The sequence below is a fragment of the Chenopodium album genome, chromosome 18 (genome assembly GCF_948465745.1).
Source record: "Chenopodium album chromosome 18, dcCheAlbu1.1, whole genome shotgun sequence".
NCBI classification, from domain to species: domain Eukaryota; kingdom Viridiplantae; phylum Streptophyta; class Magnoliopsida; order Caryophyllales; family Amaranthaceae; genus Chenopodium; species Chenopodium album.
In genome coordinates this window covers 5101877-5171877 of record NC_137851.1, presented here as the reverse complement: position 1 = coordinate 5171877, position 70001 = coordinate 5101877, and the positions used below count along the sequence as shown (strand labels likewise).

At 32.8% G+C, this 70001-nt stretch overlaps 9 protein-coding genes, 1 non-coding gene and 2 pseudogenes across 12 annotated transcripts in view; 7 read left to right on the top strand and 5 right to left on the bottom strand.

Moving 5' to 3' along the window:
- Positions 1–475: 475 nt before the first annotated feature.
- On the top strand, positions 476–5884 carry LOC145591282 (uncharacterized). The gene is made up of 5 exons (XM_081647693.1): positions 476–1402; positions 2708–2744; positions 3559–3795; positions 3872–3919; positions 5162–5884. The coding sequence occupies exons 1-5, from the start codon at positions 1095–1097 to the stop codon at positions 5645–5647; spliced, it is 1116 nt and encodes a 371-aa protein (XP_081503819.1). The 5' UTR covers positions 476–1094; the 3' UTR covers positions 5648–5884.
- Positions 5885–6213: 329 nt separating this feature from the next.
- On the bottom strand, positions 6214–10965 carry LOC145591281 (chloroplastic group IIA intron splicing facilitator CRS1, chloroplastic-like). The gene is made up of 8 exons (XM_081647692.1): positions 9934–10965; positions 9151–9586; positions 8385–8515; positions 7567–7917; positions 7330–7486; positions 6901–7190; positions 6739–6798; positions 6214–6658 (listed from the first exon to the last, which is right to left on the bottom strand). The coding sequence occupies exons 1-8, from the start codon at positions 10876–10878 to the stop codon at positions 6626–6628; spliced, it is 2403 nt and encodes an 800-aa protein (XP_081503818.1). The 5' UTR covers positions 10879–10965; the 3' UTR covers positions 6214–6625.
- Positions 10966–12753: 1788 nt separating this feature from the next.
- LOC145592817 (delta(7)-sterol-C5(6)-desaturase-like) lies at positions 12754–16661 on the bottom strand. The gene is made up of 3 exons (XM_081649322.1): positions 16251–16661; positions 13468–13773; positions 12754–13379 (listed from the first exon to the last, which is right to left on the bottom strand). Exons 1-3 carry the CDS (start codon positions 16477–16479, stop codon positions 13072–13074), a joined length of 843 nt encoding a protein of 280 aa, XP_081505448.1. The 5' UTR covers positions 16480–16661; the 3' UTR covers positions 12754–13071.
- A 10849-nt stretch (positions 16662–27510) lies between these two features.
- Positions 27511–30796, bottom strand: LOC145592816 (glycosyltransferase BC10-like). Its single transcript, XM_081649321.1, has 2 exons — positions 30257–30796; positions 27511–28158 (listed from the first exon to the last, which is right to left on the bottom strand). Exons 1-2 carry the CDS (start codon positions 30794–30796, stop codon positions 27511–27513), a joined length of 1188 nt encoding a protein of 395 aa, XP_081505447.1.
- Positions 30797–33405: 2609 nt separating this feature from the next.
- LOC145592815 (uncharacterized) lies at positions 33406–35269 on the top strand. The gene is made up of 4 exons (XM_081649320.1): positions 33406–33664; positions 34355–34415; positions 34530–34719; positions 34842–35269. Exons 1-4 carry the CDS (start codon positions 33572–33574, stop codon positions 34882–34884), a joined length of 387 nt encoding a protein of 128 aa, XP_081505446.1. The 5' UTR covers positions 33406–33571; the 3' UTR covers positions 34885–35269.
- A 509-nt stretch (positions 35270–35778) lies between these two features.
- LOC145593261 (U2 spliceosomal RNA) lies at positions 35779–35967 on the top strand. Its single transcript, XR_014102627.1, has one exon. It is a non-coding gene; the product is annotated as a U2 spliceosomal RNA (small nuclear RNA).
- Positions 35968–36355: 388 nt separating this feature from the next.
- Positions 36356–41942, bottom strand: LOC145591280 (plastidic glucose transporter 4-like). The gene is made up of 14 exons (XM_081647691.1): positions 41693–41942; positions 41095–41386; positions 39659–39770; positions 39462–39529; positions 39151–39283; positions 38971–39070; positions 38781–38893; positions 38467–38560; positions 38203–38356; positions 37679–37825; positions 37522–37595; positions 37040–37128; positions 36838–36952; positions 36356–36728 (listed from the first exon to the last, which is right to left on the bottom strand). The coding sequence occupies exons 2-14, from the start codon at positions 41363–41365 to the stop codon at positions 36546–36548; spliced, it is 1653 nt and encodes a 550-aa protein (XP_081503817.1). The 5' UTR covers positions 41366–41386; positions 41693–41942; the 3' UTR covers positions 36356–36545.
- Positions 41943–42862: 920 nt separating this feature from the next.
- LOC145592814 (chloroplastic group IIB intron splicing facilitator CRS2-B, chloroplastic-like) lies at positions 42863–46739 on the top strand. The gene is made up of 8 exons (XM_081649319.1): positions 42863–43203; positions 43874–43958; positions 44083–44150; positions 44772–44822; positions 44907–44980; positions 45542–45600; positions 45702–45778; positions 46090–46739. The coding sequence occupies exons 1-8, from the start codon at positions 42997–42999 to the stop codon at positions 46204–46206; spliced, it is 738 nt and encodes a 245-aa protein (XP_081505445.1). The 5' UTR covers positions 42863–42996; the 3' UTR covers positions 46207–46739.
- Positions 46740–48866: 2127 nt separating this feature from the next.
- LOC145592813 (uncharacterized) lies at positions 48867–50234 on the top strand. Its single transcript, XM_081649318.1, has one exon. The coding sequence runs from the start codon at positions 48995–48997 to the stop codon at positions 49961–49963; it is 969 nt and encodes a 322-aa protein (XP_081505444.1). The 5' UTR covers positions 48867–48994; the 3' UTR covers positions 49964–50234.
- A 1215-nt stretch (positions 50235–51449) lies between these two features.
- Positions 51450–53759, top strand: LOC145592812 (putative folate-biopterin transporter 6; annotated as a pseudogene). Its single transcript, XR_014102493.1, has 4 exons — positions 51450–52087; positions 52269–52373; positions 52539–52709; positions 53161–53759. The product of XR_014102493.1 is annotated as a putative folate-biopterin transporter 6 (transcript).
- Positions 53760–60012: 6253 nt separating this feature from the next.
- LOC145592811 (protein ELF4-LIKE 4 pseudogene) lies at positions 60013–62314 on the top strand (annotated as a pseudogene). Its single transcript, XR_014102492.1, has 2 exons — positions 60013–60253; positions 61612–62314. The product of XR_014102492.1 is annotated as a protein ELF4-LIKE 4 pseudogene (transcript).
- Positions 62315–66837: 4523 nt separating this feature from the next.
- LOC145592810 (uncharacterized) overlaps positions 66838–70001 on the bottom strand; it is a 5054-nt gene continuing 1890 nt past the window's right edge. Inside the window, exons 3-5 of the mRNA XM_081649316.1 lie at positions 68920–70001; positions 67979–68117; positions 66838–67807 (exon numbers count right to left, since the gene is read on the bottom strand). The exon at positions 68920–70001 is cut by the window's right edge and continues 742 nt beyond it. Coding sequence (XP_081505442.1) covers positions 67122–67807; positions 67979–68117; positions 68920–70001 — 1907 coding nt within the window. The 3' untranslated portion in view covers positions 66838–67121. The remainder of the gene's footprint in view (positions 67808–67978; positions 68118–68919) is intronic.

The window sequence follows — 70001 nt, the reverse complement described above, 5'->3', positions numbered from 1 at the left end:
TTTGATGTATTATTAAAGTTTAATGCTTTGCTACAAATATGGTGAATTTGTTTTCACTAGCAAAGAGCCAAAGACTAGGAATTGAATTGACCAAAATGAGAAAATATCCTTAAACTGTTAGATTATATATTAAAGTGATACAAACATCCACAAAATTTCAGACAAATCAATAAATCATCCAGTAATATTTTCACTAATCATCTCTTCTTATATTAAAATAAAATAAAAACCTTAATATTCCTCTCCACCCAATAATCAAATAAAATAAAATCAATCATATCATATCAATCAAAAACACTGAATTTATTTTTGACTCTCTGATTGAGTAAAAAAGGATTGAGTAAAAAAGGAACCCAAACTTTTTTTACCATATCTGTTGTAAAAGAAAAATTTACCATAAATTTAACAATTTACAGAAACCCCTCTTTTTGCAATTCTGTAATCCATCAATAATACAAGTATACTAATACTCTGTTTCTTTCTAAATTATAATCAATCTTCTTTCTTTCTGATTATTTTCAATCAAAATCATACCTCCTCACCTCACCTTACCTTACAACCCCCATTGTCGCCGTCATCACAATTCACAAATACCCTCTCTTTCTCTCTCCTCTCAAAAGCTGACTTCCCTCCTTCAACGTTCAAAAAACCCCACATCGTTAAAGATTCCCCACCCCCACTTTTCCAGGGTTTTGATTGAACTCTAAAGGGTCATCTTTATACAAACTTTAATTTTTCTGGGTTATCGATTTTGTGTTTAAATTTTTATTTTTTGGGTCTTCAATTTTCAGCTCAATTTTTGTTGGGTCATCGATTTTGAGCTGAAATTTTGTCTGGGTAGTCGGTGAATTTATCTGGGTCATCGTATTTCAGCTCTAATTTTTCTGGGGTATCGATTTTGAGCTGGAGGGTAGTCGATAGTTTTTTCTGGGTCTTCATCTATTAGCTCAATTTTATCTGGGTTGTCGATTTTGAGCTGGAATTTTTTTGGGTTGTCAAATTTTGAGCTGGAATTTTTTTGGGGTTTTGGATAAGAAGAGATGTCTTGAGGAAGAGGTTTATGAAACAGGAATATCTGATGAGAGAGAAGAAAAATGGGGGGAGTGACGTCATCAATTGCTGCAAAATTTGCGTTTTTTCCGCCAGCTCCTCCGTCATACACGGTGATCTCCGACGAGAATTCCGGCAATGAGAAATTGTCAATACCGGAGGTTCCGAGAAGAGATGGTGTTGATGTTTTGAAGCTCCGCAATAGGAGAGGAAACGACGTCGTTGCTGTTTATGTAAAGCACCCTAAAGCCTCATCTACTTTGCTTTATTCTCATGGCAATGCTGCTGATTTAGGTCAAATGTTTGAGCTTTTTGTGGAGCTTAGCAGTCGCCTTCGTGTTAATCTTATGGGGTAATTTTCTAATCTTTGATCTATTTTAGTTTTCAAGTGTTATTTAGCTGAAATTTGTTTGCACCAGAAAGTATGAAAGTTAATAATCTTGTATTGTATTATTTTAGATAATAATTGACGGTTTCCAATTTTCTATGAATAGATGATTAAACAGTGCTTAGGGTTTTGATTAGTTTGGTATATATTACGGAGTACTATATTAGACTATTAGAGGCTTGGCCACTTGGATAACAGGTTTTTGGAAAGTCATGAAATTTACAAATATGGGTTTTTATAATACTATGTACTATGTAGTGTATCTTGAATTTGGTCCTTGAAAAGAAAGTTTTTGATTGTATTGTATAAACACAAGCTGACAAGCTACAAAACAGAAGTTGGAATTGTCATTTAAATTGGGATGGATGAGTAGAATTGAGATGGAGCAAAATGAGGAGTAATTGAAGCTTGTTCATCTTATTAAGTCTTTATAAGGAAATAGGTTGACTGCAATTATTAGGCCTATTGTGCTTGATTTGGAGCCTTATATGTTATGTGTCAGAACAAAGATGTTTATGTGTGAGGAGCTGAGGACACAACAACGAAGTTTAGGATTTGGAGGGTGCTTAATATATTGTAAGGGGTCAAGATTTTGTTCTGATGGGTGCTGTTTTTGTTAAAAATACATTCTAACTCTTTCTATTTGCAAGTTGATAGTAGGATTCGAGTTATTGGCTGTGGTAATCACTTTCTTGTTATTATGAGTGGTGTCTATAATATCATACCTTATACAAGATTTTCTTTGATTAAATGGCTAAATAATAAGAATTATAATCATGTATATTCCAGTCATATTAGTGGCACTAACCATAATAAAGGAATATAGATCCCTTATTCTGATGTGTCTCACTGTCTCATATAGTGCCCTCTTTTCATATTTGTAAAATTATCTGGCTGAAGTTCGTCTTTTAAATTATCTTGTCAATAGAAGCTACAGATGCAAGATGAAACATGTAGTCAAATTGTGGATCTCAACAACGTGTTTGTTATGTAGTTTTTTAAGATTAGTCTACTTAATCTTATGTATATTATAGCTGACCAATTGACCATATGTGTGCTGGTACATGGAGCTACAAATCTGGCATCATTGCTTTTGAAACCTAGGCTACTTAATTTTATGTATGCTGACCAATTGACCATATGTGTGTTGGTACATGGAGCTACAAATCTGGCATCATTGCGGTGCTAAGTTTGTCAACATTTTAATACCATGATAAATATCCAAGAAGCTTGCGTTTCTGATCACAATATCTTTATGGGTTTTTATAGGTATGACTACTCCGGATATGGACAGTCAACGGGAAAGGTAATGACTCATCTTTGCTGCTTGCTTTTGTACTAGTCAGCAAGATCATGTGTCTTTGTATTCTAGAATTTTCTTTAATGCATATTTTCATGTCCAATGTTTCTAACTTCCAAATTCTAAGCGGCAATTACGGAGGACTTTAGTAATCTGCATGAACCTACACCCCCTCATCCAGGGTCCAAAAAATACCCTTCTACATGCTTGGTATTTGCTCAAATGGGCTCTGTACCTCTATGTTTAATCTTCATTTTTTACAGGGTATAGCCCAACCTGCTCCCACACATATAATTAAAATCAAATAGCATCTGAAGACCTAGGCTGCTTGGAAGTTGATTTTCTCTGATAATATTGCCATTCGTGTGTACATGTAATATATATATTAGGTACATGTATTTCATTATTTTGTAAAATACTGTGTATTATGATGCTTGCTGTTTGTCTTTATTCAAATCTTGAAGAAGATGCAGATTCTTGAATATGCATCATAATTAGCATCAGTGTGCTAGCTCTAATGAACTGTATATGGAGGCTACGGGATGCCTTTTAGCTGCTATTAGCTCTATGAAAAATCTAAACAAAACAGATGTACTTTGTTTATGTTTTGTCTTCTGTATTTATTATCTATCACATTTGTCTATTATTTAAAAACTCGAGTGTTCATGTGGTTTTGTTCATCATGTTTTACAGATGTTTGTTGTCAACTTCATGTAGTGGGTAATGGCCTAGTTGCTTTGGTTCTTATCTTGCAAAGAAAGGGTTTATTCATTATATGATGTTTCTCATGACATACATTCATTGTTTTTTCTTGGAACAGCCTACTGAATCTAATACATACGCCGACATTGATGCAGCATATAAATGCCTGAAGGAGAAGTATGGGGTGAAAGATGAGCAATTAATATTGTATGGTCAGTCTGTTGGCAGTGGTCCTACAGTTGATCTAGCTGCACGTACTCCTAACCTGAGAGGGGTGGTTCTGCATAGCCCAATCCTTTCTGGAGTGAGGGTTCTCTATCCTGTCAAAAGGACTTATTGGTTTGATATTTACAAGGTAACAACTTTTTTTTAGATAAACGCATGAAATGTTTCACTTACTGGGCTTACATTTCTTCTTCAATTTGTCTCAGAACGTTGACAAAATGGCCCAGGTGAATTGTCCTGTCTTAGTGATCCATGTAAGTTCAACTCTTTTCTCATTTATGTTGACTTCTGTAGATCTAGATTTGTTAAGTTTTGTTTATTGAGTTATGATGGCCTTTGCAAACTCATTCAACACACCTTAATTCTTATATGAAATTTAGGGTGAAACTTTGTGACATCTTTTCGGAAAAATATAAAATAAATAAATAAATCCTTGAGAACATTTGTGTCTTTGCAGTTTCTTGAGAACATTTGTGTCTTTGCAGTTTCTACTTTGTGGGTCTGTCATTAGTCAACTTTGAACTGCGTGTATACAGAAACCTTCTTTGGAAATTTACTTTGTGATCCAACTTTGAACCTCTTGATATCATTAAAGCTAAATAAATATTGGTGAAATCGTTTCAATTCAATTTGATTGAAGAAAATTTCTTTGCTACATGCTCCTTCTGAATGCTCTGCTATAAGTTTGTTTCTTTTAATTTATGTGGTAGCTCCTTCTGTAGTGCTAGTCTACCATTATTGCTTCTGTTGCTGACAACATTTGTATCCACTGTCAATGTTGTTCTATTAAATCCATAGATTAGTTGCTGAACATTACACCCCCCCCCCCCCCCCAACCGGGTCCTGAGATTTATTATGATGATGACTCTGATCTCCCCATTTTCAAAATGTTTACACATCATCTCATACATATACCCAAATACTTCTTATGATCCTCCCATGAGCACAGTTGTATGTGAAAGAAGGGTGTCTCTTGTCTGGGGGCTCTAATTTTTGCGAAACAGTGATTGGAAAGGCATAGATTGACCAGCCACAGAAAATGAAGTAAAGGGTTATGTTTGTGAGCATTTAGTCTGTATGATCCAAAGCTCTAAGTTTAAACAATGGCCATTAGGGAGTTGGGACTCTTAAAGTCACTAGTCATGTGTCCTGGTTTTGTGATTCCCTCATGCATGTAGACCGATAAGTAGTCTTACCTACTAAGACTAGTGTGTAGTGTCCCCCCAAAATAAATAAATAAATAATGATAATAACGTATATATGTTGTGCCTGGGTGTGTCCGCCAGGGGGGTGGGGGGGAATGACAGACGACTGTTTTCCGTATTACATCTACTTGATTTTTTTGGGGTGACTTTACCTCCCTTTATATCAGTTTTTTTATGATGAATTGAGATTACAATGTGGCCTTTTGCTTCCTTTGTTTAGTTGAATAGTGTGCACCTATAAAAATTGAAAATGGTACTGGCTGAACATTGTGATACATGGACTTCTACCAGGGAACAGCCGATGAAGTTGTTGATTGTTCCCATGGAAAACAACTTTATGAGCTCTGCAAGGAAAAGTATGAACCCTTGTGGCTCAGTGGGGGTGGACATTGCAACCTTGAACTCTACCCTGAATACATCAGACACTTGAAGAAGTTTGTATCATATCTTAACAAATTTAAAGCGGGGTCAAACGGGACTAAAGATCCTGCCGTAGAGTCTGCATCTAATGGGTCTTCCAAAGAGTCAACAACAGTAGAATCAGACACTCAAAGCAAGGCTTCAGACAATCAAAGCAAGGCTTCAGACAATCAGGTCAAGGTTCCCACAACAACGAATCAAGACACATTTGAGTTGAATCCTGACCTCCCAGAAGTCTCTAGAAACAGCTTAGATAGCCGGCTTGAAAAATCGAAGAAGACTAGCAAGCCTGAAAAATCACGAATGAGCACTGACCAAGTTGACAGATTTAGAAGAAAAAAGGGCTTATTATGGTGATGAAGAATATGAGAATCTATACTAAGTGATACTCTTAGCTTTGCTAGAAGGCGATTTTAATTCTTACACGTGCTTTTGTAACAATATGTTTTAACTCCAAAAAAAAGTATAGATTATGGAGTGTGTTAATTCTTGAGTTGTTTTTTAGTCAATACCTCCTGTACTTCATGCGTGTATAATTCAGAGTTTTTACCAAGTGATTTCTTGTACTTTCAGTTGAATACGAAAGTACTTCTCGTATGCGTGTATTATTTCTTGGTGGCAGGTTGCACCAAAGTTACAACTATCACTTGTATTATTTTCCAGAAAGTAAACAAGTATTAAAGCTTATTTTAAAGAACACTTTCTTCAATGTGCATAATCAAACACGTAAACGCCAATTGGTGATTCAGGCTCTGGTAATATTGGAAACATTATTTTGACATTCCAGATGTAGCAGTATATGGATGTTGGTGATTTCGAAAACTAAAAGCAATTTGGTTAATTAGATTATAACATGTGTATTTAGAGAGCATGTACAAGTATAACACAAACTTTTATTTTCTGATCATTACCTTGATCAAGGAAGAAAAGTATTCCCCAGCTGTACAATAGTGTTAACTTTGTTCAGACTCTAACAACATTGCATCACAGAAGAATAATCTATCTTAAGATATTCATGTGTAACTTCGTGTGTTTTGAACAGAACTCCACAATGTAGATTAGGAATGCTTCATCAGCTAAATTTATGTAGCAGGCACTTCATTTTTGTCGACTGGGTTTCATTGAGAGCTTATTATCTATGGAGTAATCCATGTTTGAGGCATTTTCCGAGAGCACAAGCGCTGGAGCTATAACTCTTCAAAATCCTACACTTGATACCTCTACCTTTAATGCCTCAACTTGACCCAAATTTCTTGATGGCTGGCGGTATGAAATTCTTCCTTTCAACCTTCAATGAAATATAATTTCGGTGCACATACAGGTTTCAGAGTCCGATCATTTTTTGTTGTGCCTCTTCTCTAAATCAGCCTGCAATGGTTTAATTAAGTTTGTGGGCATGATAGAGAAGTAGAATAAGATTTGAAATTAAAGAATCAAGGCAAACTTACCAGTTTGAGCTTCAAATCTGCAATTTCGTATTCCCTTTGATGAGCAAAAAATTTAAGGGACTGATGGATAAGAAAACATAACATATAAATCATTTATTCTATATACTTCACACAATCACACCAAAATCAAACGAAAGTGCAAGTTTTAAGAGATATACTCACTCCTAGTCTTTGAAGTTCTAGGGATCTTTTCAATGCTTTCTTTTTATCCAGGAGATTTCTACCAAAATCAATGGGACGCTTGTAGTTTTTCCCACGGTAAATAATAATGGCATGGCCTTTCTTTAGCTTTTTGATGCATACTAGTATCCCGCCACTCTCTCTTTCCAGCGTTCTAGCAGTAGAAAGGACCTGCGAGAATGTTTTCTGCATTGATATAACTTTCACAAGTTCACGGTGCTTCCAATGCTGGTGCAGTCCTTCTATCACTCCATCAAAGACCCCTCGCCTCCCTGATATCACAAGAAGATTATTAAACAAATCCTAACTAGACATTCTGCACGCCATGAGCTAAATAAATGACAAAAACAATTTCAAACATATAAAATTATAAGACAGAGAATTGGACGCCAATGAAATGTCATTCCTTACCCAATACTAGAAATCTGTCCATCTTCAAACCTATGTTCCTGAAACACTCTCTCTCTTCTTCAGTCATCATTTCTTGATCAAGCTCTTCTTCAGAAGGCATCCAGGCAGAATTTATTTTCCTTAGATCCTTTTCTGCTTTCTCGATTTTGATTTTGAGCTGCAGGATCAGTACAAAATATATTCAGCTAAATGAAACCTAAGGAGAAGATAAGGGACCAAATTAAAATGGGCACTCACAATGGCATATTTGTGCTCTTGCTTTCTCAATTCATTCTCTAATCTTTTTTTCTCAGCTTCAAACTCGATTTCAGCCTCTCTGTTGATGTGGTGTACATTCCTGGAAATCGTTTGTATATGTTGAAATTCTGAAAAGGTACCAATGATACTTTTATCTGTTGTAGTTTCATCACTATAATTAACAACGCTAGCTGCTTTAAGGCGTGCATCTTCTTCATGGAGTTGCCACTGCTGGAGCTCAATCTCTCTCTCAATTACCGCATTTGCAACATTGCTTGGTAAGAAATCCTTGCCTCTGTAGAGAACGATGAAGAACTTGTTACGTAGTAGGAGAACTCCCCCGGTAAGACGCTGCAGATAATATATATTATAATCTTTCTCACTTATATCAGAAGTATGACTTAGAATTTAATCCTTAAGGGATCGTTCTACTCTAAAGTCTGATTGGCATTATGTTCATCATATATGAAGCCTTATAATATCATTCTTAGATATTAGTTGGTCAAAGAAGCTAATTGGACTGGTTAATGAGTAAATACATACAAGGTATAATATAACTGTATCATTATGCACACTTGCACGAGTATCCGGAAAGCCATTCGATTTCACAAGGAAATGATATCTTCTCAGTTCTCACGAATCGTGTCGCAAAAGACAGCCTTTGATTTTTGTATGCTATCTTAATTTTCATTATCTAACTATCAATGTAATGAGCATTAACAAACAATAGACCCAATCAACAGCTTATGCATCTGAAATCACAACTGACAGTCTGACATACAAACTACAGTATCATACTTTTATGGGACATGACTTGCCTTGAGTTCAGAGGCCATGAGTTCGTTGTTGGTATTTGGAATACCCCACTTCACAGCAATTTTGGCAAATAAACTTTTCTCCCACAATTTTAAGATGGCAGCAGCTAGACCTTGAAGTTTAGAATTTCTTCCTAAAGAATTACAAAGACAATGAAAAAGTTACTTATACAATGGTTAGCACACCGAACACAAATACAATAATATGCAGGGCTGGTTACAACTGCAGCACCCATACCGGGACTTCAGCGAAAGCAGTTGCAGAGGTATAGTAAGCGGCGAAATTTTAGCAGTGAGCAAATATAAGTTCGCCATATTCTCAAGTATCTCAGCACTTATGAACTTCAGATTTTGTTCTTCAGACATTAAGTGGAAAGAATTTCAGAAAATCAAATAGTACAAGAAAACATAAATTTAAAGAGCAAAATGGAGTGGCTACTTGTTGTATCTAGCATACTTCAACAGAATTCATCAACTTATTACTAATTCTTTGGAAGAAAAGAGCATTGAAATCTAAGCTTAAGATTGCATGATTCTTTCATTGGTAAAATCTTTCAGAATTTTAATAGGCCATAAAAAAGCTTAGCTAATACTCCCTATAAAATCACTAACACATTACTAAAATAAAACTCCCCTATAAATTTGCTAGTAATATAAATTAACAGTCAAAAAGTTGAGATAAGAGTAATCTAATCACATAAAGTCCATTCAAGTGACATAACTAAGATACTAAAATGAAACAGTAGCCACAGAGTCACCAAGAAAATACCGAGGACAAAGTGTATTGGCAAAGGGCGAGCAAGTTTCCTCAGGTATGTCAGTTCAGCATCAGTCACTTGGGGCCAAACACGAGGTGGACAAAGCCTAAATGGAGGCTTATATCCAGGAACTACTTCTGGTAGAAGATCCCCATCAACTGGCAAAGGCTTCGGGTACCACCAGTCAACAAATCGAGGTCCCAATCCATCCAATAATCTATCACCTTCCCTCTCATACAGTGACTTATCACCTGGCTTAATCCCCAAATTCCTGTCCATCAATAACCCAGCTGATAGAGAATCCTTTTCTCCGTCCATAGTCATGTTTATATCCAACTTCGGTCGAACATAAGCCTTTGGAGACAATTTCCTTGAAAAGTAATCGCATCCTCTATAAGCAACAAGACTATCTTTCTTACTCCACACAACTAATCCTCCCGTTTTAATCTGAATACATAAAAGTAATTACTACATCAAATTCAGCCTACACTACATGAATTACTAAGTTTATTGTCACCGGAACTAGCACTATTGATTATGATTATTCAATAGGAGTAACCAAATATAATCAAGTTCAAATAGGTAAGATATGATTGCAACTACAAGTCACTCATGATCAAGTTTAATATGAACATAACTAAATATACATTATCACTCTTTTACTTAACCAATCACATATTCATACAAAATAATATTCCATGGCATAAAAGTTGGCAACAAAATTCATTATATGCACCTTAATATAGTATAATCCAAAAACAAATGAAAACTATTATACTAAATTAGCAACAAACCTCGACAATTTCCCGCGCTCTATCCATATTTCTACACAAAGGCAAATCAAACTGAAGCATAACAAGCTCATTGTTAGCCCAAATTGAATGAATTTCATCAACAATAGCTTGAGTAACACCAATTTTCTTCACCTTAATCCACTTTCGCATCTTTGAAGCTTCTCCCCTCAATCTCTTCAACAATGTCTCATCCAAACTCAATTCAGCCGCCGTCACCACTTTCTCTCTCTTCATCCTCCTAAAAACCAGCTTCTCTTCCTTATCCCATGGCATTTTACGCCTCAATTTTGACTCCCCACTATCACCCAACAAAAACCCACCTCCAAAATCACCCCAATTTTTCTGGGTATCATCCCAATTTTTCTGGGTATCATTTTGCTGGGCATCATCCCAAATTCTCAGAGAATTATCCAAATTTTTCTGAGAATCAACCAAATCATTGCCAGGTTGAAGCCTCTCAATCTTGTAAACAATTTTCTTAACCACCTTCTTACCTTTCCTTCCACTAATTTTCTCAGTAAGTGACTTATCAGCTTTCTGGGTTTCATCAATGGAGGTTTTCTTCTTCTGCTTGGGTTTTGAGAGGTCAAGAACTTCATCAGATGGAAGAAAAAGAGGTGTTTTCATCCATGGAGCAGTGGGCATTTTAACCTTATTACCACCTGAACTTGTAGCTTCATAATCATTATTAATATCATCATCATAATTTTCTTCACTAAATTCATCATTTTCAGTGGTATAATCACTGTTGTTTTTGGTGCTAAAGGACCGAATTTGAAGGAAGGAAGACGAAGCATTAAAAGAGGGAGAAATTAGGGGTTTAGGGATTTTCAGGAAAAGGGGTTTAGTGGAGAAGGAAAAGGGTGAAGAAGAGAAAGAATCAAGAAATGGGGTTGAAATTGATTGGATGTTTGAAGAAGGAGATAGAATGAATGTTGCAGTCATTGAGGTTGATGCTCCACGGAAATTTGCTATCCTTCACCTTTGAATTAAAAATCATATTCATATAGGGCTCGATCCATTAGTAGTTAAGAATTTAAGATCCTGTCAAAAAGAAAAAGAAAAAAAAAAAGATAGAATCCGATTGAATTGATCATTGATCCAAATATCCGATCCCGTTTTTCTAGTATGGATTATTTTAGATTCGATTGCGCTTTTGTCAATTTCGTAAATTCGTACGTGTATACAAAATATAGATTTGAGTACTTGAATTGTGATGGTTAAAATGTCTTTAATAGCGAAGCTTGAAAACTTAGTAAAAAAAAATAATAATAATAATTTAATTGGTATAGATAGAGCCACAATGTATCAATGATGCAGTCTGAGATGTGTTTTTACACATACCATTATCAAGATATTGTTGAATTTTATTGTTTACAATTGTTCATATTGAAACTTTTGTTTGTTTCAAAATATATATATATATACTCCTTCCGTCCCCAAAAAATAGTTCCTTATGGGCAAATTTTAGTCCCAAAATGTTCACCCCATTTGTTTTTTCCAACAACCATTAATATTAATTTTTTACCAAAATTCCCTCCAATTTGCAACAATATTTGTGCAAATTTAAATTTTTAATGTACATTTTGTTTTCCCATGTACTTTTATTACTTTCTCTCTACTTTTTTGCATACCCAATGTCAATTTACTTTTTCAATGTACTTTTACTATTCCTATTTGTGTTTATTAATTCCCGTAAAAAATGCCCACAAGGGACTATCAATAGAGGACGGAGGAAGTATTTTAATAGTGAAACCTTTGTTTGTGAAAAAAGTATCATTATCTCAAGGCTAACAAGAATAATCACAATTAATGCATAATCATCACTTAGGGTCTGTTCTGTTCAGCTTAATTTCAGTTTAGTTTAGCTCCAATCAGTTCAGTTCCTTCTCTCATAAACAATTCATTTCAGCTCTATTCAGTTAAGTTAAATTGTTTTCAGTAAATCGGAACGGGCCCTTAGTTCTCCCAACATCATCCATTTTTCCTATGATAAACTTATTCTGTCATTGGCATTAACAAATTGTAGATTTATTTTTAGCTCAAACAAGACTCAAAGAACAATCTGCATCAAAATCATTCAATAAAGCATGCAAAAACTTCATGATGATCGCAACTCATTATGCTGGTATTTTGGCTAAATAAATAGTGGTATGAACCTAGTAAATGATTATTACATGAGTATACAAGTATTATAACACGGCCACTAATAAATAGTGGCAATGATCATTCATAGTCTATTAAAAATACTCATAGATAAATGGTAGTATGACACTCATTATGACTTAAACTGAAAGTGATTTATGGTAGAATGTGGGAGTGACAGTGTCATCATTCTTAAACAACTCGAGAGTTCGCACTTAAGTACTCAACCAGCTTGCATGCTTGGTTTGTGGCAGTGCAGTGGGTGATAATAATGGATGCTATTCATGCTACCATTACCAATCTTTTCCTTAGATACGTTTTACAATGATGAATAGATGTCCACGATACAATAGGGTAGTATCATACACGATACACGGTCAAGATGATCTCGACCAATAAGTCCTTAACAACACTCAGTAAGGGTCCTAAAGGAGACACAATTATTTGAAGAGTGCAAGATGAAAAGGATTCGAAGATCTGTTTGTAACAAGTAGCCCAACAAAATTGTGATTGTATCGGGTATTAGAGGTCCAAAGAGAGCCCAACAAGAAACATGTAATCTAATTAATCATGTGAGGGAGAAAGTTAGGATAAGAATCCACATGTGCTAATCGAAGAAATATAGTATACGAAGTATAAGATTTTTTTTTGACATCCAAACTAGTACGAGTACTATATTGTCTATACAAACTTTCAAATATACACAATCAAATTCCTTGCATAAAACAAATTATAATTTGTAAAGTTTCACACAAGGTTATGAATAGAATTTCAAAATAAAAAATTAAAAAAAAAAAACTATAATCTAAACCTAACATTTCAATTTCCTAATAATTAACCCTTCCTATAGTAAATTTATAATCCTCAAATGAAAACATTTATCACCAACCAAAAATAATTTACACTGGTTCAATGAGGGGATGAACAAAAGCCAACCGAGAGTTCCACTAAAACAAATTAAATGTATGAATACAATTTTAATATGACTACATATTAGCAAACCTTCTTTGGCTCATAATCAAGCTCACCGATTTTAGGTTCCCGAAGGGTTCCGAAAATCCAATCCATCAACAATGTATAATGTCCATAGTTATGTCGATAAGTAGTGTGGTGAATAGTATGATAACCAGCACCCATAACCGGCCATACTTTTCCATGGATACAATCATGAATGTTTGCTGTCCATAAACCTTCAATAAAAATAAGTGCTATGTGAGTCGTAAGATGAACCGGAACAACAAATAGCGCACAGAAATGAGGCACGGCTTGTAAAATGCCATCAAGGGGATGAAATGCAAGACCTGCAAATTAAAAATGAATACGAAGCATAAGAATAGCTCAAAAATAATATTTAAAATTTTACATTTGCAACTGTTGAAATTAACTTACCGGCAAAAGGAGAAAGAGTATTTTGCTTGTTGTATATGTGATGGGTTGCATGGAGATACTTGTAAAGCAGTTTTATGTCATGCAATTCTCTATGCACCCAATAAATCCCAAATTCCACGATTAAAAGATAAATCAGTGAATATCCCGCATAGGCTGGCAAGCCGATGTCACTGATTCGAGGAAAACATCTTGTCCAGCCTTGTTCAATAACATATTCAGAAATCGTTGGAAGAAGGGTATACCAAGGCATGGCCTTCATTGCAACTCCAATTTGTAATAACATAGCTCTTTTTGATGGTATGCAATCTAAAATATTAACATATAATAAAATGTCAATAAACAAGGTGATTAGTGACTTGTAATTTGATAAGATAAAAAATTTGACTAAACTAATAAGATTCCAAATTGATTTTGATTAATCAATATTTATTATATAAATAAATTATCTATGACATTCCACATAATTACTTAAAAATTTATACATTAATCCCAAAAGTAATTCATCACCACACCAACCTGTTAAGCATACAAAAAAGGCTAAAAAAGTTGTATAAGATAAACACAATTGAATTCCCATCGTATTAATGAAACTCTTAGTAAAATTGGTGATCATGATGTAAGCTAAGTGGCCAACTTTACTACAAGGCATATGGCATTCTAAAGATCTCACATACAAGTTGTATATAAAAGTAAAATTAAACATCTAAAAAAATACTTTATATAAAAGGGCATCTAGTAGCTTTATAAAGGTAGCATTTAGACACATTATGAAGATGCCAAAGTATACCCAAAAAATATGATAGTTTATAGAAATCCTATTAGAAAGGCCGCACTAGAAGACCAAAACTATTGTAGTTTGTTGTTCTCAAGAAGCTTCCAACAAAAGCCTCTTTTACTCAGATAGTCAACTATATATCTCCTGGTTTGACCACCTCTTAGGGACTTGTACCTCACATGACACATCTAACATCCCACATTCCATTGTCCTTAATATCTCCGTAGTACGGACTACGGAGCATGTCACATTTCTATTTCTATTTCTATTTTAGATCGTCCTAAGATTAACAATGACTGTCATATTATGTCCGATCTAGTAGTAATTTAACCAAAATGCAAGCAATCTATGCTTGTGAGTTGCGACTATATTAGAAACTTACCTTCAAGATACACATTTCACATCTATTACGAGTATAATAAGTCCCCATTCCGTGGATTTATTAAATTAAACCGCCAAAATAAAAGAACAATGGCCTTCCCTTATTGACTTCTTCAAGACCTTAAAGATTCCGACAGTAAACAAACAACAAACCTCTTATATTTATATAGTTATATGAAGGAATCTTCGATAATCCACATAAATTAATGATGCAATTAGCAAAACATATATACCCTCGAAACGGCCAACTCTATAACACATTCTGGAACATTGAAGCATACTGTATTATACTCCGTAGATATTAGTGTCACTTTCAAGGATTTGTCCAAAAATTGACACCATTCCTTTTAAATTTAAAAATACATGATTCACGTTTTCATCTACTAGGATAAAAAATTGACACCATTCACTTGCAAGGATTTGTCCAAAAAATTTCTTGGTTGTAAAAAAAAAAAATAATAAAATAAAAAAATTACAAGTATGACATAGTGTACTGTATGTCATAAGATTGACCATACTCTAACTTCACTCTACTATGTCTTAAGGTCTACTTTTAGATGAAAAATTCCTATGGGTAGATTAACAGATTTAACCCATTGATTGTCGGCTAAAGATAGGGTCGATTACATGAACCAAAATATTAATCTTTTACTCTCTTCTGTTTCATAATGTTAATCCTATATACTATTTTGGGCGTTTTAAAAAGATATACTCATATTGAATATATTTCATTTATAACTTAATTTTTTTTGGAATTAATAAGTTGTGGATTGATGACATTACTCTAAGTAAGGAAATCTTTATCTTAAATTATGCAATTATAACTTGTGTTTTCCTAATAAAAAATTTAAAAAGTTAAATAAGGTAAACTAATTATGAATTATGTATTTCTTTTCTTATTTTATGTAATTAATTCCATATAGGAGTATCATTATTATCAATTTTCAATTAACCAGAATACCGAAATACCCTTAAATTGACCATAATATTCGCTTAGCCTCAGCCAAAAAAACCAAAATGATAAAGTCCACACGATAAACGCTCGTATCAAATGAGATTAACACCTTCCATTCCATAACTAACCACCTCTGCACCCCACCCAGGGCCCACACACGCCCACCAGACCACCCACTTAATGAATTAAGCGAATAGCAACAAGTGTTTAGATCAGCTAGTAAAGGAGTTGTACTCCTTCACTAAAAGGTCTTGAGTTTCGAGAATATAGCAGCGCCACCCAATTGGAGCCTAGCTCGGCTTAAAACCGAATTAGTCCAAGTTTAGTATATTGTAAATTAGCCAAATTATAAAAACAAACACATAATGTCAATAACAGCAAAACCATTGATAATGTTGGACATCACTCTTCAACTCCGTACAAATTCGAATGTCAAAAATGTCAATTCTTACTTAATAGTATTGACTAATATTATTGATAGTGACCACATACATACATACAACCCACGCCGTGAAAATTTATCTAACTAATTAGAATTATTCAAACACAAAAATAACAACCAAATTTCCAACTAATCACATTAATTTCACGAAGTAATTAACAAAAAAAAAAAAAAAAAAAAAAAAACGTAATTTAGAAGGGCGAAAAAAATAAATAAATAAAAGAAGTTACCTTTAGGAATAAAGAGGTTGCGCTTCCAATAATAAATAACAAAGCACCAGAGAAAACCAGAACCCAAATACAAAAAAACACCACCAATGTAGTTTCTGAGCCAAGTTTGTAAAAAATGTGGAAGAAAATCCCACATCATCGACGGCAAAGCAAATCCCAAAACAATGCGGTTATAAAAGCTTGTTTCTTCCATAAACAAAGCTTTATATTCTTCTGAAATTCCCCACATCTTTTTCAATTTAGATAGATCTTGTTGAGATCGGAAAATAAAATCAAAACAAGGAACAAGAACTTTTTTTTGGGTTTGAATTGGGTGAGGCAGAGAGAGCAAGTGAAGGAAGTTAGGAGTTGAGAGGAGAGAGAAAAAGTTTTTTGGGTTTTTTGTTGTTGTTGGGAGTGTTGAGAAAGAGGGGGTTGAGTATTTATACTCCGTATAAAAGAGTAATTAATTTAATTAATTCTAAACATAAAATAAATACTCCATACTGGGTTTATTTTTATCTTTTTCTCTGTATTTTTTAATTATTGTTTTTCTTTTTTGGATTTTTATAAGATTTTGATTTTGTTGAAAGTTCTAATTCGGGCGAAGTTCTATTTAGATGGCGGCTTCCAGAAAGGAAAATTATAATTTTTTTTATTATTTTTTGGAAGGAAAATTCTCAAAATTATTGTGAATTATAGAGATATGATTCTTGTAGTATCACTAGTATGTGATTAGGTTGCATATGATAAATACAGTACTCAATAATTAAAAATCATGCGACATTTACAATATCTACAAAATGTCTATCTTAAGATTAGGATCTAAATTTTCACTTCAAAATATAATAATTTCAGTTTAGTAAAATTTAATTTTTGTTCTGTAAAATTAATTTCAATTCAACAAAAATAAGGTAAAGTGAATGGGGCCTTACGGCCTGTTCACTTTAGCTTAATTTCAGTTCAGTTCACTTCAGCTACAATCAGTTCAGTTCAGCTCTAATCAATTCAGTTCAGTTCAACTCCTAATTTCCTTCTCAAATAAAATATTCAGTTTAGTTCAATTCAGTTCAGCTCTAATCAGTTCAATTCAGCTCAGTTCAGTAAATATGAACAGGACCTTATTCTTTCAAATGACTTATGTAATATTGTAATCTACTTAAACAATATACTTCGTAAGTGTTAGTGTGTTACCTAAGTGTTAGGGTCTATCTGATTTACTGAGCTGAGCTGAACTGAACTGATTGGAGCTGAATTGAACTGAATTGTTTATGAGAGAAGAAAATTAGGTACTGAACTGACTTGTTTATGAGAGAAGAAAATTAGAGACTGAATTGAACTGAATTAATTGAAGCAGAGTTGAACTGAAATTAAGTTGAAGAGAACATGCCCATAGTGTGTTGCCTAAAACCAGTTAGAATATCGGTAAACAATATATTTTCTTTTTTCCTTTTTTTTTTTTGGAAGAATACTTAAACAATATACTTCATAAGTGTTTGTTTCCTTTTTCTTGGTGTAATCCTCATTAACATAAATAAAAAAAAATAAAAAAAAAAGTTATAAAATACTTTTTTCAATTTCTGTTCCTATCCTTTCGAACTCTAGTTATAGAAATATATCCTTTGGGCTTGTTTAGTTTCGCCTTAATTTTGTTTATACAAACTTGTCTGATCTGATCGGATTTGATTTGATTGTCTGATTTGACCAAACTTTAACTTTAAATATACAATGATCTATAAGGAAAAAATATATCAAGTGAGATCTTGTTAAATTCGGAATAATTTGAATTTAATATGTAATTTTTTTTTTAATTTTTTCATTACGAATTTAAAGATATTTAGCGACAAGAAACTGCACATAAAATGATAATCTGGTCCAAACTTATTTTTTCTTATCGAATCTGAACTTAAAAATAAGTTAAACTAAACCAGGCCTTAATGTACTTCCTCTGTATTTAAATAGTTGCAACACATACTTTTTTACGGTATTTAAGAAATGTGGGGTTCATATAATATAATACACTTTAAAATGGAATGAGTGGTTGTTAGTAGTGTAATTTAGTGGGTCATGTGCTTTAATAAAGGAAATAATATAATTATTCCCTAAAATAACTTTCCATTTATAGTGTGTTGCAAGTATTATGACATTTCCATTTTAAGGAAGTGTTGCAAGTATTAAAAAAGGAGGAAGTATAAAACGATAACAGTTTAAATAAATTAATTAAAATATTTTTATAGATGTTAATATCAAAATAGGGATTCTCATTGTATATTGGGTGGTCTAACCGTCTAATCACAGGGTTATGGTCTAACCGTCATATCACAGGGTTATATAAAGGGAGTTCAAAATACCATATTCTCGACACCAAAAGGATTAAAGGAATACTCCATAGTCCATACCATATTTTTCTTCGAGTTTTTTTAGATTTCCCAGTCGTACGTAGTTAAGATATGCATCCACCTCTTTTCTTTTCTTTTTTTTTTTTTTTAATTTTTATTTATTATTTATTTAAATAAATGTAATAATCAAATTGTAATTGTACATGTGTACAATTGTACTAGTCCAAAAGCAACCCAAATATACGTTTTATTTTATATTTAAAGCTATGATACATGTGTCAAAAAAATACTTCATATCCAAACTTTAATATTTGAAGAGGAAAGTAGTTCTACTGTATTATAGATTCTACTCATACAACATAACAAGTTTACAACTTTTATGAGCTACGATTAATTAATAAAGAAAACCGGGACCATACAGAGTGTATAAGAAATTGATAACCTCTTTCACTCACAAAGTCACAATTAGTTAAGATCATTTGCATTTCAACTTCACTAATTCAAAATATTAAAGTTCAAGCATGTAAAGAGTCATGGTTGTACACTTGTACTCGTACTTGTACGTGTAAGACACACTATCAATTAGAATGAAACACAACGATATATACATTGCGCCGTAAACAACATCACGCACTTGCACATATAAATAGGAATATGGGATGGTTCAACTCATACACGTGCAGTGTTTGATGAGAATCAAGGTTAGCTTAATGGTTAGAGGCTCTCCTTTTATTAGAAGGGTTTAATTCTCATCTCAATCAAGTAAGATCCCTAATTTTCTCTTACTTGCAAAGTATATATTACCTCCATTCTTGAAAATTCGACTCACTTACTATTCATTTAGTTAAAATAAAATAATTTGACCGCATTTTATGATTTATACAATCAAAAATAATTAACAAGTTTGATCTTATTAGATTCCTCTTTTGATAAATTTTCCAAATATCAACTTTTTAAAATTTTTACTTACACATAGTCAAAATTATTAATGGTCAACGATATTCATTAGAGACCGTGTAAATGCAAAGTGAGTCGAATTTTTAGAAACGGAGGGAGTATATAATTTTGGTGTAGTAGATAATGTTGTTTATTGGGTCATTTTATACATGTTCACCATGATATTGATTCGTTTATAGATAATCTAATTATTATTATTATTTTATTTTTTATTTTAAAATAAATACTTAATACAAGTATGATGTAAAGTAAATAAAAATAATATAAATTGCGAGTAATTTAGAAGCTTAACACGATTTACACAACCCTTCAAAAAAGTAGAGTAAAAAAAAAATCTAATAAATATTTTAAAACAAAAGGAAAGTATAATTTTGTATAAAAAAATAAATGATTTAAAATAGAACTAAGTTTTGAAGATAAGATTAAGATAATATGCATGTCAATATTTTTTTATCAAATACAATGTTAAGCGCAAATTTTACAATGCACCATGGTGCACCTAGAAATAGGTGTACCACAGTTATACTTTTGAACATTTAGTAAAAAAAAATCTGAACAGTTGCAAATTTTGAACATGTAGTAAAAACATCTAAACATCGCAAATTTTGAACATTAATTAAAAAATCTTACAATCGCAATGCATCACGCCTATACTTTTGAACATTAAACAATCGCGAATTTTGAACATTTAGTAAAAAAAAAAAAAAAAAAAATCTGAACATTGCAAATTTTGAACATTTAGTAAAAAATATTTGAACAATCGCAATGCACCACGCCTATGCTTTTGAACATTTAGTAAAAAAAATATGAACAATAACATTTTTGAACATGTAGTAAAAAAATCTGAACAATCGCAAATTTTGAGTTATTACAAGTTAAACAAATTTTAAAAAAAGTTTGTCTGACTCGTAATAATTCAGTAATTTTGTAATATAAACTGAACATTTACCGTATAGAAAATGAATATTTTTATATAAAATATGAACATAAAAATTTGCATATTTATGTTCAGTTTTTGTGATGTGTTTATATTTTTTTACTAAATGTTCATTTTTTATAAAATATTCAATTTTTTTTACTAAATGTTCAAAAGTATAGACGTGGTGCACCTATTTCTAACTACACCGTGGTGTACATAATACTAATTGATCCATAAGGCCACCCTGTAAGTAGATAGGTTTGGTCAAGGGAAGAGAGGGTAAGACAATATTACACAAATGTTTTAATGAAAAATTTAATGAGCTTATTATGACATAGAGAATTAGAGATTGTGTTTTGTGTGTATACATACTATTCTCAAAAAATAAAAAGAAAAAAAAACATATTGATTCAAAAATCACATGTTTTTTACAACTACTAGTTTTAATCGTTAAATCGATCAATATTCCAAATGAATGTTTTCTAAATTCATTGATAAAAATACGGAGTATATATACAATTATACATATATATATTGTCAACCTTTTCTTATTGATCCGTACATCTAGATATTAATTTAAATGAATTTTATTAACCATACACAATTACGCAAGCAATGCATGGCTAGCTAGTACGGAAAAATATATTAATAGTCTAATACCATCACTAATCGTCAACTCTTTATGTAGTGGACTTTTAAATTAAGAAAAATGTATATTCAGCGCTTAACAATACCCAAAAAAAATGCAATAATTCTCCTTTTTTCTTTTTTTTTTTTTTTTTTTTTTTAGAACAAATCAATTCATTAATAAAAAGTCATCCACCATCTACAAATGAATTCTAAATTAACAAATATATAAAATTGAATCAAATTAGGATTTCCTTTATTAAAGCTACGATCGTTGAAAAGATCTTGCACTGCGATACATCTCTCGCACACATCGCTGGAATATACAGCCTTTTCGGAGATACGGTCTAACGATTTGTTATAACCGTAAGAATGATTCTCATCTGATTCGCTTGAACGCATCTGAAAACTTGACAACCGTTGTGATCCCGAACAAATTTTTACCAAAGAACTGACAATATGGTAAAAGATGATTATCTTTTTGATAAACCCTAACACGCAAACAAACCTTAAACATAAACAAGCAACTAAACTAACAAAAACTAACGACTCTACCATAGGGAGACACTCCACCATAGGGAGACGAATGAATATCTACACTACTTGTGTAGATTTATTGAAATCTAAATTGCAAAACTAAATAAATTTAATGGAAAAAGGTCGGAAATAGTTTAATTTTCGGAGAAATTAAACTAAACTATTTCCGGCCTAAACGGCCAAGATTTAGAGAAACCCTAGAAGAGAGGATGAGAGAAGAGGAGAGGAGAGGCGAGAGAACTTTTAGTTGCAATAATTCTCCTATTCATACCATAAATCAATTTCATATCATTAAGGGTTTGTTCACGAATACTGAATTGGGCTGAATTGAACTGAATTGAACTGATTGGAGCTGAACTAAACTGAGCTAAAATGAATATTTTATGAGAGAAGAAAATTAAGAGTTGAACTGAATTGATTGAAGCTGAACTGAACTGATTGTAGCTGAACTGAACTAAATTGAAATTAAGCTGAAATGAACAGACCCTAAGTGCATTATTTTGGAGTTTTTTTTGGTGCACACGATTTTAATATTATGTCTACATGTTATTATTATTATTAGGCAAAAGTTAACGAACGCCCGAGGCGTTGGATAAGCTAGCTAAAAGTGAAAAGATTAAATTAAAATGAACATTAATTACACCGATCGACGCGTGATTTTGTCATGCTTTCCCAAATTAATACCATTTTAAACAATATTTTAAATGATTATCCAATACCTCCGGACGTTCGTTAGCAAAATCCTTATTATTATTATTATTATTAAACAAATTTTTGTGAGGAGATGAGTAGATTTTACGATGGAAGGATGATCCATAATGTTCTCTAAAAATCAAGTGTGAACCATCATATCTTGCTTCTTTAGACTTTTTTTTTTTTTTTTGAAAACTTGCTTCTTTAGACTTTAATTAGGAGGTCAAACACTCAAAATCGGCTGGCTAAAAAGATGGATGATCTGGCTTAAAAAAAAAAAAAAAAAAAAAAGATGGATGATCTTTAAAATCTCAATAGAAGTAATTTAAAAAGCTAAGGCATGAAATAAATGTAATAAATAAATATAAGTTTTACTTTATTTTATGAGTTTGATAGATGAAATAGCAGCTTAATTGGGTTTGAGTGTACACCTATACAAATCTCAATTAAGAATATTATACTTCTCTCCTGTTAAATGAGCGCAAGAGGCCTGCCAAGTGTGTAACATTCCACATATTTTTATTTATTTATTTATTTTTGTTCATGCAATACACGACTATATATTTGTATGGTAAGGAAACCGCCTACTCTCAAACATACATGTATATGATAGTGGGGTTTGAAAATTCAAGTTCCCGCACAATCTTCGATCACTAAGCAATTAAGCATGGTGTAACATTGAAGTTTCCTGTAACAAACTTTAAGTGCTCAGTTTGCAAAATTAGTACTCTGTTTTTGGTAAGTCATTTTAAATAAGTGTGTTATAAAATGACTAGAATTGATTAGTGCGTGCTATCATGCATATATGGTATGTACCATAATCATTTAAAGAAACATTACTAATCAAGCAAAGCTTGACGGAGCTGGTAGAAAACTCATCTTGTGACTTGAGGTCACAAGTTCAAGCCCCACCAATTACAAAATACTTGGGAGTGTGCCAACTTAGTAGGGTCCTTCATCTTACCTTAAATAAAAAAAAAAAAAAATAAAAAAAAAAAAAAAAAAAAAGCTGCAAGGTAAAAAGGGTAAGGGTATATGTATACGTATCCATATATAATAAATGACTGCAATTCGCAAATTTTCCTTTCCTTCTCTATCTTTTTTTATTCTAATGACTACCTAACCTTTTAGTCTTTTATAGGACTATAGGAGTATGTACAAGTTTGAGCAAACACTGCACGTGCAACGAGCTGTTTAACTGGTGGGAGACCCGAGAGTGTGAGATAGCTTTAGAGATTTTTAACCTTAGCTTAGGGCCCCTGTTCACTTCAGCTTAATTTCAGTTCAGTTCAGCTCCAATCAGTTCAGTTCAGTTCAGCTCCTAATTTCCTTCTCTCATAAAATATTCATTTCAACTCAGTTCAGTTCAGTTCAGCTCCAATCAGTTCAGTTCAGTTCAATTCAGTAAACGGGAACAGGCCCTTAGTGTTGAGTTTTTGACTCCTTTAATTTACGTGCATTACAACCATTTAAGAGTATTAAAATAAAAAAAATGGTTAGTCGTACATTGTATTCTACTCTGTAATATTTTTACGAATTTTTTTTTTTATATAATAATTTGACTTTTACACTATTTATATATAATATATATTTTGTATTATACTACAAGGTATGAAGTTAACTATGTTTAGAAGTTAGAACTATTTATATACAATAATATAATACATCTATATACAATAATATAATACAAGCATTTAATACAATTTATAAATTGAGGCGTAGGTTTTTGCATAGAGAGTGAGACAGTATGAGTTGATCAGTAGTAGTAGGTGAAGCAGGACAGGGTGACAACATGACATTCCGATTGTGGTATTGTGTAATTGTATTTGTGATTGTGAGCCCACTGAATTTGACTATGAACTATATTTTTATAAGTCAGGGGCGAATGATATTCAACTGCAATTAATGGAATCTACAAAGATGCAAAATTATAACTGCAAATAAATTTCCAGGTGCGAGGGGTTTATAAATTCTATTTTAATTTAGTTTGTTGCGACTCTGCGAATTGAATTGCCGGTATTTTAGTAGAAATTGTTATATACATTCGGATGTATCGTATACCCAACTAATTTAAGGTTAGTTTTTGTTCTTCATTTGATGATAAAATGAAAAACAATCATTTAAATGAGAACAAATACTCATGGGGTAAACGATACGCCCGGGTGTATATCACAACCTCTCGTGTTTTATAACTGCACGTCATCCTCACTACTACTTATTCCTTCCGGTTGGTGTCTTGACTTTTAAAGATTGTCTTATACTGTACTTCCTATATAGATAACAAGTACATTTGTATTGTCCCTAAAATTTTATCTCGTTTAATTTTTATTATTTAACCATATGTAAATGTATGATACAATCTTATGGCCTGTTCTCTTCAGCTTAATTTCAGATCAGTTCCTAATTTCCTTATCTCATAAACAATTAAGTTCAGTTCAGTTCAGTAAATATAAATGTAAATGTAAATGAGAACAAGCCCTTAGTTTAAATTATAAATTGACTGAGAAAGAGGGTTGATCCACTTATAAGGCCAAAGAAGATGTAATACTAATCAATTTGTGATCCGTAAGAATAATTCCTCTCCCTTATAAAGTGAAATCATCCCTAATCTTTCTCTAATTCTAGACTTTCACTAATGGGAATACAGTAAGTTCTATGCTCTAATATATGAGTAATTATAAAATCTTAGATGAAATAAAGCTTTCATTGATGATTTAGCTGGAATTGAACAAAATGGATAATTAGTGGGGCCGGGTAGCTAAGAGCTTAAGAAGCCATTTACTTTATTAATAAAATCAACTCTATTATTAATTTGATTATTACTATCATTATTAGTCCAGCTGTTCAATTATGAAAACCCAAAGCAGTAGCATCTGTACGACACTCGTGTACATTTGCTGTCGTTTTTCTTACTACGTATTTTTTTTTTTTAAAAAAATTATCATAATTCGGATATACGGAGTAGCAAGTAATTAAACTTTGTCCGAAGTACTAAGGCCTATTCTGATTTACTGAAAACAATTAAATTGAACTGAACTGATTGAGGTTGGACTGAATTGAACTGATTGGAGTTGAAGTGGACTGAACTGAACTGAATAGAGCTGAAATGAATTGTTTATAAGAAAAGAAAATTAAAAACTAAACTGATTGGAGTTGAATTGAACGGAACTAAAATTAAGCTGAACAGAACAAACCCTAAATTAACTTGTCTATGAATGCACTAATTTGGTTTCAAATAAAATAAATAACTTGGCGACACCAAAACGCTTGTTTTATTTATTTATTTATTTTCTTTTCAATATTGTTAATTTTTTGTCAAATTTGTTAATTGTTACATACTGCAACTATGCAAGTGATGGAACAACAAACATTGCATTATTATTACAATTCAATGTTTTTAACAAACTACTTTAATTCCCGTGCCATACACGGATATTGAATAATTACAAAAAAAATATAATAATTATATATTTTAAAAAAATGAATCAATTGATCAATATTAAACCGTATGAATTATTTCGTATTAATATTTAAATATATAATACAAAGTAGTTAAAATGTGCAAGTTGATATTTTAGGAAGTTTACTTTAGATTTTATATAAAATAAAAGTCATAATCTAAATGCAACCTTTTTTTAATATAATAATTTTTTTTTAGAAAGTAGTTTTAGCGGGAAATTTTTTAATAATGCATTGCCAAGTGTCCCCTTAGATCCGCTTTTAGTAATATGTAATTGATTGATAATCATGTTTCATGCGGTGGATGATTGTATCATAGGATTAAGGGTTGTGTATAAGGAAATAAGCGTGCTGTGCTTGGTTTATGCACTTGTTTCAAACCAATATCACTATTCCTATCAATATTAAAAAAAAGTTTTACTTTTTGAACAAGAATAAGGGTAAAATAAGAAGTGTACGGGTGGTATATATATATATATATATATATATAATCGTGAAGAAACATTGATCATAATGAAAAGAACATAGACAAGAAAAAAAAAAACATATACGTACTAATTAAAACACATTACATCTTTCAAAAAAAAAAAAAAAATTAGAACACAATACATTGCATGCATATTTCAGTAACATAGTACTCCGTAAATGATTATTTGGGAGCAACTGTACTTTTGGATGCTCCATCTAATTTGTGGATGCTAAAAGTGAAAATACTAAGCTTCGATTAGAAAAAATAATCAATTGGTTTTTAATTAATTAACATACATTCCTAAATTAAACTATTACCCTTTCAAGCTATGATGTATTTCATACATACTAGTAATTTATTTAATGTTTAATTAGATAACCATTTCAGCTAATAAATTTGTCCTTAAAAATGATGAAAAGCTTGTTAGGTAGTTACTTAACAAAGTACTCAAACTTGTTCTATAACTACAATCTAAACTTGGAAGTCTAATTCAAAACACGAATTGAAACCATCACATTCGGCGGCGTCACAATAGATAATTTAAGTCAAGTATTGCTTATCATCAAATCAAAACTAAAGTCCAATGTAATCTTGACGTGCAGGGTTATATGAGTATTAACCAAGGGAAATGGTACAAATGTCCATGTATTATATACTGTACGTAGCTTCTAATCGATTTCTTGAAAAGAAGATTGAATTTTAATGGCGTCAAATATAGTTACCCTAAATTCAAAGCTTTTGTTGATAAAGATTGAGCCTTAACAAGAGCAAAACTCCAAAACTATATATAAGGCTATTAATTAATTAAACACTCTGTATGATTGGAGGATTTAAGGACTAGTTATGAAATCGAAGTCATCTTAAGTTTTGAATTTAATTCTAAAGCATAAATAATGTATAATCACAACTATATTGACAAAGATATGAATCTGTTTCATAAAATCGAAGTTATCTTAAGTTTTGAGTTTGATTTTAGAGCGCAAATGCATAATCACAACTATGTTGACAAAGAAATGAATCTGTTTTATACAATCCCGCAAGTAATCTTAATTCTAAAGCATAAATGCATAATCACAATGTGTTGACAAAGAAATGAATCCATTTTGATAGAGAAAACTTGGTCCATAATTTATTAATTTGTCATAATTTTCCTTTTTTCTTTTTTCTTAAAAAGGAGATTAGGCAAAAATTTTATTAAGTTCAGTATACATATCTGCATTAAAAAAAAATGTTCAGTGTACACATGTTATGAAATGAATAGAATATTATTATTACAAAATTTTAAGGATCAAAACCTAGAAGTTTGGGAGCAATTTGGAGCAAAGGCTTCAATGTATCCCCTACAAATTTCCTAGCAAAAAGATAACACATAGATGTTACTTCACCATTATATGTGCAATTTGATATTTCAAGTCTAATTTTGTTAAGAAACTCCTCTGTTATGTCACGACTAATAAATCGACCAGGGTGAGGTCCGACGTGTGACCAATCAACCCAAGTAATCCCTTTCTTAGCAATTAAGTCCGGAAATAGTTTATTAGCTAATGTTGGAAAATAATGCTCATCGTTGTAACAAGGTGGATGACAATGCTCTTCAAAAATAGAGTAATACTTTATATCCGAAACCATACGAATGGCGACTTCACGGTCAGCTTCGAACCATTGGGAACCTTTTCTCCAATCTTGAATGGTTATGTTAGGCCACATTTTGTGGTTGTAACGTCCACGACCAGGTTTTCTTGGATCATCAAAGGAAGCAACATAACTTACATTAGAATTTGTCAAGTAGTTGTAAATTGACGTGAAATTGAACAGAGGGATGCATGATTCTGATAATAAAACGAATTTTTGATTGGAAAAATCTAAGAGGGCATTGGCTAAAAGCCGTTTTTCTGCATCGATCATTGATATAGTTCCCCAAACAACTTCCTGAAAATTCAAACAATGAATTAATACTTAATACTTTAATAGTAGTATTAATTGTTTATATTTTCGATCATATTCGACACCCATAAAATTAATAAAAAAAATAAATCTAACTAATAAAGAACTCCATAAAATAATTTTCATGCAAAGTTGTCCAATATCTAAAATTAACACTTTTATTTGTGACTTTAATTAATAATGATAACATAACCCTAAGAAGCTCAATAAAGAAATATTGAGAAAAGATTAACATTAATTACACTGATTGGTGAGTGATTTTATCATGAATTCTCAACTTAATTCGATTTTGAGAAATATATTTAATGCTTATACATAACCCTAAGGGCTGCATATATCATTACCCATATTTTAAACTATTTGTGGTAGGGAGGCACATTAGTTTTAGTCGACATTATTATTAATATTTCACCAATAATTTTGGAATTTCCTGCGCAATAAATAGTCTGTCTACTTCTACAACTATACTAAAGAAAATGGAATCATACGATTAAAGATGGTACAGTGCTACTGTATTATTAGTCATAATTCACACTATATATCATGTGTGTAAATGCGTGATAATAATAAAGCAATTGAAAAAAAGAAGTTAATGCTGTTGTATTCTCTTACGTAGTATCTATCAATATAAAGTTTATCATTAGTTATTACTCATTGTAAGAGAAGATAGAAAATTCATGACTTGTACATTAAATACTCCTTAGGGTCTATTCTCTTCACTTCAGTTCAGTAAATCAGAATATGTCCTTAGTTGCTTGTATATTAAAAAAAAAAAATATATCATTCATCATGTGTAGTCGATCACTCAACCTCATTTATAATCTTAACATCGTATTAGTTTTGAATTTTCTTCTTTCTTTACCCCTTATCGCAATAGACTTACTTCTTTTATTTGAATTTTCATGTTTATTATCTTTTGCTAAAATCATATTTATTTATTTTTAATATTTTAAAAGTACAAATCGAAATGAATATATAATATTAGCCATGACTATTTTTCTTTACGAATACAACAGATGATATATGAAGTAGTAGTCAAAGTGAGGAGTATATGAATTAATGAAAAGTAAAAAGTCTAAATAAAGCTATTAAAAATATACAAGAAATAAAGTATACAAATTGGACGGCCTGCTTACTAACGCAGGGCGTAGACATTAAAAGCAAACCAATAGTATTCTTATTTGGTTGGACTTGGACCCTTTTATTTAGTGTGTCGCCTAAATGTCTGCTCAATGACATCAAAATCAACCCATGTAAAAAGCCCAATATTTGTTGCATAAAAAGCCCAAAAGAGACAAACAGCCCAAAAAAACAACAACTACTAAAATGAGACTAGAACAATAGACTATTCCACAAATCTCAAAACTATTTGAGTCAGAAAACGATTTTGATATTGATACACTAAAAATTAATTTTGACATACTCATTGGGAAAGTATAATTTTGTATAGGTTGCCAAAATCAATCACGAGTGTGCTAAATTCAATTTTAATTTGAGACCAAGAGACACAGTTTGAGTCATCTAATAAAATAACAAACTTTTTATTCCCTCCGTCCCTTGTTTACATTTCTGCTTTTCTTTTTCGGTATTTCAAAATTACATTCCTACTTTCCTTTTTTAGTAAGTAAATTTTTACCAAATATCCCAAATTATCCCTATTTTTCTGTTTTGTAATTAATATTTTCTCTATTTTCTCACTCTTATTTTCAGAATCCATGTGCATCAATTTAGATGAATATGATTAGTCCTTTTTTTTCCACCAAAAAATATTATTGATCCTTTTTCTTTTCAAAGGACTGATGACATATGCAGCATCAAATATTATTCTATCTTTGTTTTACTTAAAGACATCAATTAATGTCTTGTAATTCCCATTGTACTTGTTTTATTGTTCTTTATTTTATCCCAAGTTCCTTAATTCCCGTGTAATTTTACAAATAGGAACGTAAAAAAAGGACGGAGGGAGTAGTGTTTATATACTCAATGTCTTTTCATAATAGTCGAAAAACTAGTGAACTAATTCATCGAATTTAGGAAGAAGTTACAAACACATATTAATAATACATAATTAAAGTAAAATTACCTGACTAGGGATGCGTCTACCATAAAAGACAGAAGTTTGAGGCCAAGAATCATTGTAAGAAGGATGAGTATGAACATAGATTGAGTATAACCCTTCATGACCTTTAAAGAACAAGTCCCAAAGTGGGGCTAATGGCAAGGGCCCTTTTGTTAAGAACATGAAGGCCACTTTAGGCATGTATTCATAAGGGTATCCTTCCATTTGAGGGACCATTGATGCTCTCCATAATAATTCCTTGTCACTCATATTATGCATTATGACACTCTTGATGTTATCTTCCATGTTGTACCCCTTCCATGTTGATGAAATAGTGCTATTTGTTGTTGGTGGAGGGTACGAGGCCAGAGGCGGCAGTGGTGGTGGTGAAGATGGTGGAGGCTGAGCCGATGGCTTTGCCGGTTGTGCCAAGTATGGCAAGGTAGTTGATAGAGATGGCCAAGATGATATAGAGAGAGGCAAGCTTTGGAGATCAAGGAAGCCAATAGTAAGGCCAAGAGATAAGCCTAAAGCAAAGAAAAAAAATTGATCTAATTTAGCCATATTTTTTTACTAGAAGTATTCATTCATTATGAGAATTTATTAGTATAAATTTTGACTACTGAGAAATAATGAATTATGTAAGCATAAGTTTAATTTTATAGCTAGATTTATAAAGAGGTGGATTAGCTTAATTAAGAGATCTAGGACGGCTTTTTGAATAAATGATTTATGAGTCCAACGAAAGTTAGGGTGACTTGCATGTGTTCGTGTACGTAATTTTTACGAGATTGACTTAATTTGGTCTATGCCTTTTTATCTGATTGGACTGATTCTATGTAATACAGTAGTTCATACTCTCCCTACTACGAGAAAGTCAATGACCAAAACATAGGATGGTAGGTCTAAGTAAATTAAGTTTCAAAAATACGTTAATCCCTAAATAATGCACGCCTGTCTACTTTGTCATAAATTATACTCCGTAACCTAATCTCAGTATGTGTTACTAGTTTAGAAATGCAATGCCAAAATTATCAATACTCGTAATAGTTAGCCCTTAAATTAAACATATACGTGTGTACATTAATATTAAATTGAAACACAATGTATAGGTTTTTAGATTATAAATTTTATTTGTGAGTATATACAGAATAGTTCATATCATCAATCACAAACTCCATCATAATATGCATGTTCATAGACTCATATATCAGTAAGGTTTATTAGTTTTAGTAGATCCATGTAATTAGATAAACAAAGTTTGCTCACCCCTAACTCTTGGGTCAATGTCTAAACAACTAGAAAAAAGAAACAAAACATGGAACAAGTTGAATCCAAAAAAATACAACCATCTCAATTCTACTTATAATATACGAAGTAGGTTCTACACTAAGGGCCTGTTCTCATACGATTATTTTTACTTCACTTCTCCTCTAATAAGTTCAGTTCAGCTCTAATAAGTTCAGTTCTGTTCTGCTCAGTTCAGCTCTATAAATTCAGTTCAGTTCAGCTCCTAATTTCCTTCTCTTATAAAATATTCATTTCAGTTCAGTTCAGCTCTAATAAGTTCAATTCAGTTCAGCTCAATTCAGTTAATGAGAACAGGCCCTAAGTCTAAAGTTTATACAATAATCATTTATTGGACCAAGTAGGGAACGCAATTTGACAAATTTTTTTTTCTTACAAGATTGTTATCGTAGAACCTTATATCCTTATAATGCAAGTGACGTGGCTCACGAAAAGGATGTTAACAAAGCCAAATGAACTAGCCACATGTCCATCTGCGATTTATTGCAATAAAATGAAGGGAACTTTCTAATTAGTAAAGTTAAAATAATACAAATATAGTTCAAGTTTGTTCTTCAATAAATTGGAAGCGTAAAAGAACAAAAGTGATGCATGTATGTCTTCGTTTGCAAGTTCATGAAAAATCTTTGCAATCTGCATGAAACCATAATACATGGACAAAGTTAAACCTTGATGAGTTGCCAAACCCCCCTTTCCTAAATACAAGTACGAATTACGGAGTATAAATTAAAAATGCGTTTACCAAAGTCAAATTGTTAAAGGGTAAATACATAGTATTTGCAAATTTAATGAAAAATACAAGGTACAATTAAGTAATTAGCTACGTATAAGTGCGTGTACTACACGTGCAATATTGGCAAGTGCATGTCAATATGTAAATGTAATATAGAGCTCTTTAGGTCTGTTCTCTTAAGTTTAATTTCAATTCAGCTCAACTCCAATCAGTTCAATTTCTAGTTTTCTTCTCTCATAAACAATCCAGTTTAGCTCAGTTCACTTCAGTTCAACTCCAATCAATTAATTCAACTCAGCTCAGTTCAACAAATCAGAATAAGCCCTTTGTTTGAAATTTTTGGACTTCATTAATCTAAGTTATCATTTGTGCAATTCTTGCGGCATGCCCAATAATCTTTGGCTCAAAATTTTGATGGTCATATTACCACAAACTTTGAAGGAATATTGTAGTGATACATTAATGCACTAAAGTTGATGGTATGAATTGATATAGCTAAACTGAAGCAGACAACTAAAGAGTTGTAGTTGTATTAAGTGAACTCTATCTATCTATATATATATATATAATTAAAACCCAAGGCAAGAAATGTAATCATGCCACGTGTCATCATTCTTGCCACGTGTCATGAATTGATAAATGATGTGGGTCATGTACTCATGTGATTCATGTCATATTAAAATTGATCATTAATTTTTTCCTCACAAAAAATTAATGCTCATAAATTCTTATTTTTTAATCCCCATTCTTTCGTTTGCTCATCCATACTTTGAAGAAATTTATAATGGTCGATAAAAATTCCTTTAACAAATAAAACAGACTAATATGAAGTATAAAAGTTAGGTTACTACATATTTCATAATGAATTTTTTTAGTGTTTGATAAAAATTTTTAAAAAAATGATTTTTTAAAAAAAAATTATAAAACCACCAATAGATTTCACTTTAATTTATTAAAGTTTTTTTTTGAAACAATTTACTATAGTTTTTTATATAAAAAAATAACCCGGGGCATCGCCCGGGCCTCAAACTAGTTCTTTCATAAATTACCCTATAAAATTATCAATTCTTCAACCATTATGGTCGAATAATATTCATAAATAATACTGTATAGAGTATCAAATTTCATTTACATTATTGTCTTTCGAGAAAGGGGATGACATTCAATGGGCTCCTATTGAAATAAGCACGTAACATGTTCCAAAGTCCAAATTAAAACAAAACTAGATCGGGCCAAAGCCAGTATTATATACATTTGGCGACTAAAATCGAGAAACAAAGAAAGAAGACAGGGAAAAAATGGAGGGAGATGGAAGAAGCAAAGCATCAATTTCGTTAAATCCCAGTTTCAAATCATCTGCAATTTCCCAAGATCGTCTCGCCAAATTTCGAGTATTTTTCTCAAACCCTGCTTTTTATTTTTTGCTCCAAGTTAAGAATTCTGATTACTTGAGATTTTAAACAAAAACCCAGAAAATAAATTGATTTCAAGGGCTGATAACTTTCCACAATTTGTTAATTTTGTGTTTTGTGATGTTAGTAAAATGGGCTTTATGATATCAATACCATAGTAAATCACTAAATTGTATTAGTTGATGCTTGATTAGTGATTTCTACTGTTTTTGATTTGTTTTTGGGGATTACTGAAAAAAGGGTTTCATTTGATTTGAGTATAGTTGTACTTCGTATATAACTACATACTTTGTTAATTGATGTTTGATCATAGATTCTGCAATTTCAGGTTTCCCTTTAAACTTGTTAAATTTAATATGTATGTTTCTGGGAATATACTTTAGGGGTAAATTGTTTAGCTTGTCATGAATTGTTATTGTGATCATGTTTTAATTTTAGGGTTTGGAATTTGTCTCCTTGAATGCAAAATTAAGGAAAGTGTGATTAAATAGTGGAATTATAAGACCCAACAATCCCAATGTCATGGAGCATGGAAGAGTAAATTGTGTTGTTCTAACTTTTTAGGTTGCTTGGTTCCTTTACACCCCCCTCTTTTAGATTCATGTGCATTTTCATTTTCGATGTGGCGATTGCTTGGTGTAAGTATATCTTGGACTGTACATCTTGTAGGAATTACAAAGAAGACGCTTGCAAATTCAAACAAAGTCTAAGAACAAAAGAAAGTCTAAAGGTCTATCCTCATTCATTATGTCCTGTACCTCCTGGTTATGACTTTGAGCTATCACTTTTTTATACTAAAATTGGGATGTTTAAAGAAATTTGTGCATTACTTGTTAAATTGCAGATAAGAAAGATAAATTTGTAAGTGATGATGTTGATACACAAGGGTCTGTGGATGACCATGTAGATGAGTATGAGGGATTGAAAGATTCAGGTGTTAAATGTAGTTCAAAAGGTGAGGATGATAACAAGGTCTTATCATCAACTTCTTGTGGTGATGTGCATCCTGCGTTGAAGAAGAAGTTGCACTGGGGGTAATGATTCACATGTTGCAGTAAATTGTTTTGCTGCTAATAGCCATTCCTTCATCTACCTTGTACTTGAGATGTAATGATATATACCATTTATAACATTGATCTTTTGGTTTGGATGACAGGTTAGACACCAAAGAACGATGGGAAAGAAAGGCCAACATGTAGAATTTACGGAGTTACTCAAATGTACAAGAAGCATATCAATTCTGGTCTCAGCATGGCAGATTCTAAGCATTTTTATTGTTCACGTTCTGCAGCTTAGTTGGGGATGATCCTGCAGTCTGCATTTTGTCGATGACTACTGGGATTACTCTGGATGAATTAAAAAGGATAGAGCACTTGCAAATACTCTTTAGTCTTTACTAGTGATTACTCACCTTTAGTCTAGAGTGGGAAGGGACTGTTATGCATCAAGGGAAGGGGTTTGTTCTTTGTAGTGGCTGTGTAGCAGTGTAGGTTATGGAGGGGAGCAAAGAGCTTTTGTGTATCCTAGTTAAGGACTAAGAGGTTGTAGTACTGGCAAATTATTTGTAGAATCAATTTGTTATTATTTTTTGTTGAATCAATTTTCTCCTATTTCTGGGCTGATTCTCGTTTTAAGTTTTAAATAATCAAATAGTCATTGTTCTCTTTCAAGCAACCAGCCAAACCTTATCGTTTTTTCAGGAAATTTGAAAACAGAGAATTTGTTTATACTCAGTACAATATATATCCTCCTAAAACTACGGTGTACCTATTACTTCTTTCTTTTAAGAGATGCAAAAAGAGGGTTTATGGAAACCAGATATGAAAGTTTAGACAATTTTTTACTGACTTCAACATTCGATTTGTTGTAGTTACTAGTTAGATCAAAGCATGCATCATGGTAGTCTGGTAGATCATTAAGCGTTGTTAACAGAAATAGCATGACAGGATAAGTTCACAGAAATAGATTGATGTTACAGAATAGACATTATTGGTAGAAATGTTTAACAATCAAAGTTGTCCCACATCGGTAGGAAGAAGCAAGTATGTGTAATGAGGGAAATATAAAAAGCCAATTTCATGACTATAATAAGCATACCTTTCTCGGCCTTTTGGCTAAGATCAAGTGTAGTATCTGTTCTTATCAGTTTAATATCTGATATGTGGGCCAATGGCCCACAACGATATTAAATTTATTTTTTAAGGGGGAAGTCCCATCTCAGTAGCTTGCTACTGGGGTCTTCAAGCGTTTCAATTACTACCTCAACAATTATTAGACATTTTCCTTCTCTGTTATATGTTAAATCGTTGCACGGAGGTAGTATATTTGAAGAGTTATTCTTAATTTAATTTGTCACATAATTATTTCCAAGAACATTAAATAACATAAATTTTTTCCGCCGTTCTTATTTACTTGATCCGTTTTGACTTTAACAGTATTTTTAGTTCTCTTTTGACCATCTCGATCGTTAAACTTTTACATGACAAGCGTGATATAAGAAATACCTCAAGTAAAAAGAATAGAGGAAATACTTGTTAATACTCTTGGGACAATGTATTTTTTTTTTTCTTTTCCTGATGATCTTGTTTTCATACAAAATATTTTCTTTAAAATATGTAAAAAAGAATTATTGTAGCAAGAGTTAATAAGCAAGAGTTGATAAACTGTGGATAAGGTGAAAGAACCAGAAGCAACTAGTGATAAAATTTCCAAACTCTACTACAGCTGTTTATAGAACCTTTAGAACAGAGTCTGGACATCAATGTACACATGAGCAAGAGAACTAACATCACACTCCTAAATCCGGGGATTATTAACTTTATTCTCTCTAGCATCTAGATCAAAAACTGATTCCTCCAGATTACACAGATGGGTTTAGAGCGAGCTCTATTTCCTCAAGTGACCGTCCTTTTGTTTCGACAACGTTACCAGCTATGTACAAGACAGCTAGCAGACAAACTGACGCGAATGCTAGATAGACTTTGCTGATCCCGAACTTGGTCACCACACTCAAGAAGTAAAGACCAATCACGAAATTTGAAGCCTGTAGATGGAGGTTATATGGGGAAAGGAGAAAGAAAGAAATGTCAATATGTGGGTGCATAAATCAGAATCATGATGCTGAAGCATACTGCTATCTGTTGATCACTTACCCAATGCATCCCCAATGACAAAGCTACCGCTTTTGCTCGAATTCTGGATGCAAAGATCTCTGGAAGTAGAAGAGCAGGAACAGGACCAGCGCCAAGTGAAAAGGAGAGGACATATCTGTGGGAAGAAGATATTATCTATTGTTGGGTGCAATTAATGAAGAGGAATACAGAGATTATATATTTCTACAGGTAAATAACTCACAAAACAGTTCCCACAACAGCAAGTGTGCCCGAGTATGGTGCTAGAGCCTTCCATGTGAATGATAGTGACAGTAACAACATTGAAGCAGCCTGTAGGAAAAGAAACTCGTCAAAAGAGAGGGTAAAATAGTATTCCAAATGAATTTCTTGGGAAAAAAAGCAGTTAACAAAACATATTTGAATGCCCTCCACAATTCATGTTCAATTGCAGGAGAGAGGTCCTTCTGAGCTTCACAACCTACAAAAGTTGCTAACTTGCTACAATGTCCCTTTTTTTTTTTTTTAAATAAAATAAATTCATTATCTTGACTGATAGAAAAAGAGGTCCCGTCAGGCAACACTTTGTTTTGATCATTTGATCAATAAGGTATAGTGATATACTCGAATGCCCTCTATTTCATATCAGTCTTAAGGTTCATTCTCTATTACTGAAGTCAAAATGGAGCCTTATTGATGATGACATATAGTACAGATTAAGCTTACCATTCCCGAGAAACTTGTCATCAGTAGGCTCTTTCTTCCTTGCCTGTCCATTAACGAAGAAGCAATAGCAGTGCCTACAAAGAGGAGCAGATGACTTGAGAAAAAATGTTGCAAAGTATATAAAACTAATTAAGCAAAATGGTTCATCATGACATACCAAAAACATTCGCTGCTCCAACAAGGGCACTAGCAGCAACATCTGATGCAATTCCCGCACTGCGGAATACAGATGTGGAGTAATATACTACAGCATTGATTCCGGCCATTTGCTGGAATAAGAAAAGTGCAGCACCAACACTTACCACTGCACATAAAAATAAAAGTTATTAATTCTTTTAAAAAAACTTATAGAATAAACTAATACAAGCCTGAACATAAATAATAACACACTCAAAAAAATGGTAGTCTTAAATACCATGTAAGAAAGATGATAGGTACTAGTCTAGCATGAGTATCACCTCTTTCTCTAATTTTTTTTTTTTGGTTGTTTGTTTGGGTTTAAGGGGTGTTGCTTTATTATTAGATTAGTCTACGCGAAATATCATTTATTACATTGTCTCCCCTTGCCCCACTCTAGGGAGGAGCTTTTCCAGAAAAATTGGATAATTATGATATTAATGTCAATTACAGAGAGAGATGGGGGCAGGGGCTAGGAAGAAGGCCAAGACTTCCTTAATATACCTTTACGATAGCGACTACTGAACAGATCAAACCATCCAGCTTCTGGTTCAGAAGAACCTTGCACCGATGTTCTCAAATCATTGATCACCTCCGGAACCCTTTCTTTTCCATAGAGTGCTGCTACAGCCTTTTGTGCCTCAGCAACTTTTCCTTGCTGCAAAATTAAAGTTTCAGCTAAGCAACTTCTGAACCCCCTAAATATGGATAAAAGTCTAAATATGGTATAGAGAAAACATATATTCTAAACAGTAAACATTAGAGCACCTGAAAAAGCCACCTAGGGCTTTCTGGACAGAAGCCCATCCCAAGAGCCAAGAGAACAGAGGGAACTGTTGCAATACCGAACATTGTCCTCCACCTGTAAAGAAAGAAAGAGACAACAAATAAAACCGTCAAAATGATAGAAAAACTGAGGTGATATACATATAAAAGTATAAAACAATAGTGATATCACATTAAAAGTGGCCAGCAAATATAATTAATGACTTCAATTTTGATTAAAATAAGGGAAGCCTGAAAAGCTTTTAAGTAAAAGCAGTTTGATAAACACAAACAACATAGGGATATCAAGGTAGTACCACAAAGGGTTTCCTGCTAAAGGCAATCCAGCAACCAAAGCGGCAAGAATCCCAATGCATATAAAAAGTTGGTTGACAGAACCAAGTGCACCCCGAATATCAGTGGGCGAGATCTGCAAAACAGAAATTATCTCTGTTCAATTTCTGTAAACCGACAAGTTAAAAATTTAGGAAGCATAGAGGTTATTACCTCAGATATGTATAATGGAACTAAGGCAGATGATATGCCAATTCCGATGCCACAAAGTAAACGACCAATCATCATAATTTGCACACTTTGTGCTGTGGCACTATAAAAGATTCAGGAAAAAGGTGTTACAAGTGAGTTGCAGAAGGAAAATATTTAAACCTTAAAGGATTGTGTACAAACCAGAGATAAGCTCCTATTGCAAGAGGAATTGCATCTAACTGGAAAGTCCTTGTTCTTCCAAATTGATCAGCCAAGGATCCACCAGTAAACGAACCAACAGTCGCTCCTGCAAGCAATATGCTCACAACCCATCCTGCAGGAAAGCAACAAAATTGTTTTAAAAGCAGAACCAGCATTATGATTTCATAATGATCTGAATCGGATACAATATTATCATCATGGTATGCTAAAATGATCTTAAAGTCTTAAACATATTCCCAATAAGATTTTCTGTATGCCATGCTTCACATTTATGTTCTATGACAACTTGCCTTGTAAAACAGTATTGCCGGTAATAGCCAGATCGGCAGATAGGTAGTCAAGAGCTCCATTTACCACACTGCAAGAATAACATTGTGAAAAGAAAATCTTAATAAGGTTTATAGAGTGTAACCCGATTCCTAAAGTATCCATGAAAGTACTTGTTTCACCAGTAATGAAGCTTAACAACAGATCATAGTCATCATACCCAAGGTGATATCCAAACAAAATAGCTCCTAAACAAGCAACACCAACATATGGCAAAACTGATGCAGAAGATTTGCCTTGATATTTGACAGGAGTAGCATCTTCAAGATCTCCTACAATGTATGTACAATGTGAACTGTGAGAAAATAACCAGAATCAAAAGCATCATAGCAAGTTTTCTCAAGTTAGATGAATATAGTCCATATACTAGGAAGATGTTGATAGAGTGACTATGCAGCTTGAAAAGAAATAAAGTGATGACCACAACACACAGTGGATACTAAACTGAATAGAAAACCTGTCCGCAACTCCGGATCATATTTGTCAGAAGCTCTGAACAATTGATTCCGAAATCTCAAAATGAACATATTATGCTTGTCGTATAATTCTGAACTGACCAAGCTTAAAAGTATTTGACCTTAAGAACTTATAAGGCAAAAATGTTGGCATAACTCAGAGTATCATTCTAAGATGGGTTAGCAGATGTAAAATTGATCCTCAAACAAGTAATTCTTGAGAGACAAAAAGACAACACAACAGAATTCCTATAAATCACAGCTCCTAGATCTAACTTTGTTTGCTATCAATTACATGTACATTATAATCGATTGATTACATTCTTATGCTATCATTAATAATCAATTTTTTAAACAGACAGGATCACACAAAAGCCTGACTCTAAATTACCAAGGCCCCTAAATTATCTCCTATTGGTATTAGTACTTCACAATCACTGAAGCTAATTTCTTCAGGTTTTACAAATCATACAATGTAAGAGTTGTAACATGTTGTGCCTCGGGGTGGCTTATTACCATGCTATATGTAGACCTTGATTGATTAACTAGCAGTAATGCTTCAGCCTACTTCAGTGCACCCATAGGTCAACAGAATAATCATGTTCTAAAGATGTGCTACATACTAACTAGTAACTACTAAGATACGAATGTCCCACATGCCATTAATTCTGTTACCATACTCAAGTACTCTTAGGCCTTATTGAACTTAGCTATTTCGACGGTATTGTAAAGAGTCAAAGCAACAATACAAAGGAAAATGAAATCAACTCGTTCTATATACACTTCTGCAACTAGCATCAAATCAGCAAACCACCAAAAGTGAGGCAACAAGCTAAAACTTGCTCTTTACACTCCACAACTAGATGCTATCCATAAATATATCCACCAACTCAAATATGTCACTTAAACGATAGCTACAGCTCCTACAAGACCATCACTAACAATGCAATTGGCAATTATCTTGCTCACAAATCGCAATCGAAGCCCGTGTCCATGGAACCAACCCCAACAAGATCAATTAACATTAACAACCAAGATCACAATTTCACCAAATAAAAACACAATTAAATCAATCAACACTTTAATCATGAAAGTAGCACCATATAACACAAACAAAAAACATAGTTATATGAGAACAAACCAGAAGCAGCTTGAGCCTTGACTGATCTGTACTTGGGTGATGATTTCATGACATGATCAATACCCAATCTTCCAAATCCAGCACCCATTGAAAGGGACCCACAACTCAATTTACAAGGATTAAACTTATAATCATTGTCATTAATTTTCACAAAACTCTGATTATTGCAACCAATTGAGCTTAACCCTTTAAACCCATTAATCTCAGCCACTCTACGATTCTGAACTCCAAACCCCAAATTGCCTTTGACCATAAAAGTTGACGTTTGCATCTTTATGTCGCCTTTTTAAACCTAGAGAAAAGTCAAAGAAGGAATAATTAATTACATATCCAGTAAATTACACTCAATAACTTAATTGGGTACTTTTTTTTTTTTTTTTTTTTTTTGAACGGAACTTAATTGGGTACTTAAAACTGACAAAAACAAGATTAAATAATGATCAATGAATGAATGAAAAATACAAAAGGATCCAACTTTATCCCACATTACAATTCCAAAAACAGGGAATTTTCAATAGATTGTACAAAATTAGCAAAAAATTTATCACATTTAGAAACAAAAAAATATGAGATTGGAAGAAAAAGATATGAAACTTACCGTTTATTAAAGTTAGGATTAAGGAAATTCTTAATCTTTTTAATGATCAAACAGCGATCTGTCTCAAAGTCTCCAAAGAATCACGTTTAAAAATTATGGAGATGATGAAAAAATTGAGGGGAAGAGAGAGAAAGAGGGAGAGCGTGACAGTTGAAAGGAGGAAGAGTGATCAGTTGCTGAGTTGGAGAATTTTGGAATTTCTCTTTCTTTTGATTTTGATGGTGTGAGGTAAGTATTGGGTTGGATTATGAACTTACCAAAGATAGGATTGGATTTTCAGGGGTCCATGTAGTTGTCATTGGGGTGGAGTGGGGGTCTATGCAAATATGTAATGACATTAACCATATGTTTATCTTTCTTTCTTTCTTTTTTTTTTTTAATCTTATTTTCAATTAGGTTTTAATTTCACATTAATAATTGTAAAGAAGAAATATAATAAAGAATCAATATAATATAATTCTGGTTCAGTAAAATAATTTAAGCTCATTAAAAATACTCCGTAATTTAATAAGGTGAAGTGAACATGGTATTAATCAAGAATAATTTAAGATATAATATTAAGGCAAATTAATAATTTAGGCAAAAATAAGTCATTGAACTATATAGTCTGTTTTACCCTTATACAGGATTATTTCTAACAAGACATACAATAAACTCATCAGAGTTTTGAAATACATTAATGGACCGGCCATGTTGCAAAATAAACAATACAAATAGTGTGTAAAATTAGTTGTGACAATACAAAGGATTCGAAGGAATCAAATTGCTTAAACTAATTTACAATGCATTTTTTAAGTTGGTAAGGTGAAGGACCCTATCTACCCAGAACCTCTCACAGATCCTCTCGGCCCGGGTTAGCAGGCTAGGCACTTTGGGAGTGGGAGGGGGGGATGGGTAAGGGTAAAGGATTGAACCCCCAACCATGAGGTTAGAAGGTACAACCCCTTTCACAGTTTCACTAGCTTGGTAACCTAAACTTTTATTAGTCAACAAAATTCCAAAGTACTAATTTATAAAAATAAAAAATAAAAAGTAAATAAAAATTATAAAAAAATAAATAAAAAGTAATCTAGTAGTATCCCTGAAAAATTGCTGTTTGCTACAGAATTGGGCCTTTATATCTTGGTACAATTGTGAATTGAATTGTGCTGAATAGTATTAAGGCCGAATACAGTATGCTAAAATCATAAACCCATCACAATTCCTTGTTTCTTCTACTCTCAAGTCTCTCAACCAATTTCCTCTTTCCTCTTTCCTCCACCCTTCATCCTTCTTTCTGCAAAACCAGAAAAAAAAAATCATCAATGTTGAGTGCAATTTCAGCTCCAAATAATCTAATACCATTTCCAAAAACAACCCATTTGAGAGCAAAGCAGTTTGCTCCGAATAGTTTTCGGGTTTCAGCAGTTAGTTCTTCTTCGAACCCAAAAGAAACCAGCTTGGAGTACACCCCTTGGCTTATTGTTGGTCTTGGTAACCCTGGAAATAAATACCATGGAACTCGCCATAATGTAATTTCTCTATCTTTCACACCTTTAATTTTTTGGATTTTGATATTTTTTTGGTTTGTTTGTAGTTTGAATTTGATTCCATAGATGATTACCTTACTGTTTTTATGTGGGTTTGTCCAATTTTGATATATTTAGCTTGATGAGTAGATATTTTGTGCCAATATTTCATCTTTGTTTAGTTCCATGTTTTTGGTAGATATATGTAGGCAGTTTGATTAATTTTTGGTTATGTGGGAATTTATCTCAAGTGATTGGAGGATTGAATATAGCACATTTAATAAATTGTTAAATTGGAAATTTGGAATTCACATTTTTGCTGTTTTGTATATGTTGATAATTTGATATGTATGTCAATTTGGCAACTCAATGGTCCTCCTCAAGCTGTCTATATGATTTTTTGATTTTCTGAGGTATATTTTGAATGGTTAATTTGATACATAGAATCACAATCATGCATAATGCATTTTCCAACTCAAAACTGAAATGTTCCTGCCCAATGGCTTCTTGATGACCCAAATATAAAGTTGTTTGACCCAAACTCAACTTGACCGACCTAATTGACAAGTAAATTGATGATGAGACTTTTACCAGCTGCTATGTTTATGTATACAAAGTGTATAGGAAGCATGATTTCATAAGCTCTAACGCGCCTTTGTTATTTTCTAACCAGGTGGGATTTGAGATGATTGACAAGATCTCACAGACGGAGGGCATTGTGTTGAACACCATACAGTCAAAAGCCTTGATAGGAATAGGTGCTTTCAAATTTTCAGTTTTGTGTTTTTTGGCTATATTTTGCTGCTTTGAATGAATCCTGGTTTTTTTTTGGTAAGGTTACTTTGGTTCTCAATTTTTCATCATATGGCGTGATCAGTGCAGGTTCAATTGGGGAAGTACCTATTGTCTTGGCCAAACCTCAAGCATATATGAATTTCAGTGGGGAATCGGTATGCTCCTTAATCGCTCTTTAATCTTTTAGCTGCTTGGTTGTGTTCCAGAGCTTGTTTTGACTATGTATGATTATTCTGTCTGCACTTTTGTGTGTAAATGAATCATTATTATTCTTCGCTTTAATTGATACTTTGAACATGGGATCTCAAAGAGTTGAAGAATATCTTAAAAATAAAAGCATCCCCTGATAACATTTGAATAGAAAAGATTGGTTGTTGTACATCCCTGGACAAATCACCAAATTCACCATGCCTGGGGAAGACTTTATGTTTCTAGGAATGCTTTTGAGTGATTTTTTGTGATATAAACTTTGATGTTTGTGAAGACGTGAAAGCAATATAGTTTCCAGTTCACTTCATAGAGATTTGATCAAGTTCACTTCATAGGGGCTTGATCAAAGCTTTGTTAGAAGACTTAGAGCAGTAAAGATCCCTAGAAGTGAACACAAACACCATATATATTATCTATTCATGAATGTTTCTTCATCCTGTCAAATATGTGTGCATCCTGGAATGTGTGTGCAAAGCCAGTAGCTTATTATTACATTTTAAAATTGGCTTTTCTTCCTGTTTCCCCCATTAGATCCATGTCTGACTTGTAAATTTCTTTTATTTGAGGTTGGACCGCTGGCTGCATATTACAAAGTTCCTTTGCGCCACATCTTATTGGTATGTATACCTTACCTACTGAATTCAAAGTAACGAAAGTCAGTCTTCATTCTGCTTATGTGGTACTTTGAACTGCTATCTTAGGCCTATGATGAAATGAGCCTGCCTAATGGCGTCTTAAGGCTTCAGCCAAAAGGAGGACATGGACATCACAATGGGTAAGATACCTAATTGGACTCACAGAGATAGTGGTCAGTAGTCAACAGAGATCTTGTCATCCTTTTGAACCTCTTAAAACCAATGAAGACTTCATTCTTAAAAAAATCATGGACATGATGGTATAGCTGAACTTTTGTGTGCTCTGCATATATCTGTGTTCTTTACTTCTCCCCCTTTTCCTCAACTGTTGTTCTGAATCTTGCCCATTTTTGAAATTGACTCTTGTACACCTCCTAAAGAGATTAATTCAGTTGAACAAACTCACTACAATATGGTCATTGGTGCTTTAGTATCCCGTGCAAGATTCTAAAACATTAGAATCTGTGAATCTTGGAAAGATAATTTGCGATGTTTCAGAACATTATGGAGTACATACCAAGTTCTGAAAGCATTTGTCAGTCCATGTTGTCCAGAACCTCAATCCTTTCTCCCAGTCAGTCTTACAAATGTTTTTTTGACAATAGTCTTACGAATGTTGGACCCGGATCCTTGTTATAGGGTGATACTGCTGACTCTGAATCAGTTATAAGTCTCATGATTTTGTAATGTTGCTATTGCAGAGTTAAGAATGTGATGGGACACTTAGATGGGCGGAAGGACTTCCCTCGGCTAAGCATAGGTTGGTTTTCAGAACATCATATCTTCCCTGTCTATAGAGAAAAGCCTCATTTAGTCTGTAATCAGATTTCAGCCCTTTAATTAAAAATTCAATCTTTGTAGGTATCGGGAATCCTCCGGGAAATATGGATATGAAAGCTTTTCTTTTACAAAAGTTTAGTCCTATAGAAAGAAGACAGGTAAGCAATCCTTCAAAAGGTGTTATTCTCGCATGTAAATTTGAGAACTTGGAAGTTGGATATGTCAACAGCATGAAACTCAGCTTGTATGTTCAAGTGTTGGTTTTCTAGTGCAAAAAGGCATCGCAAAGTCAATGATGCATGTTTTATTGTGTTTACTTCAATCTTAAGAGAGAGAGACCCTCAATGTAAAAAATATGTCTTCAGACCAACAAAGAATTTATCACTGATTTATCGTGCAATTTAAAGTGTCAACTGTATCAGTTACTAACATACTAAATGTTTTGAGTGTATTTAAATTCAATGGACAGATTGATGCTGCTTTGGAACAAGGTGTTGAGGCTGTAAGAACCTTAGTGCTTAGTGGATTTACTGGCAGTATTACAAGATTTAATCTCGGGCAGAAGTACAAGTATCACAAAGTCTGAAGGAAGAAGTGCGAATCCAACAAATTATCCATGTAGGTACAAATTGTGTCACTCTCGAGTCTTAATGACCAAGCCAACATATGTGGGTTCTTCGAGTCCTCTTCAAAGGATAAAAGCTCTTTGCATTGAAATTAGTAATTGAATGCTCCGCTCTGCATCAAGTTTTCTGGGAAAATCTTGAGTTGTGTTGGCAACCAGCGTACGTGTGGTCTTCAGTAGAGCACAGATTGAATCTTACTTGTTTTACTATGTACATAAGTACATGATATGGGCTCAAGGCCTCCCTCACGTAGGATTTATAGAAATGTTAAGTCCTGGCACTCACTTTTATAACATGGTCTATAAGACTATAAGATTTATAGAGATGTTAAGTCCTGGCACTCACTTTCATCACTAGAATACCAATTATCTGTTTATAAATGTCCTAAATAATGCAACCAAATTTGACTTGTCTAAAATTATTTAAAACTTGTAGTTGTGAATTTAACTTCTTGTAATTAATACAGTTGTTTTGAATTAAACTTGTTGAAATTAGTGGTTGTAGTTGTGATTTTTTTTTTTTTTTTTGACAGCACATTATTAATTCATCAGTACATAATACAGTAATAGAAAACTCGGAAGGAGTATATACTTGTAACAGTATTTTTTTATAGTTCTTCTTAGAATCAGGCTATACATAATGTGCAATCATCCATTCTAATATAATAGAAGACGCCTCCCAACTTCTCCAAAGTTGATAGTTCGGTTTACAATAGCTCAATAACAAGAGGAGTTTTCATCGATTAGAGTGGAATCCTCGTTAAGGCATCTACGTTCAACCTCAACAACACAAAAATATTCACAGTAGAAGTTACAACTCATCACAAGTGAGTTCAATTACCTCTCCATTTCTCCAGTGTGGCATTCAAAATATTTAAATTGAAGGTGATAACCTTTTAGACATCAACTCAATAAAAAGTATTTGATTAGGTGAATGGAGCATATTATCAAGCACACTCGTTCTCATATAACTCAATTTCACATCTATTGAGAAGTTAATTAACTTTAACTTGTTTCCTATTCTTTCTTTTGATACATCAGAAATTCTCCGAGAAGGGCTTTCTAATGATTATTTTTCTTACCTTGTAAAAAATATGTAACGTCGTATATAATACTATCTCCGTTAAATGTTATGTGAAATTTTGGGGTATTATTTGTGAGATATAATATATTCTAAAGTTGCACATAGCATTTAACGGAGGTAGGGCCTGTTCTCATTAGATTAATTTCAGTTCAGTTTATGTCTAATGATATTGCTAATGATATAAAGCCAAATTTCATACTTTTAAGCTTATATTACAACAACGACAATAATAATAATAATAATAATAATAATAATAATAATAATAATAATAATAATGACTATTATACGGTTATGCCATATTTCACTTAATGACTATTATACCATATTTCATTATTTGACGAGTTAGGAGTAAAAATAGGATCAAGTTAGTTTTTGAATAAAACCGGCCCAACTCTTTGGTTTTTTTTTTTTTATTTTGTTTTTTTCATTTTGAGAATTTTTTAAAAAGTGTTTTGTGTTCTTTTGTCATTTTAATATTTTATTTTTTTAATTATATAGTATATGTTTTTAAAATGTTTTGGGGTTCCATGTTTTTAATATATTTTTTCATAAATATTTTAATTATATAGTATATTTTTCTTAAATATTTTAATGTGTATATTTGTATATACACATATATATAATAATAAATAATCAAAGATCATAAATCCTTAGTTAAAAATCACTAATTAATAAGTTCAGTTCAGTTCAGCTCTAATAAGTTCAGTTTAGTTCAGTTTAGCTCATTTCAGTCAATGAGAACAGGCCCGTAGAATATAATACAAGTATTATTTTCAATATATTGGTGTATAAAATACCATACGGAGTAGTTTTTTTTTCTTTTTTCTTAGAGCATCATTATTCATGAACAGAAAAAAAATTATTCATGTTATTATTCACAAAAAAAATATTCTCTCTCATATACATAAACCAGACAAATAATTTCCGATATCCTCCTCTTAACCATGAACCAACAAAAAAATTTGTTCATATTACTATTCACCTACCCCACCTCAATTTATCTTTCATTTTACCATTTTTTTAAAAAAATAAAAAAAGTCACTTTTGAACCACAAGAAATCAACAAAAGTCAGATGAACAATTTCACAAACGGTTTGGAAAACCAAACCATTCACAATTAATCATGGAACTATTCATCACTCCCTCATTTATTTAACATTATTTTATTCAAATAATAACACAAATAATTTCAATTGTTCATTGTTAAGGATGCACTTACGACAAAATACTTGTACCAAATTGTATGACAGGAAAGACGTAAAAAGCCCTAAAAAGTAACCTCGTGGCAGAAACCATCATCTACTTCCTCACCATGCCAGAATCCAATTTCACAATAAAATCACAACCCTTGATCAACAAAACGGCTCTTAGACTTCCTCCAAATCCAACGGCTGAAATTGCACCGATCATTCATCTACTCTTTTTTGACCCTAAATCAAGGTCCCAATCACAAAATCATAACGTTAGAATAACCAAATCTCTTTTGATTAAACAAACAATCTTTCTCCCCAAACACACCATTTCCAAAAAAAAAAAAAAAAATCTACTTTCTCTCTCCTCTCTTTTCTCTCTCTTCGTCAAAATTCGACCGTTGGAAAGGAAAAATCACATTTTTACAAACCCAGAATAAACAGAGCAAATTTACTCATACAATTAGATCGATCAATGGCTGAAACATTAGCCCTTGATCCAAAAACCCTACTTCTTTCTCATTATTCTGATCCAAGCAATAATTCCCTTCAATTAATCACTGATCCTTACTTCATGGAACGTGGGCCCAGATACAACGCCTACGCTCAACTCAGAGAATCAAATCTCCGATCAAAAAGACTCAAATTTGAGGAAGATCAGCAGTTTTTGGAGATACCCAGATTAGATTCTTCACCAGAAAAGAAAAGTGAAGTCAGGTTTCAGGGGAATTTAGTGGGTAATTGTACAAAAATTGAGGAAGATGAACAATTTCTGGAAATACCCAAGTCAGAATTCTCACCAGGAAAGAAGAAAAATGTCAGATTTCAGGGGAATTTGTTGGGTCACTGTAAAAAAATTGAGGAAGATGAACAATTTCTGGAGATGATACCCAGGTCAGAATTTTCACCAGCGAAGAAGAATGTAAGATTTCAGGGGAATTTACTGGGTAAAAGTAAGAAAATTAAGGAAGAAGAACAGTTTTTAGAGATACCCAGATCAGAATTTTCACCAGCAAAGAAGAATGTAAGGTTTCAAGGGAATTTACAGAGTAACAGTAAAAAACAGGGGTACTCTGTTTTGGCTCAATCAGTGCCTGATTTTTCTTCTGCATTAAGGAAAGAGAATCGGAAACCGTCTGAGAATCGGATTCCGAGGTTTGAGAAGAGCATAACACCTCCGCCATCTATGTCGAAAAGGGAGAAAATTATGGGAAGTGGGAGTAAATTAGGAGGTGTTGGAAGTAAATCTGTGAATTCAGGGGAAAAACAGAGTAGTGGGAAGTTGATGAGTATGGGAAGAAAGAGTTATGCTAGTATTGATGAATTGAAGGGATTGTCAATTGCTGCTGCTAATGCTATTAATGGTGAAAATAAGGTTGCAAAGAAGAGTGGTAATAGTAGTGTTTTGAGGAAGAGCACTGTTTTTAGTACTAGATATTATTGATTTTATTATTTCATTTTTTTTTCATTATATTCTTTGATTGAGATATTGTTGTGTTTGGGTTGATTTTTGCCATTATAATTCTTTTTTCATGTGTTACATACTTCATATAGTTTGAATGTTGAGTTTGGGAAATGATATGTATTCATGTATATGTGTGTGAATTTCAATTTCATTGGTATTTCTTAAAAAAATACTACAATAAATCATGATTATGGTTGTTGGTTTCTCAATGGATATGTAAGCATATTTTGGAATAATCTATGAACTCTGAAATTCATCCATGAATTGCTGATTAATTCTTGATTATAATGGAAATTTCAGTTCATGGTTTTGATCAACTTATTTACTTATGCTATGAAAGCTTCATTCTGAGAGTAAAATTTTGTAACAAACTTCATGTGTTGATGCAACCTCGACAATATGTCAGTTAGGAAAAACCATCACCGTATACTTAATGTGCCACGAGTTTTACGATTTCAAGCCAACTAAAAGTTCTTTAGGTAGCTCATTTGGTTAGCCTAACTAAGTTTTACGAGTAGTACTTTTTTATATAACTTAGAGATAAAGGTATATTTTGTATCTAGTTCGTAACATTTATTTTGTTAGAGAAATAAATTTTCTTATGCTCAAAGTGTTGAACTTATGCATACTATGACACTGAGTTTTACAATTTTAAGTCGACTTACTTACCTATAAGTTTGTGGGGTTAAGTTTACATTATCATTGCCTACATAATTAAACAAACTTCTTACGTAAGATGTCCATCTGATAAAAATATTATGCACACGTTATGACTAGAGAAAAAGATGTATATTGTACCGGTATACCCCGTAGTATAATTTTCTTTGAGAAACAAAACGGATAGGAGTTTGTTTCCTTATCATGGGATATCATCGACGGCCTTATTTCGTTGCTGCCGGTGTTATTAACATTTCTGTTGCAGTTGTTACACTTGTTCTGTAGTTGGCGGCAAGTTTGGCTCTTGTATTGGTGTTGCAGGTGGAATGGCCATTGCAAGTTTTGCAATGGCGACACGATTGATGCTTGTATAGTAGAGGGTAGCATAGAGGTGAATGAGTTATTTTAGCATCCAATTTGCAAAGTTTTAGACATAGCTTAACTTCTTATTAACAAAATCCTGTCTGTGAAAGAAACATTACTCTTTTTTTTCCGTTTGTTTTCAAGTACCAATATCTAAAACAATACAATAAGGAGTACTTATTAAGATAGATATATTATAAGATAATCATAATCTGTTATTCTATTGCCTCTTGCCCTCTTCACTAACTACTAAAATAAGGTTTATTAACTCTTACATGCCTTTAATTATTTTAGTTTATTAACTTCCATGTTACATAAAGTAGTACAGTACAAGCTAAGAATGCATCTCTTCAAATCTGAAAACTTTCAAAGTCAACCAATTTCATTTTGTTTCTCTATTTCCTCAACTCCCTTGTTTTGCTTCATAAATAATCCCACATCGATCATGAGCTCTATTGAAACAGACTTCATGATTCCACCACCACAATCATACCCCAAAAATATTTCACATCACCAAAACCAAAAATCAGCCTCGTCTCTTGTTATGCAACCTCTTGAATGGCTCAAAATGATGTCTTCCATTTCCCATCCCACCCTCATCATTGGCATCATTGTCTATGGCCTCAACCTGGCTTCATCGAGTCATACTTTCGTGTCGTGACTGACTACTACTGGAAAGACGTCCAAAGGATCAACCCTTCCTCGGCTCAACTCTATGCCGGTCTTTACTTCATTCCTTGGATGTTAAGACCCCTTTGGGGCCTCTTGAGTGATGTTTTCCCTATAAGGGGATATCACCGGCGGCCTTATTTTATTGCCGCTGGTGTCATTGGAGCTTTATCCGCGGTACTCGTGACAATGATCTCCACATTGCCTGTTAGCTTGGCTCTTGTTTGTTTCATTGGAGTTGTTTGTGGGATGGCCGTCGCAACTGCAACGATTGATGCTTGTATTGCTAAGCATAGCATCCAAGTCAAAGAGTTAGCTCCGGAATTGCAATCTCTTCGTGGGGTTTGTCTCTCTTTTGGAGACTTGTTTGGGTTTTTTATTAGTGGATTTATAATTCATTTGCTTGGACCTCAGGTTTCTTTTCTTCTTTTCACTCCACTTATCGGATGGTTATTTATTATGATTCATGTTAGCCGACCCTAAATCATTCTGAGACTAATTTAAGGCTTTGTTGTTGTGGTGGTTGTTCAGAATTCGACTTTTTTATTTTCTTGCACAAATGAGATTATAGATGTTTTGATCTCTTCATTTGTAGGATGCAGTCGGGCTTCTAACTATCGCACCAGCTTCATTTCTAGTTTTAGGATTCCTTATTTATGAATTAAGATCAGTTTCCAACCCTACTCATGCTTCTAACAAGGTAAGGTATATTTCAAATTTCATACATATATATATATCATTTTTCTAGGCCTTTTTGTACATTATAAATATCTTTTAATGCCTAGTTCAACTATTCTTATGTATCTATAATCTTTAATTTGTGCGTATAAATTGGATTTAATCATGTAAATGTACACAAACACAGGTTGCAGAAAGGGTAGGAAGCGCAATGGAGAATATGTATAAAACAATGAAGTTTCCACAAGTTTGGAAACCATCACTCTTCATGTTTCTGTCTTTGGCCCTTAGTTATAGCACTCATGAAGGCCATTTTTACTGGTATACTGATCCTAAACTCGGTCCCGGGTTCTCCAAGGTATGTCCTTCCTCTACTAATTTGCTGTCATTTACTTAATTGAATACTAAATTAGTAAATTCATCACATGAAGTAGCTTTATTATCTAAACAATGTGCTTATGACTCAAATTAATTTAACCTCAAGTACTCTGCATCTATATGTACTGACTAAACCTGTCAATTCGGGTTAACGGGTCGGGTTCAGGTCAAATTTGGAGTTGTTTGGGTCATTTGGTACGAGTGGTTTGGATTGCTTGGATCATTACAAATTATGATAAATGGGTCAAATCAGGTCAATTTCGGGTCATTTGGATCGGGTCGGGTTTGCTCTCAGTAAATCAGGTTCAGAATCGGGTCGGGTTGGGTCGGGTCAGGAATTGACAGGGCTAGTACTGACCCATTTGAAACATCTAATTGTCATTTTGAACAATATGTCAATATATATTGGTTTACTGTTTTATTGTTTGTAGGAATTTATTGGAATGGTGTATGCAATCGGGGCCGTGGGATCAATAGTAGGTGTATTCATCTACCACAAGTTCTTGAAAGATTTCCCTCTAAGAACACTCCTGTTCTATGCTCAACTCCTCTACGCCGCATCCGGAATGTTGGATCTTATGTTCATCCTAAGATGGAATTTACCACTTGGGATCCCTGATTCAATATTCATTATAATGGAGGAAACTGTTTTGCATATAATTGCGCGTATTCGATGGATGCCAATGGTAGTCTTGAGTACAAGGCTATGCCCTTTAGGCATTGAGGGGACGTTTTTTGCACTTCTAATGTGCATAGATAGCTTAGGCTCCCTCTCTTCTAAGATGATTGGAGGAGTGGTACTTCATCTCTTCAATATTTCAAGAAGTAATTTTAGTAATTTGTGGTTGGCAGTTCTTGTAAGAAATTGCTTGAGATTAGGTACACTTGCTTTAATCTTTCTTGTACCAAATGTAACACAACATGATGTTTTGGTACCTTCCAATAATTTTAGCTCAAACAAATATAGTAATTCTAGGGTAGAGGAAGCAACGTTGGAACTTGTACCTTTGGCTAAAAATTAGAAATTTGATTACACTATAATATTTGTATTGTAGCTTAGTATAGCATAATAGTGGATATTTTACATTTTTATACGGAGAAGTGTAACGTATAATTGTATAAAGTTTTTAACCTGAACAAGTGTAAGTTACATTTTTACAATGAGTTTCTGATTGAGTAAAAATGAGATATTATTTAATTTCTTCTACACTGTGTTGTTCATAGTTGTTGGTTTATGGGGTTTAATGCCGCAAAATTACTCCCTCGGTCCTAATTATATGTGTTATTTACTTAAATTTTAAATAAAATTGGGACAAAATGTCGTAATTATGTTAGATATCGATTTGATAAACAAAGATGTAAAGTTTAAGACTTATAGAAAAGGTGAATTTGTGTTTCGTAACGTTAGTTTGTTGGAGTTGAACACGTGAACTTGATGAAGAAAAGGATAGGAATTTCGGAGTATGCATGATGAATTGACGAGTGATGAATTGAAGTTTGAAGATGTACCTTTGGTCATATGGGAAGAGAGGGTTTGTTGTTGATTTTGAGCTTTGTGGAAGGTAATTGGTTTTCTGGGCCCTAGAATTCAAGATTGTCACGGATATCTTGGCCCAAGGCCCAAACCTATAGATACAAATCCAAAAGCAATAGAATAGATCAATTGAGATAGAAAAGAGCCAAGAATTTTAAAGTTAAAAATAAAGCTCAATTGCTAATGCAACAAGATATCCAAAACAAATTAATGGCTTTATCCAAACAACATCATGCTACAAGCCTACAACATATCTCTTTGGGACCAATGATTTAAGGAAAAGTAAACAGACAAACTAATTAACAAAATGAAAGTGTTAGCTTTTTCTTTTTTTTTTTTTTTTTTTTTTTGGAATAAAATACGTAAAAAAAAAGCTTAGTTATATACGGAGTATTAATGAACTAGAGCTGGTTATTGGGTAGGGTTCAATGATAATTGGGTCAGGGCTAAGCTTAAAGAGCTTTTAATTGACATAGTATTTAACGGGTAGGGTCCTTATTGGGTAGATTCAGTATATGGCCAAAATATTTTTTTCAATTTAGTAAACAAACTAAATAGATAATGTAACAATAATTACATAGATAAATTTATATTCATATATATTTAATAATGACTTTTTCAATATTTATTTTTAATTGATATTTTGTTGGTCCGCCCATTATCGACTCGTTATTGACCCACAACCCACATTGGCCAGATCCACTATTAACCCCATAAAATATGACCCTTTTTTACCCAATCTGCATTGGCCCTAACCTGACCCGCCTAATAATCAAGTCTATACTAACTAGTACAACACTACAGCTATATATAGAATCACAACTCACGAGAGAGATAAAGCCAATACAATCTCTACGGTTCACTATATAATACTCCCTCCGTCCCTTGATACAAAGCCTCATTTCCTTTTTGGGTAAACCAAAATACAATGTTTCTTTCTATTTAAAGGTTGTATTTTTAGACATTATTACCTTCTTTTTATGAGTTGTCATCTTTTTTTCCTTTACTTTTTTGTATTTTTAATATCAATTCCCAACACTTTATCTCTCTGTCTCTTTAATTATTCCCAACTACGAAGTTTTCCTTTCTCTCTATCTCTCTCTAACCCCACATGCACAGATATACTTTTTAATCATTAATTTTACAAAATTTACAACTTTTTAAATTCCCGCGCTAAAACCAAAAGAGCCTTTGTACTCCGTAATATATATGAATCATAAATATATTAGTGATAAAATCGAAGCCATATATATATATATATTTTTATTTCAAATAGGTTGTGCGTCATAACATTCATAACCATCTAATCACATATTTTATAACTTTAAAATAATAAAGATATAATAACTATGGGATTGTCTACTATTCCCAATCAATAATTAGTTTATTTTACACAAATCTCTTATTACTTGCTAGCTACTTGCATTGCTACGAGTACCTTGCAAAATATTTATAAGAACTAAATTGTCCCTATTATTACATAACTAGTTAGATCACATCATCGACAATATATGTAATCTAATAATATCAAAGATGACAAATTAGAGAGAAAATATAATTGTGCGACTTTGTATTACTTGATTACTATTCATCAATAGGTTGAGTATTTATACAAAACCTACGCTCATAAGATAAGAAACAATCTTCCTAAAAGATATATCATATATCTTAATGATATATTCACTAAATATTATCTTAATAAAAGACCATTTGATTTTCCAAAATAAATAGATTGAGCCTTTATAAAATTAAACCTAGGTCATCCTTCAAATCCTCTAGTCTAGCTTACTTATATTAGGTTTACGCCTAACATAGACAAATTTGAACATATACTTCCTATAATTTATTTATTTATTTATTTATTTTTGAAACAATCTTCCTATAATTATTTATTTATACTTATACCTTGTGTCTTTCGTTGCCATCGAGAAGACATTCATCACGTTAGTTAGCGTGTATATTTTCTGTGAGGCGTGAAGCGTGATGCTGCATGACCCACCTCATGTCAATTTATTAAAAAATAAATTACAAAAATTAAAAAAATAAATAAATTATTAGGTTCGGAGAATCTTCTTAGGCTCAGACCAAGCCTAAAGATCTTCCGAACCTTCATTCGAAAGCATGTGTCATGCACTTATTGGAGATAATAATAATATAAATTAAAACTTTATTATATGATGAAAAAAAAAAATTCTCATTCACGTCCAAAACTAAGATCCGCCAACTAATTAACTAGGCTAATGTAGCATGGACCATCCCTAATTTGGTGTGCATTATAATTAATATATAATTAACTCTTTAAATCATGCTTTTTAATTCTTATAATTAAGAAAAAAAACACCATAAGATGTCAAGCCAACCTTAAACTAGTAAGTTAACTTAATGGAAGCAAGTTGATTCATTTATAGTGGTAGTACGAATAATTGTGATTAGAGTTTCTTATAAAAGAAATATTAATTAATCTTATCCACCGTCCTTAAACTCGCGTTAATTAATATCTTTCTTGTAATTGTGCAATTTGCTAACGACAGCTAGATATTCACATCACTTAAATACAGTGTCTAGTTGTTAATTAGTCTATTAATCTAAATTTGTCGCCCCTAAACGGACCATAGATTAGAATCATCTTTTTAAAGTAATTATGTACATAATCAACTCAACGTGGTATACTGCTGTTTGATAAGCAATAGTAGTAATATTAGTTGATGATAATTAAAGTCTTGGATTTCTTAGGAAATTATTGATAGTTTAAGTGCTTCTATGTGTTTATATCAGATCAAGATCATACACTTTCTGGATAAAGTCGTAACATCACTAACATGGGAGTCCAAATCTATTTAGCTAATTTGGTAATTGGAAGTTTTATGCTATATTTATTCCAACATTAACAAAAAGTTTGGATAAGATAAATTCATGTAAAATGATTTCAAATAATGATGAATAAGTATAATTTAAGTTCAATTGACAATTAAAGTAGATATAACTAATTTCAATAAGTTCAAATAATATAAGATAAATCGAGTAGATAGATCACATCCTAATAACTAATTTAAAATAATATAGTATTTATTTCTAATGATTAAAATGTTACTATTTACGGATACACATGTGTTCACAAGTTTTCATCTTTGACAAATGTGTACACAAGTCACAATATATGGTTTCAAAGAGTGAGGGATAGTTCAACCCGGTTTCATAGATTATGAGATTGGTTCTAATCATCCATCCTCGTGGCTCTCTAAAACACCAAATAAATAAATAAATAAATAAAAGTATATGATGTTACTTTTCGAATCATGGTCATGAGTTTCAACCTACGCAAAAACCGTGGGGGAAAGGCATCCTTCAGACTCCTCACCTTGGTGTGGTGGGCTTGTGAGTTTGAGACATATCTTTCCAAGACAATTTTTTTTTAAAAAACACAAAGAAAAAAAAAATGTAATTAATCGTTACTTATTCACTAAAGTTCCGCTACGTTGTATGATATGGTTGATTTTATTTTTTTTTTATTAATTTTTATAGTTTTAATTTTTTACATTAACAATTGAAATTAAATTACTCATCATCATTGTCATCCATTTTTTACTTATTAAAACTTGTTTTTCATAATAAAAAAAATAAGTTGTTGATTAGGGCTTTATGCATTAAGGGTGTGTTTTATTCACCTGATTTTATCTGAACTTATTAATCCTTATTAAATTAAAACTTATTTAGTTATAAATTAAACTTGGTAGCTCTGATTAACCTTTATCACAACTTATCTGAATTTATTTTCCCGAACTTATCTTATCTGAACCTATTAACCCTTATTTGAACTTATTAACCCTGAAATAAGTAGAAATAAGGTGAACAGAACCAGGCCTAATACATATGTTAAATTAAATAATTCCATTATTATGCAGTTATAATCCATGTTTATAAAAATCAAAATCAATAATTTTTACTACTTAAGAGGATTTGGTTTATTTTGAGTAAAATTTATTCAAAAAAATCTAAAATAGTGTTGTTTTCTTTTATCAATTTATGGATTGTTTAAATGGATAAGATAAGGATGCATGATATTTTAGGCATACGTATTCTCTCGAGACTAAATCCAAATTAGGGTCTGTTCACATTTACTTAATTTCAGTTCAGTTCAGTTCCAATCAGTTCAGTTCAGTTTCAATCAGTTTAGTTCAGTTCAGTTCAGTTCCAATCAGTTCAGTTCAGTTCAGTTCAGTTCCAATCAGTTCAGTTCAGTTCCAATCAGTTCAGTTCAGTTCAGTTCAGTTCCAATCAGTTCAGTTCAGTTCCATTCAGTTCAGTTCAGTTCAGTTCAGTTCCAATCAGTTCAGTTCAGTTCAGTTCCAATCAGTTCAGTTCAGTTCAGTTCAGTTCAGTTCCAATCAGTTCAGTTCAGTTCCAATCAGTTCAGTTCAGTTCAGTTCAGTTCCAATCAGTTCAGTTCAGTTCAGTTCAGTTCCAATCAGTTCAGTTCAGTTCAGTTCAGTTCCAATCAGTTCAGTTCAGTTCAGTTCCAATCAGTTCAGTTCAGTTCAGTTCAGTTCCAATCAGTTCAGTTCAGTAAATATGAACAGGCCCTTAATCAAAGGAAAAGGATAATGTTTCCTTTTGCTTTATTTTGAGATTTTCTTTACCTATTATAACATGATCATATCTTACTATTCCCCTTGTTTTTGAAAATTTGAGTGATTCCAATACAAATGGAATCTGAGCATTAATACCTTCTTTATGCTTCAAATTATAGTTTGGTGAAATTTTATTAGATATGTCTCTATTTTTAATTTCAAATATATAGATAGTTTAATACGTAGCTTGAGATATTTTAATTATAATATTGCATTTAAAAATGTGCTATTTAAAGATAGTTTACTAGGGTGGCTAACGTGCGCGATGCGTCTCATAGACAATTTTTTTAATTGACAACATAATGAGGGAAAATATGTAAAAAAAACAAAAAATAATAAAAATAAATAAATAAATAAAAATATTTTGAGGGTATAATTATCTAAATACTAAAGTTAGAGTTTAAAATATGTATGATTGTTCAAACACTATTCGTAAGACTTAAATCATTAAATCATTTAGGGAAAAACTTAGAGGCAATTAATATCATATCAATAAGAGCATATGAGTAAACAAACATTTTAAGGATATAATAGTCATTGCACTATTTATAAGTGTTTTCTCATACTTTTAAAATAAAATATATATATATATATATTAATGTCCACTTTGTTACTCTCTCGACCCCACAAATATCCAGCATTTGAGATTAAATCTCATTGACTACTCAATGTCCACTGTAACTACGTAACTCTTCCTATCGATTAATTACCCTTGTCCACAGATATCCAACTTTAGAGATTAAATCCCGTCGACATCAATGTCCACTACAACTCTGTAATCTCTCAATCCGCAGATTATTTTGCCACACAAATACCCAATACAAGAGATGATCAGATCCCGTTAATATCAATGCCCACTGTAACACTGTAACTATCCATATTCGCTTATTACCTTGCCCCCACAAATACCCAATATTAGAGATCAAATCTCGTCAATAATATTCACCATAACTCCGTAATTATCCCTGCCCACAGATAACAAAAATAAAATTGTTTTTATTGATGTCAGCAAGGTTATGGGAATGTAATCTCTGTTTTTTTGGAGTATTTTTAAATAAAAGTAATTTTAAATGTTTTTGGCAGCATGCGTTTAATAGTAAAGGGGGTGTCGTTTTAAGGAGAGAGAATAGTGCTCATATTACATGTGCTTGTAGGATCTAACAATTGGGCTGAAGCTCTAACACATAAAAAACACAAGCCAAACCAGAAACAGCCAAAGGGCGTCCGTCCTCCTCCTTCTTTCCTTCCTCACTAATTTCCCCCAATTTTTGAGGAATTTCAAGATCAATTTCACAGCAATTCAAGATCATTACTTTCATATTCAATCTTTTTTCCCAGAAATCAAACTCAATCATTCACCAGGTAAATTATTAAAATTTTACTTATTTTCTTTCATTTCTTTAACTTTTCTTTCCATTTGTTAATTATTTTATTTTAAACTTTTTAAATCGGTAAGCTTAAGTAATTTTCAGATTTGAATACGCCACTTTTTTTAATCTAATCTTTAATTAAATTTTCTGGGGTTTGTTCCTTTTAATCACTTCTTAATTACTCTTGTATGGGTACCTCTTAATTTCTGTTGTTTCACACTAATTTTTGAGTTTGAGTCCAATTCAGAGTGTTTTCTTTCTGGGCATTTTTTTTTTCTTCTAATTTTTTGAAATTCAAAATTTTAGAATTTAATTACTGGTTTCTTAATTATGTAATTCAATGATATGTACAGTATTACTCGATATGTAATGAATTAAGAATTATAGATTAATTTGAATTATTTAATTTTTATAATTGTAGTTTGGGAATTGTGTGCAAATTTCGTACAAGAAAATTATAATGTGGGGGATTTGATAGAGAGAGATTCTTCTTTGTAACTGTGAAAACTTTAGGTGGGTATTTCAGAGTACATTTGAAAAAGGTTCCCTTTTATGGAAAATGGGATCTGCTTTTCCCATCTCATTATACCCAAAAAGAATTTATAATTATTATCATTTTCCCATTACAGTTAAAATTTTCACCAATAATCCAAATTTACCTGAATTCAGAAAAATTAAATAATTATGATTGTAGGGGACAATTCAATTTGTGGAGGTCATGATTTCATCTTTGGTACAAAATTTTTTTGGTGTGTAATCAATTATTTGCCGTTTTTATGATTTCGACCTCTGATTATGAAGATGATATGATTAAGGTTTGTTGTTAAGATTGTGATTTTATGTCGTAATTATGGATTTAATCTTCTCTGACTACAAAATGGTATGCTGGTATGAGTAAGATTTGTTGATTGTATGTCTTAGTTATGTATTTGGACCTCTCTAACTACAAGGATGATATTTTGGTATGAGTTAGTTTTGTTGTTAAGATTGTGATTTTCGTCGTATGTTGTAATTATGGATTTGAAACTATCTATGAAGAGGGTATATTGGTATGAGTTAGATTTGTTGTTAAGATTGTGATTTTACTCGTATGTCATTATCATGGATTCGAAACTCTGACTACGAGGATGATATGAGTAATTTTGTTGTGGAGATTGTGATTTCATGTCATAATTGTCGATTCAAAACTCTCACTTCGAGGATGATATGAGTATGATTTGATAGAGATTGCTGTAGGATTCTAACCCATCTTGTTAAGATTATAAATTTATGCTTGTGTTTTCGACTTTGATTTAACACACTATTCAATGATCCTAATGAAGTTAGTAATTTTTTTAAATTGCTTGGCAGTTGGGAGGTTGGGAGGAAGGACAAGTGAATTTGTTGCTGTGGGTTGGGAAAGTGTTGGATTCTAAAAATGGAAGGCGACACATTTTCAGGACTAGGAAATGGTACACCGGTAGACAGTAAGGTATTACAGACATTTCAGAAGAGTTTTGTGCAAGTTCAGAGCATATTGGATCAGAACAGATTGCTAATCAATGAGATCAACCAAAATCATGAATCAAGGATTCCTGATAACCTTTCCAGGAATGTGGGCCTAATAAGGGAGCTTAACAATAATATAAGGAGGGTGGTTGACCTTTATTCTGATCTTTCTCATTCCCTAACTCGATCCATGGAAGCTTCATCGGAAGGTGATTCCAGCGGTGTTCTAAAATCCGATGCCAAAGCTACTCACAAGAGAAATCGGCCTGGTTAGCTCGCTCCTAGTATCAACTCGACTTTGTCATTATTAGATGTTTTCAATTCTTTATCTTTGGTGGGCATTGGGCTAAATGCATATATCTATATAGTATGTATGTGCATTGAGGTAGAGGAAAATGATTTAGAGTTTTCTGTAACTCTTCTTGTATTCGGATACTTCTTTATGATAGTTACCTTCCCCCTTTTTTCTGATGAACAAAAAATGATTAAAAAAAAATCTCATAAATAATTCTTCATAGTCTCAATGGATATGTAACTTCTTTGTTACTCTGAATCCAGTTGAAAATCAATCATGCTTCTTTAATTTCAGCCCTCCAGATAATTTTTCCTGTTTTTGGTCAAAGTTGATTTGTTTGATACTTTATATCTTTCTTTATTGCTCTATCATTATGTTTGTGTAAGTCAATGAATTAGTCTAAAGAGTAATCACAAGGCTAATGGTATAATGTCCCCTTTTGTTTGTTGTTGTATGCGTAAACAAAGATCATCATTGCTTTTATCAACTAAACCTATGTCCGGAATTAAGATTCAGATATTAATGTAATTTGAACAACTAAACTCAAATAACTTGCGTATAGATTTAACATCGCTAAAAATTTGATGAAGATTATTCATTACACCTCTTTTGATAAACTTGATCAAAGTTTCTTTGATCAAATTCTTTAGAATGCCAAAATTCCCCTTTTTTTCTTCTGTTATTGAGCACGAGTCTTTGCTCAGAACTGAAGCAATTGAAAAGTGGCAGATACTGTTTTAAGGTCTTTCATTTGAAAATCAAAATCCCTTTTTACTACTACAACAACTTCCCTACTGTTGTTCTTTTTGGGTGTTTGTGTTTGTAGAATTCATGAAATCATGCAAATACCTCTGCCAAGATGCTCTGAAAAAAAATTGGAGGAAAAAAGAAAAAACAGCTTTTAACATTTTTTTATAAAAAGATCTTTTATTTTGGGGGGGGGGGGGGGTTTACAAATCACACACCACCACAAGAACAGAATCTGAGATAAGGGGGGTATATGATTAGCTTATTTGACCAATTTAAAATTTTATGTTTATGTTGTTTTTGATTTTATGATTTGATGTGATTTGTAATTTACCTTTTATATCCTATCACCAATAGCATTAATTTCATGGATATAATAATATAGAAATGAAAATGAAAATATAAAAAGGTGGGACTGTATAACATAGGTAGATCAAAAGCTATACTATAGTTGTATAATTAAATAGACAGATATACAAAACAGTGAACCCCAACAGTATGACAAAGGGGCCCAAATTACTTCTTTTTTAATGGGGAATTGAAACAATCTTCCCATGCTTATCTATCCCTTTTTCTCTACTTGGGACTTTTTTTTTCTATTATTCCAAATTTCTTGTTCAATATATTTTTTTTAAGTCTTAGGGTCTGTTTGAAAATAATTGAACTGAACTGAATTGATTGGGGTTGAATTGAACTGAACTGAACTGAATAGAGGTGAAATTTATTGTTTATGAGAGAAGGAAATTAGGAACAGAATTAAACTAAAGTGAACTGAAATTAAGCTGAATAGAACAGGCTCTTTCTCCCTCAGTCCTACCGTATCTATATAAACATAGATGTGCAATGCAATGCACAACTTTAACAGTTAATACGATATAGTTTATATGAAGGCCTGAAGGAAGTAGTAGAATTTCTTTTGATTACTTCAATTCTACCAGTGCAGTAGTGCTACTCTTATACTATTGTTTAATGCAAGTAGATGTCCTTTTGTATTTAAATTTTAACTGATTGGATGCACAGTTGTTCTCTTTCTATAAAACAAAACCAAAAAACAAAGGAATCTAGGAGTTGTGTTGGTAGACCCTCATTAATAAGTGTTGATCAACTTGGGCATGTAGCCTGTACTTCTGGTGTGTAGTGTAGCCCTTTGAATTGAAAAAAAAAAAGCTACCTTTCTAGTACAATTAAGCTTGGTGCATCCACTTTTCAGGTTCATCTATGCTGCCCTTAGGTTAATTTTCACTAATCTTGTTGTGCCTTATCTTCATTTGACTTGTTTCACTAAATTACATATCGTCTTGTGAGTGTCTTATGCTCATCTTGTCTTGATCTTTCTTGATTTCTTCTGTGCCACTTTGTGTCATGCCTTGGGTCAACTTAGCCCATTGACATCTTTTTTATTACCCATCTCTATCAATTCTCATATGTTTATTTCGTTCAATATCTCTTATATATCCATGTCAAAAAAAAAAAAAAAAAAAAAAACATCTTGTCTTCCAAAGATTTTATAGAATTTACTTTACAATTTTATACCGTTATTTTTTATTTTATTTTTTTTAGGGAACTTTGTACCATTATTAAAAGTGTTATGTAGGGATGTCAATGGGACGGATCAGGACGGATGTTGGCTTTCCCATCCCCATCCCCACCTTACATTCTCATTACCACCCCTATCCTCGCGACGGGTCCAAAATTCATCCTCATCCCCGCCTCAACGGGTACAATACCAAAACCATCCCCACCTCACCCCCCCCCCCCCCACTTGGATATCCACCTCAACCTAATCCCCACCTAAGACCCGCCTAATCCCCACCTTCCAAATACCACTATATTACATCATAATGATAAAAATAAAAAATAAAATAAATAAAACATTGTTAAGTTACACATTTGATTTTTTGTTTATAATTTAAGTCAATTACAAATAATTATACTTTTACTATATTATTTTACTTAATTTACATTTAAAATAGTAAAATTAAAAATTAAAAATAAAAAAAAAAAAACCAAAAAAACAAAAAAAAGTATATATTTATATGTAATAACATATATGGATATGGGTATGGGGCGGATACGAAGTTGGGCAGGTGGGGATGGGGCGGGTACAAGCTAAAATTCACCTCCGCCCCATCACCCATATCGGGTATGGTTTATATCCCCATTCCCGCCCCACCACCCGCCAAACCGGGACTCATCCCCATCCCACTTCTCCTACTTGACCCGTCCCATTGACATCCTTAGTGTTGTGTTAGATTTTCCACAAATTAGCCAAAAGAGCTCAACAAATATTCCAATTATTCACTTAAAAAAATTAATTATTTGTTAAATATTGTGGCCCATAAGGACATCGTTAAATTTAACTAGGGCTAAGAATCAATACCCCGTGCCTAGCAAAGTGAGTCGCCAAATTTCGACACCTTGTATTTCACTAACAAATACTCACCTTGTTCCAAATAAATTTTGTCGTGTTTGTCGATAAGATCCGTTTAATATGTGAATAGTATTAAAGTCCAAACACAATAACATTTATAAACTAATACGAGTAGTAGTAAAGGATTATTTTACTATTATGCGAATCAAAGTGTACGTGTAAATTTAATAGAGACGTAAGTAAGACTAGAAGGTTTGGTTGGCTAAGCGATGAGACAATGTTAGAAGTGTAAAATGATTTGCTTGGAATAAACGAATAAATGATGAATAAGAGGAAGAAGAGATCAAATGGGACCCAAATGTAAACTAGGCAAAGACAAAGTAATCATAGTTGAGACTTTGAAACATAACATGTGAAGGTGGGAATCTCACTTTACTCTCTTGTTCTCGGCCTTCTGTTCCTTGTGTTTCCAGCATTTGGTGTTGTTTTAACACAAGTTTTGGTCTTTGTTTTTCTCTGCCTTTTTTGCCCTTTTTCTTTGATTCCCATAATTGCTTGCTTCCTAGTTTCAATTGTAATCATGCTTTTTCTTGCCCTAATAAATTAACTAATTATGATTTTATGGATTAACTAGGATCTCAATTATGATTACTATACTTGAACAACTTTGGTGGAATTGAAAGAATGACATGAAAGTCTCTTGATGTCAATCAATATTACTGTTGGTTCACATTATTTTTGGTGGTTAAGCATATTACATTTTATGATTTTTTTCACGACCACAAGTACTCGTGATACTGTTCACTGATTTATAAAAGTTGAATAAATGCTAATTTTAAAGCATCATAACAATATTCTTGACACGCTGCTATTATACTATAATTTGTTTTGATCTTTCAACCTACCGTGTCATTAAAGAGAGAGAGAGCCATAAAAGGCAATAATGTAGACGGAATTTGATCCCAAATTCAAGGTATCACTCACAAAAGTTCAACCAACTAAGCTTGTTAGCATTCACAAAAAAGTCTTTTGCCACTCCATCAAAAAAAATAAATAAATAAATAAATGAAAAAAAAATAGAGAGGGTAACATAATTTTGGTTTATACATGTGCTAAAAATCTAATGAATTTTCCTTCAAAAAACATAATGATTTCTTCGGAACAATACTTGTGTTGACATATTTGCTAGAACTCGTTCACTTGGGCTTAAGACTATAATTTAAACTGGGCTTCAGCCTTGCATATGGACTGTATCAACAAACATCAAAATCTGAGTTTGCAGTTTTGCAACATGTTACTAATGGGCATAATAGATTTATGGACTGTAACTTGTATTCATGCTAAACTAGTATTTGACTTCGGGCAATGGACGAGTTCTAACATGATCACAACTATCAACTATGCCCGTAAGCATTAAAATCAAGATTGTATCCTCTTTACCATATTGTACTTCGTAATTTGTTATCTTTTGTTTTGACAGGAAGACATGTTATTTGAACATATGATACATACATTGATATAGCTTAATACTCGTAACAGTAAGTGTTTAGTGTTGAAAGCTTGAAACATGAGACTGAAGGTTTCGAGGGAGAGCACCATATGGCTGATAAACTTGCTTTGATTTAATAGTTGAATGGTGAAAACCAAGCACGATTTCGGAAAATTAAGAAGCTAAGGTTTATTTAGCTCTTGAATTTTTAATATTCGAGTATGGTACTGATCAAGAGGAGTTACAAGCTTACAACCATCCAAGTACATTAAATACTAAACCTTCCAAAAAAAAAAAAATTACATCTACTACTTCAGGATTAACATTATAATACCTATGTGAGAATTAAGTTATCTAATAACCCTCCAATGAACCACTTTCATTTGTACAAAAATTTTAAACAGGGTGACTGGTAATTATCAGTTACAGATTATTACATAACCAGCGAAAGTTCTGCATTAGGAGTAAGATCAGTAAACGCGTAAGTTGGACCTGCAAAGGTCTGTAACAATTTCATCAACCAAGATCTGAACAATATCCTGACTGATCTCGGCACCCATTTCAAATGCTTCGATCTCAAAATCTGTCCATTTACCCAATGAAGTACTCATTTCCCTCTCTATTATCCCGTCTGTTGTGTTCCCAGAAAAGCTAATCCACTTCCTAACTTCTTCATCGAAAGTTTTAATCAAAACTTCTGCATCGATGCTTTTTGGTAGCCTACTCCATGTCCTGAACCCAGAATCAGAATACCGAGTGTACTTTACATCGAGGCACTCTACAAGACAGTCAAACAGAAATCTCCTTAACGGGTTATCCTCTTTTCTCACCTCAATACCGAGAATGATGCTGTCTTTCCATGCTGCAACAACAAGGGATTCTAGCTCATCTAGAAATGGGCCTATGAGAAAATCTAGAATTCTTGATGAACTAGGTGTAGCAGCATTGCCAAATAAGAGTTCAGCATTTAAAACAATCTCCTGAACATAGTCAAGCTTGGTTGTGGTTAATTTAGAATGAATGCGATTGACATTCTGTAGTACTGCTGAGGCATGATTTACAAGATCAGTCACCACCATAACACCACATCCACGAGGCTTGTTCGTTGATGATGCAGAATCCAAAAGATCAGTGTCAGAACAGACCATCGGTTTAACTGCATGCCAAAGTAAGTCTGTTAAGTCAATGTACAGATGTAGAAGACACAAAAATCGATTCAGAAACGGGTTTATTTTATAAAATATATAACGGCAAAGATAAAAATCAAACACCTATGATGTTAATGTTATTTAAGACCGGGCTCACAATATCCTCAGAAATCATTTACCTGAGTTATCATCAATACTGCTTGAAATGCAGCTATCATTTGAAAATGAAGCGTCAAGAACACATCCAGGGCTAAAATGGTCAACTTCACGAGAAAATCCATCCGAAGATCTTTTATTCCTCAACTTGGCCTCACAGGCCTGTGGGAAAAAAAAATAGAGGACCAGTTGTCAGATAAAGGAAATGCATCAATTAGACAATCACTTCCTACAACACCCACTTTCAAAAATACAGTCAGGGGACCACTTGTAAGCTGAAAATGCCAAGATCACAGGATTGCCATCAAGCGACACGAACAATGTGATATATAGCCTACTCTTTTCTTGCAGATGTATGATTCTACCTGGAACAAATTTTAACCTGGACAAAAGTCACAGAATAGCTAACGGGCTTATACTCAAAGGAAGACAGACAAGAAACATGTCATGGAGACAAAGACAAGGATGATCAAGTTGCTTGAATAATAATCACAAAGATGATGGTTCAGCCAAAGGTTATGATGTAGCAGACTGCATATACACGTTCAAGCCTGATCTTTTGTTTAGAATAATACAATTAACATAAATATACTGTCCTTGGTCTATGAGTCTCTTCATGGAACTATAACTCTATAAGGTATGTACAGTATATCATGTTTCATACCAGTCTAACGACCATATATTAAACAAGTAAGCCATGAGCATTTGTAAACGTGAGAAACAAATCTTCTAAGGTCAAGAAATTCTAAGTTTTGTGACACTGAGAAACTGAAAGAAGAATGCAGATTTCAAAGGCATTTGCAAAGTATCTCAACCTTCCAACATAATTGAATCACACATCTGTTCAGTGAATTTTTTATGAGCTTTAAAAATGCAAAAAAGCTAACTAAAGATCAAAAAACTAACTTTAGACAATGAAAATTAACCAGAGTCCAAAGAACAGGCAATTTAAGCAGCAACTGACCTGAGAAACACTATCTGTAACTTCACTATAGCACTGTGAATCTTTTGAATCAGTTCCAAGGGATTCATCCTCACATGAAACTGGCCTCTCAGCTGTCAAAGCAGATATTAGTTCCTGAAGAATTGAAGCAGTGGTTCTTGCAGACGACATGAATCCTGTTGATGCTTCACTTTCTACTTGGTTAGAAAGTTCTTTCAACTTTTGCTCCAATAAGGCACCTAGAGCATCTCCGTTCATTCGCAAATAGTTATGGGATGGTTTTCTCACACTGTTTTCTTCCGTTGTCAATTTATGTTGTAGATTCTCGTTAGTGGAAGAGTGAATCAGATCCCTTCTTTTGGCACCCGTTTCATCAGAAGTTGTCCCTGTAGCTGACTTTACTGGGGAGTTGAAGGTGAAAGAAACAATATCAGTATTTTTATTACCTCTTTGACCGGAAGGCCTGCCTCTGAGACCAATTTGATTTGCAGGTGGAGAATGGATTCTTGTCCCGTTTCGAGCAACAATATTGACCTTATTACTTCTCTGTTTATCGAGTATTGAACTTGCAGCATGCACATTATCAGCTGGCCTGTTAGCATTTATAGTCCTCCTTTTCCTAACTGGGCTGCTTTCTGTTGCAAGGGATTCATTCTTCCCGGTAAAAAATCTTCTTTCTGTGTCAATACTGCTATCAGGTTTGCTGGGAGCTCTTAGACGGCTCCTGCTCACATTTCTGTTGAGAGCAATAAAATCCTTTGTCCCATTAACCGGATTGACAGCCGATGGAACTCTTCTTCCCTGAGTGCTTGCTATTTTAGACTTTGGTGGAACTCTATCTCCATGCAACAACTGTCCATGCCTCTGAGCTCTATGCTTCGTGTTAATAGAAGGTGATGCATCCTTCTGGGAGGTAAACATCCTGCTAGCTGGAATCTGTTCATGACACTGTGACTGATGCACCTCATTCCTGAACGTTTCGTTTTGTAAGGGTGATCTATTATCCACTGGCTGGGCGGTCACACTTTCAGACTGATACCTGGTTTTCAATAGAACCACATCGTTTTCATTCTCCAAATATACAGCCGGTCTTCGCCGACTTT

Excerpts from the sequence above, each read along its gene's own strand:
- LOC145591282 (XM_081647693.1), top strand. The coding sequence starts at position 1,095 with ATGGGGGGAGTGACGTCATCAATTGCTGCAAAATTTGCGTTTTTTCCG. Across the intron at positions 2,745-3,558 it reads ATGGACAGTCAACGGGAAAG|CCTACTGAATCTAATACATA; the intron begins GTAATGACTCAT and ends TTCTTGGAACAG. Across the intron at positions 3,796-3,871 it reads ATTGGTTTGATATTTACAAG|AACGTTGACAAAATGGCCCA; the intron begins GTAACAACTTTT and ends AATTTGTCTCAG.
- LOC145591281 (XM_081647692.1), bottom strand. The coding sequence starts at position 10,878 with ATGACTGCAACATTCATTCTATCTCCTTCTTCAAACATCCAATCAATT. Across the intron at positions 7,487-7,566 it reads AAGAGCACAAATATGCCATT|CTCAAAATCAAAATCGAGAA; the intron begins GTGAGTGCCCAT and ends CTGATCCTGCAG. Across the intron at positions 6,799-6,900 it reads TAGAACTTCAAAGACTAGGA|TCCCTTAAATTTTTTGCTCA; the intron begins GTGAGTATATCT and ends CTTATCCATCAG.
- LOC145592817 (XM_081649322.1), bottom strand. The coding sequence starts at position 16,479 with ATGTGGGGAATTTCAGAAGAATATAAAGCTTTGTTTATGGAAGAAACA. Across the intron at positions 13,774-16,250 it reads CAACCTCTTTATTCCTAAAG|ATTGCATACCATCAAAAAGA; the intron begins GTAACTTCTTTT and ends TTAATATTTTAG. Across the intron at positions 13,380-13,467 it reads TACTCTTTCTCCTTTTGCCG|GTCTTGCATTTCATCCCCTT; the intron begins GTAAGTTAATTT and ends TTTAATTTGCAG.
- LOC145592816 (XM_081649321.1), bottom strand. The coding sequence starts at position 30,796 with ATGGCTAAATTAGATCAATTTTTTTTCTTTGCTTTAGGCTTATCTCTT. Across the intron at positions 28,159-30,256 it reads GTAGACGCATCCCTAGTCAG|GAAGTTGTTTGGGGAACTAT; the intron begins GTAATTTTACTT and ends TTGAATTTTCAG.
- LOC145592815 (XM_081649320.1), top strand. The coding sequence starts at position 33,572 with ATGGAGGGAGATGGAAGAAGCAAAGCATCAATTTCGTTAAATCCCAGT. Across the intron at positions 33,665-34,354 it reads ATCGTCTCGCCAAATTTCGA|GAATTACAAAGAAGACGCTT; the intron begins GTATTTTTCTCA and ends TACATCTTGTAG. Across the intron at positions 34,416-34,529 it reads GAACAAAAGAAAGTCTAAAG|ATAAGAAAGATAAATTTGTA; the intron begins GTCTATCCTCAT and ends GTTAAATTGCAG.
- LOC145591280 (XM_081647691.1), bottom strand. The coding sequence starts at position 41,365 with ATGCAAACGTCAACTTTTATGGTCAAAGGCAATTTGGGGTTTGGAGTT. Across the intron at positions 39,530-39,658 it reads TTGTTTGGATATCACCTTGG|TGTGGTAAATGGAGCTCTTG; the intron begins GTATGATGACTA and ends TTATTCTTGCAG. Across the intron at positions 37,596-37,678 it reads TGGAGCAGCGAATGTTTTTG|GCACTGCTATTGCTTCTTCG; the intron begins GTATGTCATGAT and ends TCCTCTTTGTAG.
- LOC145592814 (XM_081649319.1), top strand. The coding sequence starts at position 42,997 with ATGTTGAGTGCAATTTCAGCTCCAAATAATCTAATACCATTTCCAAAA. Across the intron at positions 43,204-43,873 it reads ACCATGGAACTCGCCATAAT|GTGGGATTTGAGATGATTGA; the intron begins GTAATTTCTCTA and ends TTTTCTAACCAG. Across the intron at positions 43,959-44,082 it reads AAAAGCCTTGATAGGAATAG|GTTCAATTGGGGAAGTACCT; the intron begins GTGCTTTCAAAT and ends TGATCAGTGCAG.
- LOC145592813 (XM_081649318.1), top strand. The coding sequence starts at position 48,995 with ATGGCTGAAACATTAGCCCTTGATCCAAAAACCCTACTTCTTTCTCAT.